General features: G+C 33.6%; 1 non-coding gene across 1 annotated transcript; it reads right to left on the bottom strand.

Annotated features, from left to right (window-relative positions):
• Positions 1-39,922: 39,922 nt before the first annotated feature.
• LOC133091580 (U6 spliceosomal RNA) lies at positions 39,923-40,029 on the bottom strand. The gene has a single exon (XR_009700921.1). It is a non-coding gene; the product is annotated as a U6 spliceosomal RNA (small nuclear RNA).
• Positions 40,030-72,089: the final 32,060 nt, after the last annotated feature.

Genomic DNA, 72,089 nt, shown 5'->3' with positions numbered 1-72,089 from the left:
ATAGGAACACCCAAATATATGAAACAAATACTAACAGACATAAAGGGAGAAATTGATGGGAATACAATAATAATAGGAGACTTTAACACCCCACTCACATCAATGGACAGATCTTCTAGACAGAAAATCAATAAGGCAACATAGATCCTAAATGACACAGTAGAACAGTTAGACTTAATTGATATTTTCAGGACATTACATCCAAAGAAAACAGAATTACACATTCTTTTCAAGTGCACATGGAACATTCTCTAGGATTGACCACATACTAGGGCACAAAACAAACCACAACAAATTTAAGAGTATAGAAATTATTTCAAGCATCTTCTCTGACCATAATGTCATGAAACTAGAAATCAACCACATGAAAAGAAATGAGAAAAAAACGATTGCATGGAGACTAAACAACATGCTACTAAAAAACCAATGGGTCAACAAGGAAATCAAAAAGGAAATTAAAAAATTTGAGACAAATGACAATAAAACCACAACCATACAAAATCTATGGGATGCAGCAAAAGCAGTTCTTACAGGGAAGTTCATAGCAATACAGGCCTTCCTCAAAAGACATGAAAAAGATCAAATAAACAACCTAACCTACCACTTATAAGACTTAGAAAAAGAAGAACGAAAAAAATCTAAAGTCAGCATACAGAAGGAAATAATCAAGAAGAGAGAGGAAATAAATAAAACAGACATTAAGAAAACAATAGAAAAATCAATAAAACCAAGTTTGACAAACCTCTGGCCAGGCTCACCAAGAAGAATCTTTGACAAAGGAGGCAAGAATATACAATGGGAATAACACAGTCTCTTCAGCAAGTGGTGCTGGGAAAGTTGGCCAGTTGCATGTAAATCAATGAAGTTAGAACACACCCTCACAACATACACAAAAATAAACTTGAAATGGCTTAAAGACTTAAACTAAGACAAGACACCATAAAACTCATAGAAGAGAACATAGTCAAAACATTCTCTGACATAAGTAGTATCAATGTTTTCTTAGGTTAGTCTTTCAAGGCAATAGAAATAAAAACAAAAATAAACAAATGGGACCTAATCAAACTTACAAGCTTTTACACAGCAAAGGAAACCATAAACAAAATAAAAAGACAACCTACAGACTGGAAGAAAATATTTGCAAATGATGGGACCAACAAGGGCTTAATTTCCAAAACATACAAACAGCTTATACAACTCAACAACAAAAAAACCAAACAAACCTAACCATAAACGGGAAGAAGATCTAAACAGACATTTCTCCAAAGAAGAAATACAGATGGCCAATAGGCACATGAAAAGAGTCTCAACATCGCTAATTATTAGAGAAATGCAAATCAAAACTACAATGAGGTACTACCTCACACCAGTCAGAATGGCCATCATTAAAGTCTACAAATAACAAATGCTGTAAAGGCTGTGGAGAAAAGGGAACCCTCCTACACTGTTTGTGGGAATGTAAGTTGGTACAGCCACTGTGGAAAACAGTATGGAGTTTCCTCAGAAAACTAAAAATACAATTACTATATGATCCAGCAATCCCATTCCTGGGCATATATCCAAACAAAACTATAATTAAAAAAGATACATGTACTCCTATATTCATAGTAGTACTATTCACAGTAGCCAAGACATGGGAACAACCTAAATGTCCATCAACAGATGAATGGATAAAGATGTGGTACATATATACAATGGAGTACTACTCAGCCATAAAAAGAGAACGAAAATAATGTCATTTACAGCAACATGGATGGAGCTAGAGATTATCATACTAAGTGAATTAAGTCAGAAAGAGAAAGACAAATACCATATGATATCACTTATATGATAAAATATGACACAAATGAACCTATCAATGAAAGAGAAACAGAAACTGGACATAGAGAACAGACTGGTGGTTGCCAAGGGAGAAGGGTTTGGGGGAGCGATGGAGTGGGAGGTTGGGATTAGCAGATGTAAGCTATTATATACAGAATGGATAAAAAACAAGGTCCTATTGTATAGCACAGTGAACTATATTAATATCCTGTGATAAACCATACTGGAAAAGAATATTAAAAAAGTATGTGTGTGTATACATATATAGACCTGGACCCCACAAACCTGTACTCTTTGCAAGCATGTAAGAGTGTTTATATGATTATCATATCATTAATATTTATCATAAATTTGAAAGCAGATCTCAGAATTGTAAAATGTAAATCAAAACCAAGTCAATCAAACCACCAAGAATGAAACATCTCTGTTATAAAGAAATAGTTAACAAGCTTCCAATTAAATACTCAAAGATTTCCTTCTAGAAAGGAGAAGGATAAGGGAGTTAAATTTATCAAACTGAACTTATTTTTCTTGTGCATGATTTAGGGTTTTTAAAAATAAAAGACTTAAATATATGTAATAGTATGGTACAAAATGTTATCAAATTATTGATATATATGACAAATTAAAATTGGAAGTTACTTTTCAGATAAAAAAGTAAAATCAGGTCATCTTGAATATATTTATACATTTATTGTATGGATTTTGTTTTTCTTTAGTTTTAAAATTGGCAGATATATTATCACCATATTTAACAGTTTAGGAAATAAAATTTGTAATTATGATTTTGTTCCTTTCAATGATCTCACTATGTTAAGCAGGAATTGTTACCTTGATTTATGTTCAAGTTATATTTTGAAATATTTAAAATCTTTTCAGATATAAGGTAATGGAATATTAATGGAAGACAACTTTTTTCTATCCATCCTTTACAAACAAATCCAAATTTGAGTCTTAATTCTCCCATCAATAGTGACATTGGACAGTCTATTTAACTTCTTTGACTTTCAGTTTCCATCTCTTTCAAAAGAGGATAGTAATAGGAAACACCTTAAAAGGTTTTTACAAGGATTCAGTAAGTGCACATGATTGTTCATGAAAATACACTTATGCCATGTAATATGAGGCAAAATAACCCAGCTCTGAGAATCAGAAATGTCTGGACCATATCTCTGGAGGGTTCTATTGCAACAACTTACCTAACATTATATTAATCTATCAGAAATTATGAGTGCCCTTGAATTTCTAATACTTTTCTGTAGCTAATCAGAATCAGGAGGAAAACATGAAGCCTCATGGCTGTACTCAGAGAGTGACAAAAAATAACTGAGCTCAGGATAGATACCAGGCTATATGTGGGGGAAAAATGTGGAACAAGTATTCTTAAGCCTCTCAAAGCAGGATTCCAGTAAGCAAGTTTCCAGTGAGAGCAGATTAGCAGGTTTCCCATCCCCAGTCATCGATCTCTTCTCCTCCATCATCACCCCCTCCCTTAAATACAACAAATTTAATATAACTAATTTCTCAAGTTGGAGTTTTGTGCCATAATTTGCTTTCAGTATGCCATGATTTCTCACAAATGAAATTGCTGTGATCAGCCAGATACATAGTACTTGTGTTTTTTATGTCCACATGGAGATCTACATGGAGAAAACGTCATCCTATAATAATTTCAGTTTATATAAACCAGAATGTCAATGTGTCAGTCTGAAAAAAAGCTGAGAAGTGCATTATTCTTCTCTGATTCCAATGGGCAGATGTCCTGGAATGGGAGGAAATTAAAGTAATGCTGACATGCTCAGTCATCTTGACAATGCTCAATTCCTGCAACTCTAGTTTTTAGGAGAAACTTTGATAGAAATAGCTAAGGTAACCATGACAGCACCTCCGTGGTGCACGGGAAACACCTAACTCAGTAGAAGCATAGGAAAAATAGGAAGGATTTGTGAATAGGAAGAACTGTGTTAGAACAATTGTCTGAAACTTTGAAATAGGCAGACGATATTACTGAGTATTCTTTCAGTGTGGTTCTGAGCTTGAATCTTTGATTTATTTTATATTGACCAGACTATTTTACAACTGTGTAGGAGCAGAGTTTAATATATAGATTTTTTTGTCCAGAAGAGGTGCAACTTATTTCTTTGGGTGGAAAAGCTAACCCCAAGGGTAGGACATTAAGTAGTCTTGTATCTAACCCAACAATTATATACTAGCAGTCCTTTATTAAATTACCCATAAATACCCAGTTCCTCAAAGGTTCTTTGAATTTTTAAAAAAATGTGTATCTTGCCGGTTCTCTTATTAAAAGTAATGCAGAGAATGAAACTTAGACCTGTTCATTTTATATTTGCATGAATAAGACCTTTCTGAAAATTCTACTTTAACTATGTCTCTCTTGGCAAAGGACCAAAAAGACCTAGTGGACAAATGTGAGATAACTTACATTATTCATCACATGAGTATTCATGAAGAAAGAGTTCTTATTTGTTAATCAGCTCCTGGCCACTCCACTATTGTGGAGAGCCCAGGTTATTGTCAAACAAGAAAACTGGAAGAAGCAAGAGGGGCTAAATTAATGCACATTAAAAAAGAGCTGAGCCAGATAGCTGACAGGTGAAATGACGGAGAGCCTCATGAGCTGTATTCTGGTGGGAGAGTTTTTCTTTCTTTATTGGAATTGTTGAAGATGCTGTGGAGTAGTTGTGATGAGACAAAAATACAAAAATTGACGTTAAGAACCAAAAGAGACTGTTAGGGAATTGTGTTGTGCATAATGAAAATATATCTTTTAAATTTTTGTGAAAAACTAAACACATAAAGACATATCTTTTGCTTTCTATTGTTTCTTTGAATATGTTAAAGCAAGTGCTCAGACAGAATATTTGTGAGCATGTGTCCAAAGTTTTATTTTAAATTTACTGTTAGGGAAATATGCTTCTGAGAAAGCCATTTCAAATACTCATATTTAATAGAGCATTTTATAGGAAAAAAGTAACTAAATTGATAACATAGGTGCAGGAAGGAAAGAACTTGCTAAAGACTGTTAGGTTAGTGATTAGACTGGTTAAAGTACCTTGCCACTTTAAATATTTGGTTTGAGGTTATTAGGCTGGGCACAAAGTGACAGCTGACCAGGTTATAATCTAACCTTTCAGAAACATCTATCAATAAAGTTGACCTCAAGTTATCTTCCGGAAAATAACTCAAATATATTTTTCTCAAAGATGATTGATAACATGATATTGGCCTTTGCTCAGGTTTGGAAAAAAAATATTTTAATGTGATTACTTGATGGGCTTTATACGTGTAAAATGTAGGTAAAGTGCTTAGTATACTTCCTGACAGTAAAGACTTAAAAAAGAAAAAAAAAACTTAGTTCTTCCCTAAGAACCAAACATGAGTACTAAGAATGACACAAAATGAATACAAACAACAAATTTTTGAAATTACATGAAAAAAACTGCACACCATTGCACACATACACATGTATTGTACAATCTACACATTCATCATTAATTCTAAAGTGAAATGAACAGCTATTGGGTGAGAAATAATTCTTTTAATTCCTCTTTTACTCATTTCAGGGGCACCCTGGGCAGTAGGCAGTATTTATTTCTTGGAGCAATAGTTCCCCTGAGACTTTCCTAAACTGATTCCTTCCCTGTTCCATATGGAATGCCCTCCATTCCTTCTTCAGTTCACTGTTTCTCATTTCCCAAATTCTATACAGTTTTCAACACCGATTTCAAATGCTGGAGCCTTAGTTAAGTGCTCTCTGATCCTCCAGCCTGAAGCATTTCTCCCTCCTCTGATGTTCGTAGGTATGTTTTATATTTTTCTTAAGGCAAGTGTCACTTGCAACCATCTATTAAGTATATTTACATCTTTCTTCCCTATTGAACCTTAACCTCCTTTTATACAGCCGCATTTCATCCTCTAAACAATTGCATTTTAATTTTGCTTGGTTGCCTGAATCAATACTTTACATCCACGTGGTGTAATTAAGATTTTACACAACATGAAAAGCAATCAGACTTCCACTGTGCACAGCTAAGGATGATGGGTGATGTTGGTCATCCGTCTCCACCACAAAAGTGGCAATCACAGCTATGTCTGTTCTTCTTTCTCAATTACAGGATACAGCCCCAGAAAGCTAAAGGTGACTGTAGAAGGATGGTAACAGTTGGGTGTTACCTGCAGTCCGAAAAATTCTTGATAGGAATTCCTTTAACACAGGTCAAAGGACTGAAAGCTCATTCCCTTTTACAATCACATGCCCCTGAAGCAACTACAGCTTTTCAAGCAAGCACTTTTTTTTTTTCTTGCTGACAGATACCCTCTGCATAGAGTTTCAGACACTCAGGACAGAAGCACTATCTATGCCTCATTACCATTTAAATAGGCTGATCAATGAAAATTAGCATGTAATTTGAATTACAACACCCACCTCCTGCTTCTTAGAGCCTGGGTCCTCCAGCCTCCTTAAATAACTGCTACATTTTCCAGTGAGGATTCCTCCCTCTTTTCAAATCTGAAAACAGGTGTATGCCTGTTCTTTAGTGCAAGAACTTTAATGGAGCGATTGATCCCAGTTCTGCCTACTCTTCACCTGCATTCAGTAAAACCTGTTATCCTGTTAGAACACCAAATAGTAGCCACCTTAGCCAATTCGTACAATGAATATTTTGATTCCACGTCACCCTTAGTTTTAAGTCTATAATTTCACACTAATTTAACCAGTAAACAATGTTATCAATATGGGTCAGTGGACACACTACGCTGAACATGGATTCAGGGATTATGATGGCTACTCACTAGCTGTAAGAAACTTGTACAAAAATATAGAAAAAATTAAAAAAGAACTGAAAGCCACTAATCCACCAAGTAAAGACCCTTCATTTGCCTGTCTTGCCTACATCTTAAGGCCTTATGAAAATTAATTATGTGATAGTATAAGTGAAAGAACTTTATACATGTTACAATGCCATACAAATGTACAACTGTATTGCTATTACTCCATTCACACAGATATATTGATATGACCTAATTAACTCTCGTGGCAGGATTATTTTACAAGTTGACACACTTAATCATCATTTATAGAGGCAACCACTTCATATTTTCCTGCTTATATAGTTAAGATAGTGAAGAAACACTTTCTTGGATCGAGTTGTGATTGCCAGTCACTTGTACGTACTCTGGAACTATAAACAGTTTCCAGCTGAGAGCACACAGATTATTATTTAACGTTAAGGTGATATAAAATTCTCTCCTGTATACTTACCAGTAATTCTGTTAGACCTCAAGTTACTTTCCAACTCTAGGGATTCGTAATTTTGATTTAACAGGTAAAAGAATGATAGTATTATGCAGTAGTACACAGTTCTCTATGGTTTGGGACTCAAAGTATTTCTATATCAACATACCAATGCTGCATTTTGGGTTCCATCACACTATTTTCATTTAAAAGTGAAATTTATTGTTGAATTTTCTCTCTTCCCCAAATATTCCAAGTTTCCTTGATACTTTCTCATTTGTTACTGTATCTTCAGTACTATCCTAGTCCCTGGATCACAGCAGTAAGTATATATGTGTTGGATGAATGAACAATGGTTGACCCAACTGTTAACGTGAATAGGTTTTAATTCCCTGTTGAACTCCATCAGCTACCAAAGCTACTTAAAATAAACACACTATAGACATAAAACTTGAGGTTGTTTTGAAAATACAGCCTCAGGGAAAGTTCTATAGCCTACTTTCCCACCCAGGTTACTATCTGTAGACACCTCTCATATAGAAACAAGTGAATAAATAAATAAATACATGAAAATAGCATGGGCAGGAGACAAATTACAGAGGATTCTAATGATGTCCCCAAATGGCATAATGCTCTTTAAAGCTACTTTTAATGATGACGGGACCTTGGAATCCATAGATCTCTTATTTAGAAATGTGTGGGTCCTTAAGTATATATCTATAGGGAATTCTTTTAAACTTTTATTTTTAAATAATTATAGAGTCATAGGAAGTATATATAAGGGTATTATATAAAGTTAGTTTTGCCATAAAATACTTTATTTTTATGTTTCTACTCTCATTAAGAAAACAGTGCACTATTTATCTTCTCTAGTAATCTTGTGTTTCCAAGGACTTGAGGTAATGATCTTATGTGATCATTCAAGGAGGTAAGAAAACAGCAAAAACAAAAATAAGAAGGAATTAGGAAAATCCCTCTATATTTTTCCACTAAGACTTGTTCTGTTTTGCTGATATACCCAGTATATTTAGCTAAGTAAGAGTATGAACCACTTTTCTAACTTTATTATTTTCTATATGCTCCAGATTGAATTGTTTACTATTTCTTGTACATGCCCTGAGGTCTCTGCCATGGTTCCATGCTTAGGCTGAAATCACTGTCTAGAATTTTCTTCTTGTTCTTCAGAATTTCCTGTAAATCCTATCTAACTGGTTAAAAGATAAACTGAGGCATGTTAAAAATTTTGAGTTTATTTGAGCAAAATCAATTTGGAAGGGTACTCTGACAACAGGAGCTAGGGGAAAGACTTTTAAAGAGAAAAAAGTAAGGACATTTTTGATTGACTATAACTTAGAGCTTAGTTGGCTGTTTGTGATTGGCTGTCCTTAAGTTTTGATTTCATAACCTTGAGGCATTTACAGACTTAGATTTTAGTTTGCTTACATAGGCCACCATAGCATTAGAACCACCTTAATCTAATGGCCTCCTTGTTTAATTAATTTAACAAACCTTAGAAAACAAATTTAAGCATCATAGGCTCATTGTGGCCTTCTCTAATCCCATCAGCTAGATGAACTTTCTTGTCTTCTGAATTCCCCCTTTTGTAAAATTATACTCTTCTTGGGGCTCAGGTCACTTTCTATCTCATGTAAGACCTATTTATAAGTGTCATTATCTTCCCTTTTGGCCATCATCTCCCTGAGGGCAGGGTACATCACTTAGTCACCTTTATATTTCCCAGCTTCTAGTTGACAATTATTTTTGAAAGAATTAAGGAGAATTTAAATTTATGTCCCAAAATAGCTAACTTTATTTCCCAACCTTTATGCTAAACACTCAAAACTTGAGAGAGGGATAGAGACAAAGAAAGAGAGACTGAAAGAGAAAGAGAATCTTATACTATGCCTTTGACTTTGCTCAATTTAAGTGTTTTATGTTGTGTTGTGCTAGAAATAAAGTTCATGCCAGTAGGTTCGATGCTCTAAATTCTCAGAAATAATTGTTATCCTAAGAAACTAACATATATAAGGTCAGAATGGTAAAGTTATTCTTGTTAGAAATCACATTTAAATTAAAGTTGTTTATTATGAATGTAGCCTGTATTCTGGAAATGCTGAATATAGTACTTAGCTGGAGTTCTAACTCAATTTATTACTTTACCAGCACTCACTCTGGAAGTAGCGTAATATTTGGTTCTGTCAGAACCAAAAATAAAATTTGTTTCTTTTTTTTTAACACAATCCTAAACACAGTCACTATTTTCATAGTTTTTATTATCCCTATATATTTCTATAGAGCACAGGAAATTTTACAGTAAATTATTAACTAATGATATCAAATAAATTATTAATTAAAAAATTTGTGAAAAATTACTCCTAATGGTGAATGGAAGAAAATTCAGGGAGCACAAACTGATGTACCCAAAGTTTTGTTTTTTTGTTCTTTTGTCTTCTAAAATGTAAACCATTTTCTTGCTATTTATAGCTAAAGTTTTTTAAAAGAATAATTTTATAAATTATTAATATGATTCAAGCTCCTTATTTTTTTAGTAAAATACACTTTTTGTAATTTTGGGAGGGGGTTAATACCAATAAAGATCTGCTGTTCTATTGTGAGGGTATAATGTTGCATTTCCAAAATTATTCCATTGATTTATCAGTGAGAATTTATGTAAATTTATATGGACTATAGTATATTTAAGAGAAAGTGTGATTTATTAATTTAAAGCTAATTTTGAATTAAATTTTAATTTTGAAATCACTGGAAGGCATAGGATAATATCAGGATGAGTTAAAAACAAAGACAATTACATTAATAAAAATAATTCTCTTATTTACAAATTTCACCAAATCAAATGAAAATATGCCTCCACTAACCTATGGATTCTTTTTCTCTATCAGTATCTTGGAGGCTTTAACTATCACTGAATCAGTGATTTAACAACACACCATGATGTATTCAGCATTCCATGGTTGATAGTACAATGTCTTACCTTAGTTTTTTTAATCTATATTTAAAAAAAATTAACTATCTGTGTTTTTCTCAAGTATTCAAATTCTCTTTTAAAATAAAAAATGCAGCTATTTCTAAATATAACATAGTAACTTAATAATAAATATGTTTCATCTTTATTTTTAATACAACACACAATAATGTTTTGCCATTGAATACCAACATTTCAGTTGAGGCTTCAGTCAAACAATGTCCCTCAGATCAAAAGAAAGCAGCTCTAATATGTTTGATTCTGAAGAAAAGCCTTATATAATAATGAGTAAAGTGGTAATTATTTTAAGGCTTTCTTTTTAGAGCAATTTAAGAATAACAGCAAAATTGAGGGGGGGTGGTACAGAGATTTCCTATATACCCCCTCCAACCACATGTGCGTAGCCTACTACATTATCAACTTCCCCCACCAGAGTGGTACATTTGTTACAATTAACAAGCCTACATTGACACATCATAATCACCCAAAGTCCATAGCTTACATTAAGGTTCACTCTTGGTGTTGCACATTCTATGGGTTTGGACAAATGTATAGTGACATAAATTCATCATTATAGTTATCATCCAGAGTATTTTCACTGCACTAAAAATCCTCTGTGTTCTACGTATTAATCCCTTTCACCCCAATTCTCGATGATCTTTTTATTGTCTCCATAGTTTTGCCTTAACCATGTCATATAGTTGGAATCATATAGTATGTAGACTTTTCAGATTGGCTTCTTTCACTTCGTAATATGCATTTAAGATTCCTTCATGTCTTTTCATGGCCTGATAGGTCACTTCTTCTTAGTGCTGAATGATATCCCATTGCCTAGATGTACCACGGTTTATTTATCCATTCACCTATCAAAGGTCATCTTGTTTGCTTCCAAAATTTGGCAATTATTTATAAAGCTGCTATAAACATCTGTATTCAGGTTATGGTATGGACATGTTTTCAACTCTTTTGGGAGAATACCAAGGAGTATGGTAAGAGTATGCTCAGTTTTGTAAAAAAACCTCCAAACTTTCCTCCAAAATGGTGCACCATTTCACATTCCCACCAGCATTTGTTGTCAGTATTCTGGATTTTGGCCATTCTAATAGTGCACAGTAGTGATATTGTTGTTTAAATCTGCATTTCCCTGTAGAGCATCTTCTCATATTCTTATTTTCCATCTGTATATCTTCTTTAGGTGAGGCATCTATTAAGGCCTTTGGCCCATTTTTAATTGTATTGTTTGCTTTCTTATGGTTGAGTTTTAAGAGTTCTTTGTACATTTTGCATACCAGTTCTATATCATATGTATCTTTTGCAAATATCTTCTCCCACTTTGTGGGTTATCTTGTCATTCTCTTGACAATATCTTTTACATAGCAAAGTTCAACTTAGTATATTTTAAGTTGAAGTTCAACTTAGTATATCTTTCATGGACTGTGCTTTTGGTGGTGTATCTGAAGAGTCATCATCAGACCCAAGGTTTTCTCTTATGTTATCCTCCAGGAGTTTTATAGTTTTGTGTTTTACTTGTATGTCTGTGATCCATTTTGAGTGAATTTTTGTGAAGGGTGTAAGATCTCTGTCTAGATTCTTTTCCTTTTTTTTGGTGTGGGGGAATGGATATGTTCCAACTCTACTTATTGAAAAGATCATCTTTTCTCTATTCGAAATGGAAATATTCAGCAAAGCAGTATCATGAAGAATAATTTCACCACTCTAAAAATCCCCTGTGTTTTACCTATTCAATTGCCTACCCCTCCTCTTGATCCTTTGGCAACCACTGGTTGTTTTACCATCCTCTTAGTTTTGACTTTCCTAGAATGTCATATAAGTGGAATGATACAGTATGCAGCCTTTTCTGAGTCTTTCACTTAGTAATATGCATTTAAGTTCCCTCCATGTCTTTCATGGCTTAATTACTCATTTTTAAAAATTGCTGAATGATACTTCATTGCATTGATATATCACAGTTTGTCCATTTACCTATTGATGAATATCCTGGTTGCTTCCGGTTCTTAGTGATTATTTATAAAGTTGATATAAACACTTGATATAAACATTATTTATAAAGTTGAAATAAACAGGTTTTTTTCTGGATGTAATAGCCATACAACTTTTTGAAAACAGAATATGGGTGATTGAATTGTATTCCTAATTATTAAATGTGCTTTAGAGAGGGCATATAAATGTAATATTTAAATATTATGCTATTCTTTGACACAAATATATAATTCTATACTGCATCTTTCAAAATGATTATATTTATAGAAAATAATAAATTTTATAGATGAGAAATTATTACTATTTCATAATCATTTCAATATAAACTTTACCAACTGTATTTGTTTTAGAAATTTTAAAAATGTCATTTTAATAATACCTGTTCTTTTAAAGATATCTCTTGGGAGTCAGAATTATATATGATTGAATTTATTATGATGGACTCAAGGAAAATGATTAGGTCAGGCTTGCCTTAGGGCTGCCAGCATCAAATACATGATGTTATTATAAGCAAGGTCTACAAAAAGTCATAAAGTAGCTGACTTGAGAAAAATAAAGGAGCCTGTGAAAGATACTGTACTATTTGTTCACTGGGAAGAGGTTGGGGAATGATCACTGACCTCTAAGTAACAGAGAATGGAACTCATCTTTCACTTCTGAATGAGCTCCTTGCTGTAATTGATGGCATTTCCCGAAATGGCTGTGATCATTAGGGCTCCAGTGACTGAATTAAATGAAAATGAAGGATGCAGATGGCTGTACTAAAGCACGGAAAATGCATTTCTTCCTGGTGACAGGTACAACTGATCATTTTACAAGGAAGTACCTCACTGAAAGTGTTTCAGCTGTGTAATTCTCAGGGAAAATGAAGAGTAATGTAAAAATTGGACAAGATGAAACTAGCTGTTTCATTCCAGATATTGACTACACAAGTCACTTTCAATAAATCAGCTGCTTATTGTATATAAGACAGCAGTTTGTTAATATTATGAAGGTGCTACAAAATGTTCTCTTTGGTTAGGCAATCTTTGAGCATCAAATGATAAAACAAGTTTTACATAAAATTTTTTTCTATTTGTTTTCCAGTTATCAATGCTTGAACTACTAGGCATGTTTATTTAGAAATAGGCTTGATGATCTAAAACAGTCAAGGGTCAGCAAACTTTTTCTGTAAAGGGCCAGATATTACATATTTTAGACCTTTCTGGCCCATATTGTCACTGTATAGCTACTTAACTCTACCATTGTCGGGGGAAGCATCCATAGACAATGGTAAAAGAATAGGTATAACTATGATCCAATAAAACTTCATTTACAAAAAAAAAGCACAGCTGGATTTGGCCCCCAGGCTATAATTTGTGGATCTCTAATCTAGGATATTGGATGATATTGTGAATAAGAACAATGAGGAAGCTTAATAGCTTGCTACAATAAGAGAAATGAAATGCTAAAGTTAAATACTTTAGTCTTCTATGGGAAATGAGAGTATGAACATTTATCCCATTTAAATAAATACAGAATACTGTTTTAAAAGAAACACACATCAATGACATCCTGCATTTTTCAGCCATTAAGAGAAAAAAAAAAATCACTTTATAATAACTATCATGCACATGGAGAGGCTTAGTGGACATTTTTCCTGGATATTTTGAGTGCTGTTGCAATCTTTGGTTTTGACTTCTAGCCTTCTACATAATATTGTTAAAGCACTTAATTATTTATTTAAAATCATTTGCAAATACTCACAAATAATTTTTAAGTCTCAAGGGTTCTCCATAAAATCAAGTAGGGGGTTTCCAAATCATTGTATCAAAGTGCTTTTAATAATAAATTGTTTTAAATATTTAAGAGATTTTGTAAAAAATTGAAATTACTAAGTCTCATGGAGTCATCACTTCAGTTTATATTTTAAGTGCTGTGGCTATGTTTCAAACTTCAAAAGAAAAAAAGAACTCCTTAAAGGGACTCAGCAGGACAAGGGCTTTGGGAACATTTAAAATTTTCAGTATATAGAAACACTTGTTTTGTGTCAATTATTTCTAATTATTTCAAATACAACTAAACAGTTAATTGGTTTTGGCCAGAAAGTAAGTTTATTATCCTGTAGCCTAACATTTTATCCAGCATTCCTGGAGCCAGTTAGGGCCTTGAAAGTCCATTCAGTCAAAATATTCCCAGTAATTAGTAATTACTTCACTGAAGACATCTACCTTAGACTTACGTTTTTGGAACTACAGAAATAAGGCACTGTATTACCATGATTTCCAATCCAATCTCTGTTTCATTCTTTTCTTCTATGACAAATCTATAAATCACAAGGTACTGCATAGGACCTTTAATCATTTTTTTAACTTAGAAAAGATTTTATGTATGCATACCCTGAAGAGAAGATTTCTCAAAGTCAGAATTGATCATTTTATTCTTCCTAGATGCTGCTTGTCACTTCCACACTTTCCCCTTTCCCCTTTCAATGTGACTTAGAAGAGCTCCTCTGGATTTATCAAGTTCAAGGATGCTCATGAACTGTCTCCTTAGAACTCAGACTCTTGAAAGTTCTTCAATTCTTCCCCAAGGCTGAAGTGTTAACAGCTGACTTTTGCTTTGATTATATCTTTCCTTATCTTTTAGGAATCCCTTTGTTCCCATTCAGTTGAAATCCAAAAAAAAAGTGCTGAGTTCTCCCCTGGCAAGCGACAGAAGGACAGTATAGCACTTTCAAGCTAGAAAACTTTTCTTGGGCCAAAGGGTTAAAACATTTTCTCAAGAAGATTGCTGGGAATGTATTAAATGCTATTTAAAAGTATTTATGAAGTACTCACTTGTCAAAAAAGTAATCAGAAATACTGATTTGGGAAACATAAAGAATAAAGGTCTGGTTTTAATCTGTTTTTAATATTAGAAGCTCCCAATAACCACTGGTGTTTACTTTCCAAGAAGGGTATTTAACTACTCATATGGGTTCAAAGTGAATAGATCATAATTTAATCTTTTGAAATCATTATTTAATCTTAACATAAAAATACCCTTTATGTAAATCAGGCAGGAATTTCTGAATGAATGAATCATCTTGTAAAATATTTTTAAGACCACAAAAATGATGTAAGCCTTATGGATTAGCTCAACTATGAAGGGCTTCTTTAGCATATATTCTCTCTACTAATCTCAAATGCACAATGCACAGAGCCTAGTCATATACATTCTGTCTTTATAGACCACAGAACACTTCTATTAAAGGTCCAAGGACTAGTAGTAAAAAAATATGTGGACAAAACACAATTTTTCTCATTACAAAAACTTTATGTGTTAATTATAGAAAAGACACAAAGTACATCATAAATTTTAGATGCCATTATTGTTATACAGTATAACACATTAATTGTAAAAGATGATAGAACTAAGTCCTGTACGAATCAAAAAAATCATTTAGGGATGTATTTTATCTATACATCTATATCTAGATCAATGAAATTCTATGGGATCATGACTGGAAATAAGTAGGAGAGTTTATGAGTTCAAAGGGTGGTTAATAGAAGAAAATAAAATTCTTCTAAAAGTGTACATATATATGTGTTTGTGTGAGTGTGTGTGTGCGTGTGTACAAACATGCACACTCTTTAGGAGAGTGAGAAAAAAATAAGGGCTTAGAAAAAAATGGAACCAAGAGCGACCTCCATAAGAATTCTAGAAAAGCATTCAAGAAACTATCGTTCACAAGCTAAATTCAGCCTGATACATGTTTTTGTATACCTAATGTGCTACAAATGGTTTCTACATTTTTAAATGGTCAAAAAAAAAAAGCAAAAAATATTTTGCAGCACATGAAAATTATATGAATTCAAATTTCTGTGTTCACAAATAAAATTTTGAATTTCATTAATAAAAAGTATAAAAACTTGTCTTTTTTTTAATATATAAGCCCCTACTTAATATCCTTGATTTTGCCTCTTGACTGTCCAAGCCTAAAATATTTACCATGTGCCCATTACAAAAAAGAGTTTACTCTCTCCTGCTTTTGAGCACATCTGCTAGGATATTCTTTATAAGTTTGTTTTCTGACTTCACAGAAAATGGAAGCTATTTATTCTTTCACACCTGTATTGTCTAGGGAAACAATTATAATAAAAGTCAGATAAACTTTTCTTTCAAAATTCTGGGCTTTTAAAACTATTAATACATATAGAATATTTTCTTTGAGAGTAAATCTCAAGTTAGAGCTATTCAAAAATATGTTAAAAATAGAAACATAAGCCAAAAAATTTGATCCATTATGAAAATGTTGCAGTAGAAAAATTGGGTAAATTTCTTTACTTCTACATAAGATTGTTCTCAGTACCTGGATAATCCCATATCTTGCAACTTCCTGGGAGTCATCTAGACATAAAATTGAAAGAAAAATGGAACTGAACACCTATGGCAGCAGAATTTTAAGATGTCCCCTAAATCCCCCTTCTCCATGTACATGCCCTGTATAATCCCATCTTCTTTAGTGTGGGACAGACCAGTAAATATAATAGGATTTCACACTAGTGAGTATGTTATGTTTATAGCACAGTGGATTTTAAAAAAGGGAGATTATCTGGGTGACTTAACCACATGAGCATTTGAAATCTGGGTGTCAAGTCAGATGGAGAGGAAGTCAGAGATTCAAAGCAACAAAATGTAGGCTATGGGAGTTGAGAATGGTCCCCAGTCAACAGCCAATAAGAAAAGCATCACATCAGTCCTATAACCTCAAGGAACTGAATTCTGCCAATAACCTGAATGAGCTATGAAGAGGACCCCAAGCCTTAAATGACAATGCAGCCCTGGTTAACACATTGATTTTAGCCTTGTGAGACCATAAGCAAAGCAACTGTGTTGTGACATACTGATGACACACAGAAACAGTGGAAGAATACATTTGTAAAAAAAATTTATAAACAGAAAGCTCAACTAAATGGAGCTGGGAAACCCAAAAGCCCCATGAAAGCAGGGTTCTCATGCCCTGGGAGGATAGCAGAGCCCTCCCTATAGGAAGAGGAAACACTCCTCTTCTTTCCTGGCAGGACTGAGCCAATGAAAAACCATGATTCTTTGTTTATTTAGTTTACTCTTTGTAGTCCTCCAAACTTACATTTCCTCCCTATAAAAGGATTCTCCTTCACTTGCCATGAAGGGACTGGCACGTGGCTCACCATGGTTGCAGACCAAGAACTGCAATTCTCTACTAATCCTGAGCGAACCCACTTTTGCTAAAGAAATATCTGACAGTCTATTTGTTTCAGGTCAACACATTTGTATTGTTTCAAGCTGCTTAATTTGGTAAGGTGTTATACAGCAATAGAAAACTAACACACATTCATTTCAAAGGGAAATAGCATCCTTTGTCCTCTTTCTTGAGATTCTTAGGAAACTTAGGCTTTATCATCTCTGGCTCCGTTGTCCTCTTGAAACTGAATGTTAATTTCCCAGTATGTTTATTATCCTTTACTTCTGTTCCTTTCTTACTCTTAGTTAGTTACCGTAGCTATGACATTTTTCATTTATGGAAACATTTGAAGTAATTGGAGGGGCAAGGGAAAGCAAGTATGTCACCAAAACAAGGTAAAATGAGTAGTAAATATCCCTCCAATAATTATCTTTTGATCCTATGATTATGAGGGAATTTGGCATGTTTTCTACTTGTATTCCATTCTCTTATCACTAGACTCTCTCCTTGATTAATTTGCACCATATCCCCCAATTCCTGATCATATATTATGAAGAACAGTTAGTTTAATCTTTGTTCCTTCAAGTTTTTTCCAAAAAACTTCCTTTTCATAATCAAATATGCACATATCTGTTCGCCTCAAAAGAAGAATGTTCTTCCTTAAAAGGAACCACTTTGTTGACTGATATATTCACTATTTGGTGGTTGTGGGAGGAGGCACCATATTTTAAGATTGCAATATGTAAATGCAATATGAATGCAAGGTAGTTAAATGCACAATAGGTTTGTGGGAAAGTAGGATAGTAGGATAAATTAAGAATTACATATGAGCTTTGCAAAGAAACTTTAAAAATTGCTATAATCTTCTCTAGTAGTCTTTTCACTATTAAAAGAAAAATATATTCAAAATTTAAACATGGAGTTGGCCTGATTTTCTACCAATTTGGTGTAAATTATCAAGTGGCTAGATATATATTATACCCCAAGAGATTTGTTGTATCAGTGAGTGATGTTCCAAATGTTGGCCTATAAAATTTTAGGGGATAACTTCATAGAAGCTTATGATATTTTAATTTCACCTCAATTAGAGGCTGCCTTTCTGCATTTCACCTCTGTTTATTCATCTCTTTCTTCTTTTCTATACTTTGTATTCTCTATTTCAGCAAAAAATAGCATATTTCTTCTTCACTTTCTGGGAAATTCCATCCAACTCAACCAACTTACATTTTTTTCCAAGTAAGAAGGGCTCTTTATTGCTCTTTATCAGTGCCAAACGATGCGGCTCCTCTTTTATATTTCTACAAAATTGTTTAAAAGATTACAACAAATGGGTATTTTCTTTAAATTTCTTCAGTGCTAGTCATTTCAATAAATTATAAGCTGTTAGTATACAGATGAAACTAGTTTTGTGTGCAACAATTGGACAGCCATTGCCTTCTCTACTGCTTTTTTCTCTTTGAAGAACCATGTCTTCCGGGTTGAAATATGTTGCCTGTATGTCAAATTTTTTAGAGTAAAAAAAAACTCAGAGATGACCTCATTCAATTTATTCACTAGGTAGATATAGACACTAAGGTTTTAACTGAGTTTAACTCACCTGCCAAATAATCTGTATTTTACATTTTCCTTCTGGTGCAAAGTAGCAGACTCAGAAAGAGCTTCAGTTCTAGGTTTTAATTTTTTTGTTCTACTTTAAAAATTTTTATAAACATGTTTTTTTGTCCTGTCCTCTTCAGCTTGATAATTACTGCTAGATTCACTTTATAATATCACTCTGCATACCTTCCAGAGTGACAAGTATGTATCTTCATAGTAACGGCTCAGTTGATCAACTGATCAATTGATAGACCTAAAATGATCTAATAAAAGGTACTTTATGTATCCTCTATTAGTGATAATATACTAAGGTAGATATCACTAACATTTCTGTAAAGCCTTTTTCATTCCCCTCAGACTCATTTAACTACTCCATTTTTTATATTTCTATTGTATCTTACCTTGCTCTATTTTATATTTATCTTGAGTTGAAAATTATCATTTACTTAAATAAAATACTATATGATTCTAAGTCAATGTCATTGCCTAGTATTACCACAACATGTGTGCTTAATTCAAGATATGCTATTTTTTTGGGTGGACAAATAAGAGGCATCTTCCTGAAAGATTGTGTGTACTTGGCAGAGCTCCTGTTTTCTAGTTATGTATGCTACCAGGGTTTATGCCCTCTCTTTCACATTACATAGAGAACATACTCATAAATTCCATAGAACTATGAAGCAGTCATTTTTATGACTACCATTAACACTATATTTTTTCTGTTAGTTCTCCATTATAGTCATTTGATCAAATTAATGTTGAGTAGCTGATATGCAACTTACGAGTTTATAAACCTCCCTACACAGAGGTTTCACTACAGTAGACAAAGTAACATTTATGAAATCACCATGCACATGAATATACTCTTTCTAAAGATTTTGTATGCTTTATACCTAATAATCTATTAGTTTAAGAAATTATATTTATACACATTCTTTTCTGTATAATTGTTCACTAAGGATATCCTCACAATAATTCCAAATTTTCTCTTTTATATATAACGCAGAATAATCCAAAGGGCTGAAATACTCAATTTAACATCATACTTTAATTACTTAGAAACGCAGCCTTAACTCTTGACAAATTTTCATGTGGACATACTGTGGCTGAGCTAGCATCTTTTCTGGATGTTAAATTATACATTTTGCTTTGTGTCACCAAGTTGATGTAATAGCTGCACTTGAAAAACAAAGTAACTGGGCATAAAATAATGAAATTGTGTACCCTGAGCTATTTTTTTTTCTTTAATCAGTCATCAATTTTATACACATCAGTGTATACATGTCAATCCCAATCGCCCAATTCAGCACCCCACCATCCCCACCCCACCACGGTTTTCCCCCCTTGGTGTCCATACGTTTGTTCTCTACATCTGTGTCTCAACTTCTGCCCTGCAAACCGGTTCATCTGTACCATTTTTCTAGGTTCCACATACATGCGTTAATGTACGATATTTGTTTTTCTCTTTCTGACTTACTTCACTCTGTATGACAGTCTCTAGGTCCATCCACATCTCAACAAATGACTCAATTTCGTTCCTTTTTACGGCTGAGTAATATTCCATTGTATATATGTACCACAACCTCTTTATCCATTCATCTGTCGATGGGCATTTAGGTTGCTTCCATGACCTGGCTATTGTAAATAGTGCTGCAATGAACATTCGGGTGCACGTGTCTTTTTGAATTATGGTTTTCTCTGGGTATATGCCCAGTAGTGGGATTGCTGGATCACATGGTAATTCTATTTTTAGTTTTTTAAGGAACCTCCATATTGTTCTCCATAGTGGCTGTATCAATTTACATTCCCACCAACAGTGCAAGAGGGTTCCCTTTTCTCCACACCCTCTCCAGCATTTGTTGTTTGTAGATTTTCTGATGATGCCCATTCTAACTGGTGTGAGGTGATACCTCATTGTAGTTTTGATTTGCATTTCTCTAATAATTAGTGATGTTGAGCACCTTTTCATGTGCTTCTTGGCCATCTGTATGTCTTCTTTGGAGAAATGTCTATTTAGGTCTTCTGCCCATTTTTGGATTGGGTTGTTTGTTTCTTTAATATTGAGCTGAATGAGATGTTTATATATTTTGGAGATTAATCCTCTGTCCGTTGATTCGTTTGCAAATATTTTCTCCCATTCTGAGGGTTGTCTTTTCGTCTTGTTTATGGTTTCCTTTGCTGTGCAAAAGCTTTGAAGTTTCATTAGGTCCCATTTGTTTATTTTTGTTTTTATTTCCATTACTCTAGGAGGTGGATCAAAAAAAGATCTTGCTGTGATTTATGTCAGAGAGTGTTCTTCCTATGTTTTCCTCTAAGAGTTTTATAATGTCCGGTCTTACATTTAGGTCTCGAATCCATTTTGAGTTTATTTTTGTGTATGGTGTTAGGGAGTATTTTTAAAAGAAAATGTCCAAATTTTAAACTTGTGTTTTTTGGTAAACACAGTGCTTTTTTTTTTTTTTTTTTTTTACTTGGGTGGCAAATTTTTTTAATCCATTAAACTTTTATATAGACAATGTGATGCCTATCTCCCTAGGAAAAATGGATTAGCTAAATATTCTTTCTAAATGTTTTGTCAGTTCCCCAATGTGTCTAAAATTTCTATCATATGCCATTCAGAAAGATGTAGCAGCACTGACAGAGAGGATAAATGATACAAATAAGAGTGATGGAAATATCATTTTGAAATCTTCTACTCTTTATTCTGTTTGTACTTGAACATTTGTTAGATGTTAAGTATCATGCAGCTTCCACTCCAGTGGATGATTTCAAAACAATATTTCCTTTTCAATACAGAATTTCCTTATTTTCCCAAGTATGAAGTAAAAAGTTTGAACAGAGCTCTGAAAAGGGGAGTAAATGAGAAAAGTCTGTCAAAATGACAACCCGAAAGAGGGAGGAGAAACAAACTTTCAAGGAAGGAACAGATACTAAAGGAATAAAGATATTCTTTGGAGTTCCTCAGTATTTTATTAAAAATAGCTGTAATGATTTTCTCTTTTTGGCCTACATTTATTTTAAATGAGAAAAGAGGGGCAGCATTGTTTGTATATAAACTATTGATGAGAAATCATAAATATTGATTGTGAGAGTGCTTGTGGATTTTATTGAAGTGCCTCTGCAAATTACATTGAAAACCACTGTTTTCCTCATTACCTCAACTAGACATTTAAAGTGAAGGGGGGCCTCCAGGGACATTGAAAAACAACTATGAAAATTTGCATTTTGGCATGGTAATTATTTAACTGTACTCAAACAATGAAAGTATTTTAATCTTGTTAAGATGAACTGCTGTTTCCATACTATATATTTTTTAAAAAAATTCTTCTTTAAAAAGTTTATTTTAAAAAGTCAATATTCTAATATGTTACATGAAAGAAGAATCAATTATTGTACAATTCCTATCTCACTCTTCAGAAATTTTTGTTTTAAGTATTGTACCCTCTTTATTCTTTTTTTATTAATTTTTATTGGAGAATGGTTGCTTAAATTTGTAGTTACACTCACTTGCCATATTAGTCTAGAAAATAACAGTGATGACATTTTTAATGAGGTATGTGCAATTTGCATAAAGTGAAAGGCACATATGTTAAGTGTAAAGTTCCACAAGTATTCACAGTTTCATACACTGGAACAATATAACACAAACATCTGTCTAAGTATAAAACATTTTCTTCAGCAAGATACCTTATGCCACTTCCCAGTCGATTTATACTCCTGTCCCCAGAGAACCATGGTTCTGGCTTCCTTTACCATTCAACAGCTTTGCTTGTTCTAGAACATCATAAACTGAATAATATATTATGTATTCTTTTCAGTCAGGCTTCTTTCAGTTAGCACTATGTTTTTTCAGATCCATTCGTGTTGTGTGTATCAGTAGTTTATTCCTTTTTATTGGTGAGAATTATTTCATTGAATTTTTTACCCATTTTGGTATAGATAAGCATTTGGCTTGTTCCCAGTTTTTAACTATTATGAATAAAGCTGCTATGAATCCTCATGTTCAAGTTTTATGTGTGTATATTTTCCGTTCTCTTCTTTCTCATCCTTTCCAATAGCGTGAGCATGGTCTGATAGATGCACTGAATCAATGTGCTGCCCTATGGTATGTCTAGATGGTCCAATCTTTTTGAACTATACTATAACAAAGGGTATGAGAATTAACATAGCTCTGGGCAAAACTACAAATGTACATATTTTGTGATTCCATTTGAATGTGTACTATTTTGATTTATTTTCTCATTGGCTTAGAAAATAATATATTCACCAGAGCAATGAATCTATACCTTGTACCTAAGTGGACATTAGTTTTCTCTAACCAAGATGCTAAATCAGGCACAGCAGCCTTAATTAGGTCTGCATTTTGGGTGAGTTTGAGGTTGTCTCTGGTCATCACTGACTTGTTCCAAATCTTGATAAGAAAGTTTTCAGTCTCCTACCATTCAGTAGTGTTTTATACAGCCCTTACCATATTGAGAAAGTTTTGATTCCAGCTAATGATTTTTTTTAATCAATGGGTGCTGAATGCTGTATATCTTTATTTTCCCTGCATTGTTTAAGATATGATTCATGCTGCTTTATCTTATTAATATAGAGAATTAAATTGATAAGATTTGTATGTTAAACCGAACTTTCATTTTGGGGATAAATTCCTCTTAGACATGATTGTCTGTCCTTTTTCTATATTGTTGGATTTAATTTGCTCTTTTGTTGAGGAATATTATTTCTATGTTCTATTTTCTTTCTATTACAGTTATTATACTTTGTGTCCTGTTTAATCTTTGTCTATCTGTGAATATTTTATCCTATGCTTTCTTCAAGAAATTTTACACTTTAACTTTTATAGTAGTATATATGATCCATTTCAGTTTTAAGTACAGTGTGCAGTCAGAGTAAAGTTCTTTTCCTTTTTTTAGTACAGGCATCCAGTTGTTACTGTATCATTTAAGACTATCTAATACCCATGAATTATTTTGACATGCATGTTGAAAATCAATTTATTATGTGTGTTCGTGTGTGTTTTTTGACTATGTCTTCTATTTATCTATATTATATCACATTGTTATGACTTTATAACTTTAAATTAAGCACTTGAAATCAGGTAATATAAGACTTCCAAATTTATCTCTTTCAAATTTGTTTAAGCTGTTACATGTTCTTTGACTTTTTCCATATAAATTTAAGCTACAGCATGTCAATCTCTCAAACATGCTTCCTAGAATTTTGATTTACTGAATTAAATCTATAGATAAGTTTCAGGAGAACTGATATCTCTGTAATACAATTTGCAAAAACTGAATTTCTGGTGTGTGTGTGTGTGTGTGTATGTGTTTTGGTAGATTCATTAAATGTCCTATATATATGATCATGCTGTCTACAAATAAATATTTTACCACTCACTTTTCGTAGGGCTTATGTTTCTTGTATTTTCATGTTGCAGTATAATATTGAATAGAAGTCTGAGAGCCCATGAAAGAGACCTTAAGGTTACAAGAATATAGAGTGATGGACTACATCAGTTCCTCCACGCTGTTCTGTTTCACTCACTACCTTATTGCAACCAAATGAGACAGAAATGTCCAGCTGAGATCTTTCTGACTTTTTGATTCAGATAAATTGTAAAAAATAAAAAATGTTGTTTACAGCATTTGAGTTTTGAGATGATTTGTTACACACTAATAGTTAGAGTAGAACAAAAACATTATTCCTAGAAGTGGAATGCTGTCTTAACAAATATCTAAACTTTTTGGTATAGGTTCTGGAGTCAAGAAGCAGGCAAGACTAAGAATGATCTTGAGATACTCAAAATTAACTAATAAAGGGTCTCAAAGAGAGACTGCAAATGACCCTGAAGAAGATTGTCAGTGAGGGCTTAAAGGAACGCAAGGAAAATATTGAAGTTTGTAAACACTGTCAACTGCAATAAATGCAGAAATTTGAAAATGCAATGAAACTTGATGATTTGGCTGAGAATATTTCTAGGCAGGAAATCAAAGGTTCCAAGGTAGCCTCTTCTTACTCCATAGATAAAATTTGAGAGGAAAAAAATGAGCTAAAGAATAAACTTTTAAGTTAAAAAATTCATTATTTCCTGTATTTGAAAATAAGACTGTTTTCAATCTCTATATCTACATCTAGAAAAACAAACAAACAACAAGAACAACAACAACAAAAAACACAAAGCATTCTCACATTAATAAATGCTTTAGGGGAAATCTTTAAATCCAGTTTGTGCCTGTAAGTACTCATAGAGAATCAGTGTCTTATAAACCCTTTTCAAATTGACAAAAATTTTCTAAGCATCTAAGAAATGCCTTATAGACCCCATATGTTAAACAACAGGTACTTTTAAGAATCTAATCGTGGGTTGTCCTACAGCAGACTCTTAGAGAGCCCAAAGTAGAGAGGAGCTTATCTGAAGATACTTGTTAGGTGTGCCTTTTTAATAGAGTGGATTATATATCAACACTTAAGAAATCCACATAATTTTTAAAAGGATTATACCAACTTAGATTGAAAGTGACGAAGTGAAAAATGAAAAGAGGTCTTTGGATCCTCAAATTACTATAAGAAGGAAGCAAGTTGGGAAAACTACATGAGTGCAAACACTATATTTGTTATGCAGATGTAGATAACAAGTACTCTTAATCAGTTAAATTTTTAGTTCAAATATTTTGTTTTTATTTTTATAAGCGTTAGTTGATCCTTTTTATAAAGTCCATTTCTCTAATCATTATGCTCATGTTTTTCTTTATATCCCTGAGTATGTTTATAATAGCTATTTTAATGTCTTGTGTCCTATTTCCATCATTTCTGTATCAGTTTCTATGGACTGATTTTTCTTCTGGTTATGAGTTACATTTTTATACCTCTTTGTATATTTAATAATTTTTATTGGGTATTTGACAAGGCAAGTTTTATTTTTGAGGGTTGCTTTTTGCCTTTTGAAGACTTGAAGTTTGTTTTGACCAGCAGTTAATTTATTTGTAGATTAATTTGTGAACCTTCAGAGGTCTCTCTTGAATAACCAGGTGTTTTGTAACTTCTATGCACTCTGGAAAATCAGAATTTAAACACTTCTTACCCATACATGTAATAATATAGGAATTATTCAGTGCCACTCTTCCCACCCCAAAAGTGGTTTACTTCCCAGCCCCTAGTAGTTTCACTCTATCCAGCTCATGCATTATATTTAACAAAAGATCAAAGGAAGCTTTAGGAATATTTATGGAACTCTTATGCCCAGCTATCTTCTATCTTGTACCTTGCCACTCAAATTCTAGTCCCCTTTATGTGTGTGAACATAAAAGGCTGCTATAGTCTATTTCTGTTATCCCTTCCTTCATCACAATTTGGAAGTTGCCTCCAGAAGAAAGGTGGACTTATTTTAGGACTCAGGTTATCTTTTTTTCTCTTAGGAGTCACAGTCCTGTGATGTCTATTTTCCAATGTGTGAAAATATATGTTTCATATATTTTGTACCATTTTCTCATTCTTTATTGCAGGAGGTCCAGTTACTCCATCATAGTTGGAAGTGACAGTCTAAAGTCTTTGTTATCCTAATTTTAAATGTATGTCTATAATATTCCATTTTTTTTTCCTCCATAACATGTTCTAATTTATTTTTTGTAAGATATTTTCCAATGTGGTAAATCAGTCTGGTCTTCCTTCTAGTCTATCTAGTGTTTTCTTTAAAGGCCACATTTTTCTAGTTTAGTGTTTCTATTTTATTCTTGGCTTTCCAAGAATTGTAAAGTCCCCTTGTTATTTTATAGATTCTATTTATTTTTCTTTATAAGTTTTAATCATAATGTTCTCATCATCTTCACATTTTCAGCTATTATTGTTTTGTTGTCTGCTATTAGTGGATTCTCATGTGTTTTGTAATTTTTGCCTATGGCTATCAAATCAGTAGTTTTCTTCCATGAAAATCTCAGTTATAACTGTGTCCTAGTTTAAGCAGTTGTCCTTATAGAAGATTTTGAGTTTGTTTTAGTCAGGGTCATGTGGACTGGTTAAAGACCAGTTTTATCTTAGTTTCTCAGTTTGGGTTTAATTTTCTATATATTTAATTTGATTTTGGGCCCAATACTTCTATATGCATAATGCCTAGTTTTCTAACATCTTTCAAAGTTATTTTTTTTCAGTCAAGCCTTGGGACTGATAACTTGCTTTTGGCTGTGCCTATTCTGTGTCTATGCCAGCAGGGGCATAGTTTTTATTCCTTTATTTGATGTGACAGCTTTTACCAGGGTCTCTCTTTTGTTCAGGCTCTCAGATTTATGCAAATAAAGAGACAAGTCTGACTGCCTTTTCATTTTCAACATGGGTGCTTAAACACCAAATTGTATGTCCATGTCTAATATATTTAATGAAGTGTTTGTGTGTTAGAATCAAGAAAAAGGTCTTGTCATGTAAGTTTAATCTGACATCTTGAGTAAAAGATATGAATTTGATATCTCTACTCTTCTTTGTCAAATCAACTTACATTTGTGAATTCTGCTGGATAATCAACCAAATATGATTTTCTTTGCTTATGTAGGTAATCTGATATTTTATATTAGTAATGTATTAAAATATACTCTTGTTTATGATTTTGGAATTGCTCTATTTAAAAACATTTCAATCTTTTATTGTATACTAGAAATTATCCTAGGTCTTGATATATATTAACTTACTTAAATGCCCTCTTATATTTCTGGAAAATTCTATGAATTCTGTTAAGATTTTCAAAAGCCTTAAAAGAGATGACACAAATTATATTATGGACTATAATATTTATGGATGATATAATATAATTTATGAGTTTTGTTTCAAAATAATATAGTAGACGTTGGTGAAGTATAGCTTTAAGAAGATTGCCATGACCTGGTCATTCTTGAGACTGGATAATGGCTACATAGGGGTTTATTTTACTATTATCTGTATTTTTTAAAGGATAACAATGTTCCTTTAAAAGAATGTTTGAAAAATAAATATTATACACTATGATCAAGTGGGATTTATCCAAGGGATGCAAGGATGGTTCAATATCCACAAATCAATCAATGAGATACACCACATTAACCAACTGAAGAATAAAAGCTGTATGATCATCTCAATCAAAGCAGAAAAAGCTTTTGACAAAATTCAACATGCATTTATAATAAAAAATCTCCACAAAGTGGGGATAGAGGGAAATACCTCAACATAAAAGCGTATATGAGAAGCTCACACCTAACATCATACTCAACTGTGAAAAGGTGAAAGCATTTCCTCTAAGATCAGGAGCAAGACAAGGATTCCCACTCTTACTATTTTAATTCAACATAGTATTGGGAATCCTAGCCACAGAAATCAGACAAGAAAAGGAAATAAAAGGAATCCAAATTGGAAAGGAAGAAATAAAATTGCCCCTGTTTACAGATGACATGATACTATACATAGAAAATCCTAAAGATGCCACCAAAAAACTACCAGAGATCATCAACAAATTCAGCAAAGTTGCAGGATACAAAATTAATATATAGAAATCTTTTGCATTTGTATACACTAAAAACAGTCAGAAAGAGACATTAAGAAAACAATTCCATTTATAATCACATCAAGAAGAATAAAATATGTAGGAATACATCTAACTAAGTAGGTAAAAGACCTGTACTTGGAAAACTGATGAAAGAAATTGAAGACAACACAAAGAGATGAAAAGATATACCATGTTTATGGATTGGAAGAATTAATATTGTTTTAAAATGACCACATTACCGAAGACAATCTATAGACTCAATGCAATCCCTATCAAAATAACAATGGAATTTTCCACAGAACTAGAACACATAATTTTCAAATTTGTGTGGAAACACAAAAGACCCCAAATAGCAAAAAAAAAAACCTGAGAAAGATGAACAAATCTGGATGTATCATACTCCCTGATTTCAAATATACTACAGAACTACAGTCATCAAAACAGTATGGTACTGACATAAAAACAGAACATAGATCAGTGGAACAGAATAGAAACCCCAGAAATGAACCCACACTTACATGGGCAATTATTCTGTGACAAAGGAGGCAAGATTATTCAATGTGGAAAAGACAGCCTCTTCAATAAATGGTGTTGGGAAAACTGGAGAGCCACATGCAAAATAATCAAACTGGACTACTGTCTCACACCATGCACAAAATAAACTCAAAATGGATTAAAGACTTAAACCTAAGACCCAAAACCATAAAACTCTTAGAAGTAAACATAGGCAGTATGCTCTTTGACATCAGTCTTAGTAATAATTTTTTGGATATGTCTCCTTAGGCAACAGAAACAAAAGCAAAAATAAACTACTGGGACTACATCTAACTAAAAATCTTTTGCACAGCAAAGGAAGCTAGAAACAAAATGAAAAGGTCACCTACTGAATGGGAGAACATATTTGTAAATGATATATCTGATAAGCGGTTAATATACAAAATATACAAAGAACTCATACAACTCAACATAAAAAAAAAAAAATTTAAAAATGGCAGAGGATCTGAATAGACATTTTTTCCAAAGAAGATATGCAGATGGCCAATAGGCACATGAAAAGATGCTCAACATCACTAATTATCAGGGAAATGCAAATCAAAACCAAAATGAAATATCATCTTACACCTGTCAGAATGGCTATTATCAAAAAGACAACAAATAGCCAGTGTTGACGAGGATGTGAAGAAAAAGAAACTCTCATGCACTGTTGGTAGGAATCTAAATTGGTGCAGCCACTATGGAAAACAGTATGGAGATGCCTCAAAAAATTAAGAATAGAACTACCATATGATCCAGCAATTTCACTCCTGGGTATATATCTAAGAAAACAAAAACCCCAATTTGAAAAGATATATAAACTGTGTTTATTGCAACATTATTTACAATAGCTAAGATACAAAAGCAACCCAAGTATCCATCAAAAGATGAATTGATAAAGCTGTGTTATATATACATACAATGGAATATTACTCAGCCATAAAAAGAATGAAATCTTGAGATTAACGACAACATTGGTGGACCTAGAGGGTATTATGCTACGTGAAATAAGTGAGACAGAGAAAGACAAATACTGTATGATTTCACTTATATGTGAAATCTAAGAAAGAAAACAAGTGAACAAACAAGAGTTACAGGTACAGAGAACAAACAGGTGGCTGCCAGAGGGGCAGGGGCTGGGGGAAAGAAAGAAATAGATGAAAGGGATTGAGAGGTACAAACTTCCAGTTTCAAAATAAATGAGTCACGGTTATGAAATGTACAGTGTGGAGAATACAGTCAACACATCTAATATCACATGTAATATCTTTGTATGGTGACACATAGTAACTAGGTTTTTAGTTGTGATCATTTTGAAATGCATAAAAAATACTAAACCTATGTCGTATAACCGGAATTAGCATAGTGTTGTAGGTCAGTTATGCTTCAAAGACAAACATACAAACAAACTCATAGAAAAAGAGATCAGATTTGTGGTTACCAGAGGCGTGTGGGTGAGGGGAGGGGAAATTGGGTAAAAGCAGTCAAAAGGTACAAAACTCCAGTTAAAACATAAGTAAGTGCTGGGGTGTAATATACAGCATGATAAATGTAATTAACACTGCTGTATGCTATATATGAAAGTTGTCAAGAGAATAAATCCTAAGAGTTCTTATCACAAGAAAAAAATTTTTTTCTATTTTTAATTTTTGTATCTATATGAGATGATGGATGCTCATTAAACATAATGTGATAATCACTTCATGATGTATGTAAGTCAAATCATTATGCTGTGCACTTTAAACTTATACAGTGATATATGTCAATTATATCTCAACACCACTGGAAGAAAATACATAATAAATAAATATATCTTCAAATAATTTTTCAAATATTTAAGGAATCATGATATGGTATTCTAATAAACTATGGTATTCTAATAAATTCCTTTATGACAGGTAAAGATATGTACTTTGTATTTCAAAACATAAACTCACTGTTTATTGTTATATTTGTGCTACTTAAAGCAGAAAATTTCAAAATTGCATCTAAATACAAAGAAAAGCTATTGAAAAGCTAATAAACCCTAAGAGGGAGCTGCATTAGCATTACACAATGGGGCCTTGTTATCAATTCCATTTATTGTTAATAACACACTCACAAGTGGAGCAATGTTCTAACTGAAGCTTAATTTGAAGACAAAACAGCAAATTTCTAAGGCCTCTTTATTTTTTTTTTGTTTGCAGTTAGTTTCCCAATGTGAAATTTGAAAGAGTGCACAGAATATTTTATTGTTGGAAACTAATTTCCTTAGGAATACATCCTTTTTGAAAGAACAATCTAGGAAGATAATTGGGGCAAAGAAAAATGTGTGTGGGATACACGTGAACACTTTCTCAAATACTAACCTTCTATAACCTCATTTTGAACTAGGAAGAAAGCATATTTTATTCTTGTTCTCCTAAGATTCACTAACTTGACTTGAGAGTAAGCTAAACTAGAGTTGAAAGAATCCTGCCTTCTCTAAAGCAGGCTGTTGCACCCAGGGGAGTTTTTATGCCCCTTGTGGTTGAAGACACTTTTAATCCACTGTGGAACCAGCTTGAGTTATTGAAGACGACTGTGGACCTTAGCTATTGTTAAGGTCTGTTCAGGTCTGTTCCTCAAAATGTCTAGTGCAATCTAAAGAACATGAAGCCTGGCTTCTTTTCTTTGATAGAGTATATTTCTACTACATAAAATACATTTCTGTGTACTGAGAGGAGGAGTTCCCCTATATGTACGTCTCATTAGTCTCTATACCTTGTCCCCAAAAGTCTTCTTTCTACATAGAAGAGGAGGAAGCAATTACCTTTCTTTTAATAATAACCTTTATCAATTTGCATTTTGGAAACTAATAAACAACAGTACACCTTTGGATATTAAAATACCTCTTATCTCTGACTGGAGATAAGATATGGCCTACTATATTCCTGGAGTGGAGCCACTTAGCTTGAAGGTAATATATAATATTCTTCATTTCTTTCTGATAAGAAGCAATCAATTCTCTTTGATTTATAGTTCTCATAAATAAGGTAATATATTTCATGATTAATTTTAGTTCTAAACCATTTGCATATTGAATAAGAGATTCAGAAATGACTCTGAGAAAATAACTATGTACCTTTATTTACCTTTGATAATCAATATGATTTATGCATTCAACACATTTTTTATCATGGCTCTCATTTTAAATGAGTCTCATGAAATATATTGACCATTTTATGCTACCTTTTTATATTTTAAATTTAAAGGCAATATAGAGCTTTGTTTCTGCCTATGCCCTACTTCAAGACCCTTCTTCTTACTTCAGCCACTGTAGGTCAACCAGATGAACAAAGACTTTAATTTTGCTTAAATGCAACCTTTGCAATTCATGATGCCTATAGGAAATTACTGGGACTCATTCACAAACAACCCAAACTTCAGGACATTAATGCCCTTGGAACTATCCTTGGCCAACGAGGAGAGGGAGACTGTGAACAAAATGCTTCCCTCTTTGTCCCAGGGGATGGCAGATCTGAAGGTACTGCCATATCAATGCCAGCCGCCTATTCGGGCAGCTAACACAATAATGCATTATATTGGCTCTTCCTCCTTTCATAGTGCCCTTGTGCCCCAACCCCAAAACATTTCAAAATTTTGCTCCCTGAGATAACATTCCCAAATAAACCTTTGTCTCAGGCATGTGTCCTTTTGAGTCTTTTCCTAAGTTCACTTAGGATATTGCTTTTGAAATTCATTTATGTCACTGTGTGAATTTTATGTTGAATGTTGTATAGACATACAGTGTTTATCATTAAGCAGTTGAAGGACATTTAGGTTGTTTTCAGGTTTTGGTGGATATAAATAAAATGACTATAAACATTTGTATGCAGGCATTTGTGTAAACATGTCTTAATTTCTTTTGCATCTAGTATACACTTTAATAGAATTCTAGCTGCTTTGCCTACTTGCCAGCACTTGTTCTAGTCAGGTCTTTCTTCATTTGTTTCCTTTTTTGGCCATTTGATTAGATGTGTTTTAGTATTTCACTGTGGTTTTAAGTTTCATTTGCCTAATGACTAATGATAGTGAGCATCTTTACATGTTCTTATTTTAAATCCATATCTCTTCTGTAGCAAATCACCTTTTCATATATTTTACCCATATTTACTGGGTTATTTCTTTCCCATTTAGTAATTTTTTAGATTTCTTTGTATATTCTGTTTATTGGTACTTTATTAAATGTGTTTTGCAAATGTTTTCTCTGAGACTATGGTTTGCCTTTTTTTTTTTTAATGCTGTTGTGCAAAAAGCAGAAGGTTATATGTGCCCTATCTAAAAAATAATTGACTATCTCAATATCATACAGATTTTCTCCTATGCTTTCTTCTAGAAAGAAGTTTTAAATTTTACTTTTATATTTACATTATTGTCCTTGCATGTGGATGTGTAATTGTTTCAACACCACTAAATCAATGAAGAAAATATTTCTTTACTGAATTACATTTCCAACTTTTTCAAAACAATTTGCTCATATTCATGTGGGTTTACTTCTGTCATTTTCTTCTGTTCCATTATTATGTAACTATTATTTTACCAATACCCTACTATATGATTACTGTAGCTTTACAGAAAATGTTGAAATCTGGAAATGTGAGTCCCCTAATTTTGTTTTCATTTTTCAAAATTGTTTTGGTAATTTTTTCATCATCTGCTTTTCCATATAAGTTTAGAATCAGCGTATAGGTTTCCTCAAAGATATAATCAGCTTACAGGATTTTCTTTGGGGTTGTGTTCAATCTATAGATCAATCTGAGAAGAACTTACATCGTGACAATTTTGAGTCTTCCAATCAATGAATGTGATATATCTTTCCATTTACTTAGGTCTTCTTTGATACTTAACAACAATATAGTATATTTTTTATTAAACAAATTGTGCCCATGTTCTTTTTTTTTAAATATTTATCCCTATTTCATATTTTAGTGGTATTATAAATGGTATTCTTTTTTAAATTTCAACATCTATTGCTTATTGCTACTATAAGACAACTGATTTTAGTGTACTGACTTTATTTTCTGTAACCAATTAAACTCACTTATTTTAATAGGTTCTTTGGGATTCTCTATGTAGACAATCATGGCCTCTATGAATAAAGACTTTTCTTCCTTTCCAATCTATATGCCTTGTATCTCTTTTCTTCTTCTTATTGCACTGGTATGTATATTATAGGACAGGAGTAGTATGAGTAGAAATTCTTGTTTTGGACCTAACCATAGAGGGAAACCATTTAGTCCTTAACAACAAGGTATGATGTTATCTCTAGTTATTAATAGATACTCTTTATTCATGAGGTAAGGTTAGTCATAGTTTGTGAAGCAATTTTGTCATAAATTGATGTTGACTTTTATAATGTTTTTCAGGTATTTATTGAATGGATAATTTTTTCTCTTTTAAAATTTTGGTTTGAATGAATTACTGTATCAGTCAAGGTTCTTCAGAGAAATAGAACCAGTAGAAGATGTAGATATAGATAGAGATACAGGTAAAGATACAGATATAGATAGAGAGAAAGATTGATTTATAAATTTATTACTAAGAAATTGGTTCATTGACTCACATATATGGAGCTGAAAAAGTCCCACAGTCTTCAGTCTGCAAACTGGAGACCCAGGAAAGCCAGCCATGTAGTTCACTCTGAGTCTGAAAGCCTGAGGACCAGGGGAGCTAATGTTGCAATCCCCAGACACAAGGCAGAAGCAGACTGATATTCTAGCTCAGCAGTTCAAGTTAGAGAATACATTCTCCCTTCCTCTACCATTTTGTTCTATGCAGTCCCTCAATGGATTAGATGATGCCCAACAACAATGGGGAGGGCAATCTGCTTTATTCAGCCTACTGATTCAAATGATAATCTCATCTGGAAACACTATCATTCCCAGAAGAAATCTCACTTGCTCATGATATATTATCCTGCTTATATATTCTAAATTTGGTTTACTAACATTTCTAAGGATTGCTATACCCATGTTGGGATATTGATCTGTAATTTTCTTTTCTTATAATATCATCTGTTTTTGGTATCACTGTAATACTTGCCTAAGCACAAGAATTGGGAGGTACAGCCTCTTCCATTTTCTGGAAGTTTTTTTTTCTTTTTTTTTAAGAATTGATATTTCTTCCACAATATTTTGTATAATTCATTAATAAAGACATATGAATCATTAGTTTTCCCTCTGGGAAAGTTTTAACTATGAATACAATTTCTTTGTAGACATAGGACTATTTGAGCTCTTCATTTCTTCTTGAGTAAGCTTTGGTCATTTGTGTCTATTAACATTTTTTTCGGTCTGTCATCAAACTTATTGGCATAAGCCACTAAGTTTTAGGATGGTTTGTTACACAAGAACAGCTAATTGATACAGTCATTCATTTATTCATTAATTAATAAATGTATCTTTCAATATAGACTTAAAATGCCAATAATATTTTTTAGATTCAGTCACATACTTTGAATATGATGATATAACTGAACTGTAGGGAATCAGAAGCTAGTATAGAAGAAAACTATGCTATAATATTTAGAGCTTAGTATGATAAGCATTATCTTATTCAGATTTATTAGGCATTTACTATGAAAGTAGAAAGAACTTTCTACTTTTATACTAAGTACTACTTACTATGTCGTGCTATGTAGCACTTCCTATATGCTACTATGTAAGTAAGTAGCACTCTTCAAATCATAAGACATATTTAAATTTTTTTATACTATAAATATATGAAATTCATAGACTTCATCAACAAATCTAATTACTTTCTCTGCTTTATTCAACTCTAGCTACACTAATCTCTTTACCAGTTATATTTCATGCCTTCCATATTCCCACCTTTGGAGTCTTTGTAACCACAGATTCCTCTACTTAAAAAATCTCATTTAGACTAATCCTTAAATGTTACCTCCACAGAAAGGCCTTCCTTAGCCACCTGTTAAAATTATAATTCTCTCTCCTGTTCTGTGCGCTTACCCTGTGTAATTTTCTCACAGCATTATATGACAATATGCCATATACAGTTGACCCTTGAACAATATGGGTTTGAACTACATGGGTCTACTTACATAAAGATTTTTTAAAAATAAATATGTACTATAGTACTACACAATCTGTGGCTGGTTGAATCCAGGGATGTTCAACTGCACATACTGAGGGCCAAATATAATGTTATACCCGATTTTCAACTCAGTGGGGGTTGGTTTCCCTAAAACCTGCATTGTTCAAGGGTCAATTCTATTTGTTTATTTTCTGTATTGTAACCTCCTTTTAGTATAAAAGCTCAATGAAAGCAGGGACTTTATTTTATTCTCTGCTTTGTTTTGCTTACTGCTTTATCTACAGTGGCTAGATAAGAACTTAGCACATCATAGGCATGCAATAAATATTATGGAACAAAGAAATGAAGGAATGCCCATTATTTTAGGAGCTATAATTTTTTATAACATGTAGAATACTCATTTATAGTTGAAAAATCTGGCTTTGATTCTGTGAACTCCTACTACTAAATTTGAGCACATTACATAATTTTTCTGTTTTTATTTTATTAACCTCTTAATTTAAATGTTCAACTCTGCCATCATGTACATTAATTTCTTTTGCCTGAAATGTTTAAGTGTTCCAGTCCTCACTAATCACTCTCTTTCATTACTAATAAAATTCTTGTTCATTATGTTACATACTTCTTTATTTACTATACTAAACAGTCATTTGAAATTTATTTAATTTTTTTTATATTTGTCTTTTCTCCAGAGTAGAGTGACCAAATTGAGGGGAATCAGCCCTATTTTTTAATTAGCTAGATTAAGTCAGTGGCTCAAATTCTTTATCCTCAGACCATCATTGATGAAGATATGTCAGACATCTTATTGGGATCTGACATTTTGTGGATGTGGATTGAAGGTTCTCCCTTTTATTTACCGGGTAAGAGCACATAGATGCTTGAAAAACTTTCAATTGGCTCTTTACCACAGTTCCATGTAATTTATCTAACATACAAAGGCAAAAAGTCAAGTATTCTGTCTGTAGTCTACCTAAAATTGCCACACTGACTAGATCTTCCAGGCATTCCCCTTGGATTTTCCTTCAACTGTCAAAATTTGACCGACCCAGACCAGCTATCTTCACATATAACCCATTCTTTACCACTTTCCAAGTGTCATGGTCCCTTACATCTCCTTGCGAATCATAAGATTTCCTCATCTTCCTCTTTTGTCTCAGAAATTTTCAAACCTCTAACACTAACAATTATGTTGCTTTCTTTTCTCTAGGGTATAGAGAGGGATAGGAGAACTTCAGGCCTCAAAGATGGATCAGGAAAGGAGATCCACCACAGTGATGTGGATGTAGGAACATCCTTGTCTTCTTTCTTGACACTGGGTAAAACAAACAAATAAAACTTAAAAACTAATATTTTTGTCATTAAGTTACAAATGTCAACATTCACAAAATATTTATAGTCTCATTTGGTGGAAGAGTATTATTTCCCTGTCCTTAAATTTCATTTAAAAGTCTTTTTATTTGCCCCTTTCCAATGTTGACAGGGAAAGTAGATGAAACTTGAAGACAAGAACTATATACTTTATTTGATAACTATAACTTTGTCAGATAATATGTCCTATGTAGAATAAATTCTTGATATTGTTGAAGAAAATAATTAAAAGAATAAAGTTTATTTCTAAAGCTACCTATTTGTTTTTTATTTAGATAGTTTTAATATTGCTCCTTTTTATAATTCTAGTTTCAGTTTGTTTCCCCTATTTTATTCAAACTTCATAAAATCCATTCATAGCCTCCCTCCATCTTACTCCCATCTCCGCAGTGAAAAAATAGAACTTTTAAACTTTATATTTCAATATACATTTAGTCTTGTTTGACAGTGTCTTTTAAAAGGCTGTCATTTCTCTTATTTCTGATAGACTTTTCTTGTGAATTCACCTGTGTAATGTGTCACACTTTAGAAACCACTTTACACATTCTAATTAGATCTAACACAGCAGCCTTGAGGAAGACAGAATAGTACTATCCTCCTCATCTTACCATTGCCGAATAAGGGATGTTAAAAAAAAAAAGAAAAAAAAATATATATCTTAGTTCACAGACTGGGGTGGGAGAGAGAAGTAAGATCTTCTGCCCTATTTTTCAGTGCTATCTCTATTATATCAAGAAGCCACTCAGGAATAATACAGCAAGCTTTTCCAGTATTGCATGGTCAGCAATTACGTAAAAGAAGCCACTCACTTAAGACTACACACTCTAGGGTTTTGTATGAAATTTATATGAAATTCTAGAAAAGGCAAAACCATAGTTTGCTTTCTGGCTGATCAATGATTGTTTAGAAGCAAGGGTCGGGGCAGGGATTGACTGCTAAGGAACACAAGGGGGCTTTTGTGGTGATGGGAGTGTTCTAAACCTTGACTGTGGTGGTAGTTAAATGACCGTTGTCCCTGGTCTATCGAACTGCACACTTAAAATGAAGGACACTGTTACTTCTGTATTAGTAACATAAATATATAATTTGTTTTTTAAAATGTATTGCCCACCATGCTTAATCAATTGACGTCTTTTATGTTTTGCCTTTAAATGCCTTGGTAACTGGTTAAGGTTGAGCACGTTGTTAAAAGTGCAAAGCCATATGTTTTTCTCCCATCTGACCTGATACGCTAATCACTAGGGCACTGTTATGTTATTTAGAACAAGGAATGAGGTCAGATTTCTCCCTGGTGAAGAATAAATAGCAAATGTACTTTAAAAAGTACTTGGTATTTAATGCCTAATCCTTAAGATTACTTAAAGTTTTAAAAAAATGGCCAAGACATGGTACTTTATTACAAAACAATTTGACCAACATTTTTTAGTTAACAATTTTTCTGTATAACGAGCCACATGCATTTTAAAATACAAAAGCATGAGCTCATTGGACAGTGGGTTGAAGCAATATAAGTAAAAAAGATTTTAAAAGAAGATAAATGAAGTATACATAAACTTAGGTTCTTTCTCATTGTTACTTCTCATAGTCTTGTAAATAGCTTGAAACAATGATTTTTCCCTCACCCATTAATATTTTGTCTATGATACTAGTGCTGGTACTTCATAAAAATATTATGTAAAAATATAAATATATAAAAGAAAAAAGTAACATAATGAAACTACATGGATCCAATATCCAGTATTAACTCAATCCATTTTTCTCTAAATCTATACCTGATCTCCATCCCACACACCACCCTGGATATTTTTTCAGTCAAATCCTAGATATCACTTATTGCATCCATAGATCCTTTAGTATGTATGTATTTAAGATACTTTAAAACTCATTATTCCTATGTTTTTATTATTCCTAAGGTAATTAATTATAATTCTTTTAATGTTATGAAATACACAGTATTCACATTTCCTCCAATACCTTATAGTATTTTTAATTTACAATCACTTTGTTTGTATCAGGAAACAAAGTGCATACTGCATTTTACTGGTATAGTTTAAATTGCTTTTAATTTATAAGCTTCCCATCTTTTTTTCTTATAATTTATTCAATAAAGAAAGAAAGGGCATTGATTATATAATAATTTTGCACCTTCCAGATTTTGCTTATTGTATTTTTTGTATCACTTAAGATGGTCTGCGTACTACTTTATTTCCTGTAAAATAAACTTACATTTTAGAAAGCTGATCAAATTTTGTTCTATTTTTTGATAATACTACTTCATAGGAGGAGTTGTGAGCTTCCTACTGTAACACATCAAGAGGTACATTATGTCTAGTTTTCATTCTTATTGTTTTTATTAAGACTGATCTAACCAGCTAGATTTTCCTTTTTTCTTTACTATCAATATGAACTCAGAATGATACTAATACTAATATTTTTACTAAAATTAAAATCACTGAGAAAAATTTAAATGTCCTTGTCTTTTTAGTCACCATATTATTTTAATTTTTTCATTTCTATTTTCATGTCTATTTATTTATTTATTTCTATTGTGGTAGAATATACATAACATTTTAATAATTTTTAAGTGTATAGAAAAATATAGAATATTTCATTAATTTTTCCTATCATCCTTGCACAGGATCCAAGTTAACCTTCTCTATATCATTCCAATTTTAGTATGTGTGCTGCTGAAGTGACACTTTGCATTTCTTCTTATCTTTAGAGTAAAAGATATTAAGGATATATCTGAATATCTGGCTTGGTTTATATCACAAATATATTGCATCTTAAAATTCTATTAATGAATAGATCTGACATCATTTAAACCTTTTTCATTGAAAATAGGTTTCACTGTTTTGTCATTTGTCTACCTGTTGATTATAATGTTTATCAGTCATGTATATTTTTTGGACAAGTTACACAACTAATATTAATTTTATCCTTTATTGATTCTATTTCATTAGTCACATTTAGGACTTTTCCCTTCTTTCAAGTTTGTAGGTGCATTCACACATATTTTTTTCTAATACTTGCAGTGTGAAGTTATCTTCTTGTCTTTTCTTCATATAGCTATGACATTATTCCAACACTACTAATTATACATAATATTTTTTGCTCACTGATTTCTGATGCTATGTTTATAATATATGAAGTTTTTCTTTGTAAATATATCTATTTTCAGATTTTCTATTCTGGTCTACTCATATTCCGATATCTTACTCTCTTAATTATAGAGGACTCAAATACACTTCATATGGGGTGGGGGGTTAGAACACCCTTTTCATGGTTTACTGGTTTCTCTATTCTTTCTTGTCTGTCCTTTCACATAAATGTTATAATTAACTTTTGTAGCTCAAGAAAATAAAAAGATGGTGTTTTTATTGCAATCGTATTCACTTTACAAATCAAAGATTTTTACTGATATTCACATGCACGATTGGTTTTGTAGGTTCCTTTAGAGCGTTTTTATCAGATTTTGCAAATATTACACTTACCTTATAACAAGAATTTGGAAGTTGTCTCTCCCTTTGTTTATGCTTTAAAATAGTTTAAGTAGTATTGGGATTATCTTTAAGTTGTTTAAAGCAATTCATTTGTGAAAGTATTTTGAGCTTAGGTCAATTTTGTCTTGATTTTGGCTGCTTGTGAAAACTTTCTCTGAGACATGATATTCCCTTTCAAAATTAAGATATAATTCTTAACTTTTTTCAGAAAAGTTTTAGTAACTTACAGTTTTTAATATTTATTTTTTGTCCTTGCTTTTGTTTTCATATGTATATATGTATATACAGATAGATACATAGGTAGGTAGGTAGGTAGATAGATAGATATACATATACATATGAACTACTTTCTCTACTTTTTCTATCACTTCCTTCCTCACCCAGAACTACTGGAGGTGAAAGGCCTAAAAATTATGACATTGTTGAAAAAAATTAAAGAAGACACAAAGAAGTGAAAAGATAGTCTATGCTCATCAATTGGAAGAATTAACACTGTTAAAATGCCCATATTACTTAAAGCAATCTACAGATTCAATGCAATCCTTGTAAAAATCACAATGATATTTTTCACAGAAATAGAACAAAAAAAAAATTCTAAAATTTGTATGGAACCACAAAAGACCCCAAATACCCAAGGCAATTCTGATAAAAAAATAACAAAGCTGGAGGTATCACACTCCCTGATTCAAATTACACTACAAAGCTATAGTAATCAAAACAGCATGGCATCAGCAGCAAAAGACTGACAGACCAATGGAACAGAGTTTAGAGCCCATAAATAAACCCACACATATATAAACAACTAATTTAACACAGAGAAGCCAAGAACATACAATGGAGAAAGGAAAGTCTCTTCAATAAATGGTATTGGGAAAACTCAACAGCCACATGGGAAAGAATGAAACTAGACCACTATCTTACACCATACACAAAAATTAACTCAAAATGGATTAAAGACTTGAATGTAAGACATAAAACTTCTAGAAGAAAACATAAGCAGTACATTGTTTGGCATCAGTCTTAGCAATATCTTTTTGGTTCTGTTTCCTCAGGCAAGGGAAATAAAAGGGAAAATAAACAAATGGGACTATATCAAACTAAAAAGTTTCTGCACATCAAAGGAAATTATAAACAAATGAAAAGGCAGAACCAGGAGGGAAGGAGGGTGGTAGTAGGAGGAATAGGTAAAGGGGGTTAACTGTATATTGAGGGATAGAAACTCGATTTTTGGTGATGAGTATGCTGTAGAGTGTATATACAAAAGTTGAATTATAATGTTGTATATATGAACCTTATATAATGTTATAAACCAATGTACCTCAATAAAACAATTAATTAATTAAAAAAATAAAGAAGCATCAAATGGATCTCATGAATGTGATTAAAAGCAGATCAAACATAGGATAGGCTATATATTGAATTCAGAAATACACCATTAGAAAAGATATGCAAATTAAAACAAAGAGAGAACAAAGAAGACAAACACAGCAAAACAAAACAAAACATAAAGGATACATGGAAATTGGTCAAAAAAGAGTCCCAGAAGGAGAAGACGGAGAGTTAAGATAGAAACAAAACTTGAACAAATAATGGCTGATAATTTCCCATATTAGTTGGAAGATATTGCCAGCTAATTCAAGTGGGATAAATACAAGGAAAAACATACCTAGATGTAATATAATCAAATTGTTGAAAATCAAAGATGAAGTGATCATATTAAAAGCAGCTGGAAAAAAAGCTATCTGACATTTACTAGGAAAAATATATATAATTGGTAGTTAAGCTGTTAGTAGAAAATGGAAGTTAGGCAAAGATAGAAAGATATCTAAACTAAATCCAGTTAGTATGGGAGCCTGGCAAATATAGTTTGCTGGATAGCTTTCCTCTTGTCCTCTCCCCCATATGGAGTAACTCAAGGAAAGTTCAGGAACCACACGGGAGAACAAAAAGATAAATTATTTGTACTGTGGGAAATAAGAATATTGACAGGTGAAATAGTTGCCTTAGGGACATATTCAATGTTAGATTTTGGTGATACATCTCAGTGGAGATTTGAAGTAAGAAGGTGGATATGTGAGTTTAGATTACAGAGGAAATTCTTAGAATTCACACACAATATAATATCTTCTAAGAATAGGATGTAACAAAATATCTCAGATTGAGATAATCGCAAGATTGAAATTAACAATAGTTTTAAAACATAAAAATATTTTTTGTCTGATGTTCATACACTAAATTTTATATTCTAATTTGTGATAGATATTCTAGAATCCAGGAACATGGATTCCATGATTAAATTATAGCATCAAAAAACTGCATACACTGACACTGTCATATTTCCCAAGATTATTCCTATCCTGTCCATGATTAATTTTACTGAACTGTATAAATTTGAGAAAGCAAATCTAACCTAATTAAGTTGTTATAAAAAAATCATGTATATCATGTATAGTTTTATTGATAATATTATTTTCTAGATCACCCACTATTCTATTTCACCAGCCTTCTTAGGATAAATTTCCCTTGTGATCAATGTGCAAATTTCTGTGTTCTCCTTTAGTAATTTGTTGCCTTAAATTTTACAAACTCTGAATCAAGTGACAATGTTTTCTCATTACGTTTAGAAGTAAATATGTTGCCTATCTCTTGCAGGCAGACTGGACTTCTCAACAGGTATTCTGTGCATTAAATTCATACTCAATTTGCATTTCTCTTTTTGCTGCCTCTATTGGGTTGATTTGTGTCCCCCCCAAAAGATATATAAAATTAGCCTTAAACTTCAGGACCTCAGAATGTGACCTTATTTGGAAATAGGGTCTTTGAAGATGTAATTAGTTAAGAAAAAGTAGAGTGTGCCCTTAATCCAATACGATTGGTGTCCTTATAAAAAGAGGGAAAACATGGTGTAGACACAGAAACGTAGGGAGTATGCCATTTATGGTAGAGGCAGAGATTAGAGTGATGCAGCTCCAAGCCGAGGAATGACAAGCATTGGCGTCATCACCAGAAACTAGGAAGGGGCAAGGAAGGATTTTACTTCAAGGGAGCATGGGTCTGCTGACACCTTGATTTCAGACCTGGTCTCCAGAACTGTGAGATCATAGATTTCTGTTGTTTTAAGTCATCCAGCTTGTAGTACTTTTTTATTGTAGCCCTAGGAAAATAATACGCTGCCTTTATACTCAATTCCTTCACTTATTTTTATTTTGTGTTCATTCATTGTACAATATATATTTTAATCGAATTCCCCTTTTAATGAAATGAGGCACAACTCTTTTGTCTTTCCATTCACCATCCATCCTATACTATAAAAACTTAAGATGTGAGTCATACCTCCAAGTAGCTTCCTATCTTATGGATGTTTTAAGACTTAATGCCCATGAACATTAATGAAAAACATAAAATAATAGAAACCTAAATTATAAATTACTTGGAGCAAACAACACCACTAAAAGAATTTAGAGCTAGGATTAATATGTGTAGGCCAAAGTAAACAATAAATATTAAAAGTGTCAATAAGTCAGGATTTAAGCTGAAGCTTAAGGAGTGGTTAGGAAGGATTTCAGCTGGTGAAGAAGAGAGGATGTTATTTCAGGAAGGAAGCAACTTGAGCAAGGTTAGGGTGATAGGCAAGTGCATGGTGTAAATAAATGATGATGCCGACTCTAGAGAAAGCTCCACAGTTGGGAGAATAGAAAACAATCTTGTCTAAGTGGGAGATAGAAAACTTGCAGGGACTATGAAGAAGGAAAAACACAAAGAGAGAAGTTTAAATCTATTTAGGAAGGCAACTAGGAGCTCTTGTAGATTTTTTGAACACTAGTAGAATAAAAGGACCTAAGGGATATTAATCCAGAGATAGTGTGCAAGATAAATTCCAGTCATGGAAAGAAAAAAGAGCCACGTAAGAGTCAAGAGAAAAGAGCCTGAGAGTTATTTTAGAAAACTGGTTAAAGAATACAGACCTCTGGTATTCAGTGCCTAAATAAATGCTACTGACTTGGGAAGATCAGTTAAATTTTCTGAGTTTTTCTTGAAATTCTAATTTCTCTATTACTACTTAATTTCTCTCTTTCATTGTGATTGGATTTGAGCCATTGGCATCTATTTCAGGGATCTTTTCATTGATAATAAAAGATTTTTGCCTAACCTTGGAAGACCTTGTATAAACTTTTATTTTTAAAAGCACTTAACATCCATGGTGTATATTTATAATGCTCACTACTAAGGCTCAGTTTTGAAAGAATGCCAAGTTTGAAAGTTTCAGCTCTGTTATCTTAATTTCCAAGCTGTGTTAATTTTGCTGACTGTAGAATATTCCTTTCCACCTCATTATTGTCTCTTTTCTTGAGACTACTCTAGCTAGCATGTGTGTCTGAGATAGGTGAACTCTACTTTCTTGATGCTTTTTCCTTTGCATTTTACCTTCCTCATCCAATCTTTCTCTTTTAGAAAATGTAGCCTCTTTTATACACAGATTTCAAGGGGACTTCTCATGTCATAATTGATTTTGAGGACTCTTTGGCCTGATAATTCTGTTTGGATTGAAATTTATGCAAGTAATTCGAGACATCACTCAAATTGCAATATCATCAGTATTATATGGCTTTTTTTTTTTTTTGAGCAGCAACACTGAAAATCCATTAGGTTCATTTTAAGAAAAAAAATGGGTTTTTGTAGACATTTTCATTTTTTGAATATAAAACATTTCTTTTTCAAAAAATATATGTTTCTAATGAACAGTCCTTTGAGCTATTTATGCAAGTTTAGTTCAGGGAAAAGAAGCAGGCAGAGTCGAAATTGAAAGACGCTGAATATCCTATGTTCATTTGAGGGTCACTCAAGTATGCAGAAGGAAAAAGATTGATCAGGATTGAGAAAAATGGGATGATTGAAGATTGAAAAAAACATATTCTACAACTAAAAACATTTCGGAGATGGTTTGTTTTAAGATATAAATTTCTGATAAGTCTTTGAATCAGAGCCAACTGGGCATCTGTTCCTTTTGAAAATCTCCATTTGCTGCTGAAAAACCAGCCTAAATAGTTACATGACAATCTGTATTACATTTTGAAACTTAAATTCTTGGGTTAGTAATTTTGCACTAGGCATGTATTATCCTTGTTAGAAAGAGTATAAATACTTTGATGGTACCATTTTTTTAAAAAAGTACATCCTGTAACTAACTTTTAGCTGTATCAGTTGTATAAATATGAACTGTAATTAATATAACCATATAAACAAATATAAATTGTGTATTTTTAAAATTATATATTTTTTACTTACCACCTCTAAGAAACAAAATTTATTTCATTCTCTAGCAGGAGTCTTGCTTTATTATTTTGTCATGAAAAGTGTATGTAAAAAACCCACTCATACGATAAATATCTATTGTTTTTATATTTGCTAACATCATCTATTTTACATTATAAATTGTATGATATAATTTGAAAATATGGCTATTTCCTTTAGAGGATATAAACTCTTGAAGGCAGAAGTTATAAGACCTTTAATAGGCAGTAGGATCTAACACAATTTTACTTAGTGATCTGCACATGGTAAGCACTTAAAACATTTATTGATAAGTGAATGCATGAATTATTAATGTTGCTTACCAATCTTTTTTTATTCTTGTGTTTGTTTCAACAGAGGGACATTCATCTTTAGGTGTTTAATTTCAATGAGTATGTCTTTATCCCTGGACTTTAAAAAGTTAAACCCAATTTAAAATTCTTCTACATTAGAATAAATGGATTATTTCATATAAATATTCTTAAATACGTTTTCCTAGGTTTTCCATTCCAGAGTGCATTCCAAAATTCTTGTGAAGAGCTGTGATTGATTTATAATCACTTTACTCATTCAGTTTTTGATCAGCAATTTTTGCATTTTTCTTTTAAAGAAAATAAACAATTTCAATAGGCTTGTGATTCCAAATCATTGTGAAAGAGATTTTTGAGGGCTGATGTATTCTTATGATAACCTGATGGTATTTGTTTTTTTTTTGTTTTTTTTTTTTGAGGGGGGGTCATACTGCGTGGCTTGTGGGATCTTAGTTCCCCAACCAGGGATTGAACCTGGACCCTTGGCAGTGAAAGCACGGACTCTTAGCCACTGGACTGCTAGGGTATTCCCACCTGATGGTATTTTGGATGACTCTATCTTGATTTACAACGTATGAACATTAAGGGCATGTATAAGGTGGAAAAGGACTTTCACTTGATATCTTGTCATAGTGATCACTGAGTACTATTTAGCAAATTCATATACCAGTATTCATGCAAAATACCAATTTAAAATAGTAGTTCTTAATGGGGCGTGGAGGGCACACATCACCATAGCCTGAGGAACTTTTTGAAAATATAATGAACTCCACTAGAAGACATTCTTAAAAAGACCAGGAATGACACTCAACTTGTATGTAACTGGAAATTTTACCCACGGGATTACTATGCAAAGCCCTGTTATAACTACTGGATTGTAGGCATATGATGCTCATACTAGAAAGACAAATTTTTATTCCAGCTAAGTTGGACACTTACGTAGCTTCATATAATATCATTCGCTTGTCTGTGGTTTGATACTATAGAAGTCAGGCCAATAAGCTAAATAATCAGTATATCTTGATGATGCTGATAGTATTATTTTTCCAGGCTGGGTGTGGTTTTATTAATGACAAGCAAGAAAAAGCCAAAATTCGTAAATATTAGGAAGATTTTATAAATATTCATATGTAAAAATATACATATGTATTTTATAAATATACATATGTATTTGTATATACATACAAATTCAGTTTACGTATCTTTAAACTGAATTCTAGACAATTAACTAATACTCTGAAAGGCTGCCAAAGCTATAACCACTTCCAAGTAGGTAAGTCCTTACAAAAACAGTAATCATGCTTAGTCAAGACTGTACTAGGCTTTGCACAGCAAATTGCAACTAGCTTTGCACAGAGCAACCACTAGGATTTTAGACTTGATTCCAAGGCTGCCATCCTTAGGCTAGACACACAAAATCCAGTATCCCATATAGGGGTTAATGTGAAGTCTCAACAGTAACATATACTACTAGACAGTGACTAGCCAATGTAGATGTCACCAATGACATCTCCCGTTTTATAGCTCAAACCTGAGACAGACAGAGAGGGCAAGAGGCAGGAAGAATGGTACAGATATCAAGAGATATAAAAAAACAGGAACTAAAAATAATGAAGGGACAGATTCCAGTATTTGCAATTCCAGTGTGCAAAATGCACAAGCCACTCCTACATTGCTATATACTATCTCCTAATTTAGAACCTCTCTACCTTTTCCACCATGAGACTCCATGCATATACTCATATCACAGGGAAAAAGAAATATAATTCTTTGGCATGTGTTAGATTATAAAACATGATAGTACATACAATAAGTTGTATGACTCCAGTTAGGAAAATGATAATTTTTGCCCTGAACCAATGTAAGAATAAATCATCAAAAAACTAACACATATAGATAAATACCCATGAGAAAGATTATGCCTCCTGCTGGATAGGACCTTAATATTCCCCTCAGCTTCACTAAATTTTATACAGGTTTCTTCATGACTTTAGGCTCCTGACCTCCCTTTTCCTAGAATATTTACTTTAGAAATCTTGTAATTGTAAATTCTTTCTTTAACTCTTTGAGATGTAAATCTTTTGAAAGTTCCTTGCCAGGTTTACAACCCAGGAAAGTCTTTTTCAAGTATCAGGAAGTATCCTTTCGAAATGTAATCATCAAGGAAGATAGGGCCCCTCCTTCCAAGTTTCTGTGGGAGAGTAAAAGCCTAACCTTGGGTTGACCTTGCTGCAAGTTCTGAAACTACCTCCTGTCATGAAGATAGGAGGAAATTTACTTTTCCTCTGAGTAAGACCAATTAGCAAACACAGGTGACCTATGATTCCTCCCATCCCAGCTCTTAAAAATTCACCAGTCCTCTTGTTTTTTGTTTTGTTTTTTTTTCCACCAAAGTTGAGTTCAGACTATGTTCTAGACTCTTTCCCTTCTTGAAATAGTCTTGAATAAAGTCTTCATTGCCTGTTTAACTTTATCAGGTACAATTTTTGCTTTTTATAATGCTGTTTACAGTAGAAACCATAAAATGAAAGATGTCAAAACTATGCTAAAGTCATAGATTATTAGCAGAAAATAGGGAGAAGTAAGATGATATGACCAGGAAAGTTCAAATCATAAGGAAAGTTGATTGGGGAGGGAGAAAGTGGTCTTGAGGCAGGAGATAGATGCACCCCAGGAGGAACAGTTTCTCCCCTGTGGACAGAAACTCTATAATAGCAGAAACTCCATAAAAGCAGGATGATGGAGGAGGCTGGGCCCTGCCCAGACAAGAGATAAAAGACCACATATTCCTCATTCTCGAAGTCAAGGAGACCTCCGCAACTACACATGTGCAGAAAGGTTCCTTGGAGGTCAAAAAGGAAGGGGTCACCACCTCATAGTAAGTGATGTCACCTACCCATAGGCCTCTTCACTAGAATCCATCTTGGCTAAGAGATGCACAGGCACACAGGGGAGGACCCTGAGATACACCAAATACGGACTCAGAACCAGGCAAAGCAAGATGATTGGTCAAAGGAAACCCAGAAGAAATGTCCCATAAAAGTGATTCAAACTGCCATGAGGGCACGACTCTCTCTCTGAGCCCACCCGTGTGTCTATCCACACATACTCTACCCTTTTTTTTTTTCTCCTAATAAACCTTTTACTTGTTTCACTACTTTCCGTCTTTGTGGGAATTCTTTTCTGCAAAGCTGAAGGGCCAGGGTCTTGTCACTGACCACTGCTCTCACTGCTGCTGCCCGACCCCAATCTCTGGCTGGAAACCGAACCCTGCTTCAAGCCGCTGCAGGCCGAGGCCACCAGAGATCAGTCTCTGCTTCTGAGGTGGCAAGTTATCATTTTTCTAGGGCTGCACTAAATAACAATCAAGTTATTCCTGAGCTCCTTAAGGCAATTTTCTATGATTTGTTGTGCTAGAGTTCAAAGATTATTTACCTCTACTATCTTTATTCCTCCCTAAGAATGATTAGCATCAAGTCCCAGAATTCTCCTTCCACAATGTGAATGAAAGTTCTCAAGTTTAGGCAAACTGTTCAGCATTTTCAAGGGATGGAGATTATTTAAAAAGACAGTAATTGCCAGACACATAGACACTGTAATGAAATTTAGAGGCTACAGCCACAGCGGTCTCTCTATTCCTCCTTCTCTCTTTCCCAATTTCTATTATTGGGGAAACACACTTTCTCAGACTTCCTGTTTATTTACCTTATCCTGTTTACTCTGTGATGGGGAAGTCTTTTGTTCTTATAGTGTTTATAACTTCTGAGCTAGAATGAAAAGAAACTCCTTAGACCCCCTAGACTAGAAAGAAAAAGCGTATCTTCATATTGTCCTGACCAAAGAGGACAAATGAAGTTTGGGGACATATTCCCATAAGATAATAATAATGAATATTTTGATCACTTTTGACTTTCTAAAGCTTTTATTTCCTCACCAATACTAATTTTTCATATCTTCTTACCAAAAAGCAAATATCTCCAACTGCAAAACAAAACACATACACACACACCATGACAACAATTAATAAGTAAAATAAAAATTGTTTTGAGGCACAGATGCTGAAACATTCAATACTGAATGTAGTTACATGGAACCAGGAATCAAAAGAACTGGATGACTATCTTTAGTGTTATGCTTAAATTCTATACCGGCCAATATCACTAATGAACACAGATGCAAAAATCCTCAACAAACTATAAGCAAACCAAATTCAACAATACATTAGAGGATATATCCCATGATCAATTGGGACTTATCCCAGTGATGCAAAGATGGTTCAATATCCACAAATCAATCAATGTGGGGTACCACATTTATAAATTAAAGAATAAAAATCATACAATCATCTCAATAGATGCAGAAAAAGCTTTTGTCAAAATTCAACATCCATTTATAATTAAAACTCTCAACAAAGTAGGTATAGAAGGAACATACTTCAACATAATAAAGGCCATATATGATAAGCCCGTGGTTAACATCACACTTGATGGTGAAAAGCTGAAAGCATTTCCTTTAAAATCAGGAACAAGACAAGAATGCCCACTCACCACTTTTATTCAACATAGTATTGGAAGTCCTAGTGACAGCAATAAGAAATAAAAAGAATACAAATTGGAAAGGAAAAAAGTAAGACTGTCGCTCTTTGCAGATGAAACAATACTATATATAGAAAATCCTAAAGATGTCAACAAAAAACTATTAGAACTCATCAATGAATTCATTAAAGTTAGAGGATAGAAAATCAATATATAGAAAATGAGTCACAGGTATGAAATATGTAGTGTGGGGAATATAGTCAATAATTATGTAATATCTTTAGTGACATAGTAACTAGACATTGTGGTGATTATTATAAACTGTAAAGAAATACTGAATCACTCTGTTGTGTTACAGGAACTAACATAGTGTTATAGGTCAATTACACTTTAAAAACAAATAAACTAACAAACTCATTAAAAAAGAGATTTGTTTTGTGGTTACCAGAGACAGGAGGTAAGGAGGGGGGAATTGAATGAAGACAGTCAAAAGGTACAAATTTCCAGTTAAAATATAAATAAGTACTAGGGGTGTAATGTACAACTTGACAAATGTAAATAACACTGCTATATGTTATATATGAAAGTTGTTATGAGAGTATATCATGAGTTCTCATCACAAGGAAAAATATTTTTTTCTATTTCCTTTATTTCATACCTATATGAGATGATGGATGTTCACTAAAATTACTGTGATAATCATTTCATGATCTATGTAAGTCAAGTCATTATGCTGTACATCTTAAATTTATACCGTGCGGTATGTCAATTATATCTCAATAAAACTGGAAGAAAAAAATAAAAACACAAAAGACAAAATAATGAAAAATATATCAAAAACAAGCAACTAAAAATGATCTAAAGACACTTTTATGTAGAATACTTAATAGGGCCTTATATTTCCATATGTCAGCTATGCAGTTAAATCTTAAAGCATTTCCTATCACCCTGTGATTTTAAGGCAAGATCAACAAAATAGAATGCAGAGACATGAGATAAATGAAATTCCAAAATGGATTTAGTAGTTAAATATCAAATCACTTCAAATTGGGGGGGAACCCACTTCCAGAGGGTTGTTTTAATACATGAGGTTCAGCCTTATGACTCATGATAGACATAGAAACAAAAAAGATAGATAGATGTCTACTTCACTCCTTATACAGTATGAAATGCTAGGTGGATAATAATTCAAAAATTAAAAAGGAAACCATAAAAGTACTAGAAGAAAATATTGAAGAATCTAATTTTATATATATTAGGAATAAGGAAACACTTTCTAAACAAGCCCAAACCTTGAACTGATAAAAGAAAAAATAATAGAGCAATTAAAAATATAATAAGTGGGAATTTTCTAGATAGAAACAAATCTCATAAAAATATGCAAGAAAGTGACAAACTGGGAAAATATTTCAATCATCTATTTCAAATAAAGACATACTTTCTCAGAAATCAATAAATAAAGTACCAAACATTCAATGGTGAAATGGACAAGAACATGCAGTTCATAGAAAAAAGGTTATGCATTAAAAACATACAAACTCTTCAAACACAAACGTAATTAAAACATAACACCACAAGATAGAGTTTCACCAATCAAGGCAACACTCATAAATTTAGTAATATGCAATGCCACTAATTTTATGGAGAAAAAGTCATTCAGAAAGTGTTGATAAAATAAGTATCCACATTTAAAATGCACATACTTTCTTGATTTATTCTACAGATACACTAATGTATCAGTACAGAAATATAAGAATAGAGGTGATAATTACGGTACTTATAGCAAAAGAGGAAACCAAAAAATATCTATCAATAGGTACTACTTAAATAATCCATGATACCCTAACAGAACTAGGCAAAATATTAGATAGACACTTTGACTACTTTTGAAGAGTAAGGTGAAACAACATTAAGAATATGAATAATCTGTAAGACATGAATATTCAAAAAGAAATAGTGGAAGAGAGTACCTTTTACTTCTACATGTCCTCTTTGTGTAAAAAATATAAGTAAATCCATGTTAGTTTTCATATATAAAGAATGTTTGTGAAAAAAAGGATATTTATGGAAGTATATTTAACTATTATCAGCATTTATTTTTGGGAAAATGTTATTAAGAATGTAAATGTTAGAGCTAGAATCCCCAAAACCCTTGCTTTTAATATTCATTTAACCTCTATTCTAGATCCAATTTTAATATTTTTTCTAATGAATTTTTTTTTTATTCATTTATTTATTCATTCATTCATTTATGGCTGTGTTGGGTCTTCGTTTCTGTGCGAGGGCTTGCTCCAGTTGCGGCAAGTGGGGGCCACTCTTCATCGCGGTGTGCGGGCCTCTCACTGTAGCGGCCTCTCTTGTTGCGGAGCACAGGCCCCAGACGCGCAGGCTCAGCAATTGTGGCTCACGGGCCTAGTCGGTCCGCGGCATGTGGGATCCTCCCAGACCAGGGCTCGAACCCGTGTGCCCCGCATTGGCAGGCAGACTCTCAACCACTGCGCCACCAGGGAAGCCCTCTAATGAATTTTTATTTGTTTAATTTGTCTAGGAAACAGGGCTACATTATTTATATTGGGGTTAGTATATTATTATAATACAGTTTGAAATCTTGTATTATAGAAGTATTTTAAAGCAATTGAGTTTCTTGCAGAATTCATATTTTAATGTTTTTTTTCCTATTAACTGTTAGCAATAGGTGATTGCATACAGTAAAATTTATCACAGTGATTTTCTACATGGACTGGAAATACAACTTAATACAATCAAAAGAGTGTTGAAGAGATATAAATTACGGGGGATGAGGTGGGATCAGAGGATGAGAAGGTCCAGTTATAGACCTTCACCTATGCAAGGCCCTGCTCTAGCACTGAGTACGCAGTAAAGCCCAGATAGCTAAGGTCTTGGCCTTGACTCTAAAATCTAGAATGAGAGAGTAAAATACACCAGAAAGTAAATAAAGCAAAAAATATAATTTCATATTTTATAATAGTGCTTAGAAATAAGCTTGGGGAAGAGCTGTTTCAGATAGGATACAAAGAAAATAATTCTTTGAGGAGACGACATTTCAACAAAATCTTTAATAAAGTGCTAGTGAGCTAAACAAATTATGAGTAAACATATTCCAGATGGAATTTGAAATGGCATATTTAAGGTGCAGCCATAAAACCATGTGTCCCTTGGGGAGTGAGCTACGTCAAGAGTTGAAAAAGGTTAAGCCAGAAAACCAAGCAGAGAGCAGATCTTGTAAAGCCTTGCCAATCACTGGATGGTATTGAGAACAGGAAGGACAAAATATGGTTCATGTCTTGCAAAGATTACTTCCCCTGCTCTACTGTATGGGTTTGGAGGGTGTTGGCAAGAGTACGGGGGCATGGGAACCAGACTATTGTTGCAGTCTCAGCTAAAGAAGATGGTAGCTAGTTTGGGCTAAGGAAGTAGTAGTGGATTTATTGATAAGTTGTTTAGATTCTGATTTTGGAACTTAGGCCAAAAGGGATTGAAGGTGGATTAGATATGAAGTATAGGCAGAGAGAGGGATCCACCATGATACCCATATTTTACTGCTGAAAACTGTGTAAGTTGTGGTATCCTTTATTAAGATGGAGAATTCTCTGTGAGAATTTGGTTTTGCAAGAGTGCTCACAAAATAAGATTCTGTTTTCAAACATATGAAATTTGACATAGCTGCTAGTCAAGGTGTTAAAGAGTCAGTTCAATATGAGTTTGGAGCTTATGGGAAGCATAAGGCTGCGTATATGAATTTTGGAGTAATCAGTGTACAGTTACTATTTAAGGTCAGAGGATGAGTTCACCTGCAGAGTGACCATAGATGAAGAGGAAAAGAAGGCCGAGTTTTGATCCTTGAATGTATATTTTATATAAACGATTGTAACTCTTTATTTTTTGCTGGGTAGTCGAATGAAGAATGTTGACAATGCAATGTATAGACAAGGAGAGTAGCAATGTTAAGTTCAGTGACTGTCTTTGGCATAACATGAGACAGGTATTGGCTAGGAAGAATCTAGGCAATAGAAAGGAATGGGTTTATTCATTTTTTGATTATGAGAAGCTATATACAGTTGGAATTCTAGAAATAAAAATAAAATTCTGGGAAAACAGGCACAACCCCCTAATTCATTCAGAGATTAAGATGACTTTCCCAAGTTGACTCCTGAGCTAAAACTTAAAATATGAAAAGGAGTCCTATTGGTACTAAACAAGGAAACAATTCTAGGCCCAAGAAACCACATGAGTAAAGACACAGGTGAAGGCATCATTAAAAGTACAGGCACTTCAAGTAGTTTTCTATTTTTAAAAGATAAATGGGAAATTGGTCCAGTGTGAAGGAAGGCTGAAGTGTTAAGAAACTGGCAGTTTATGAGAGAAATCTACTCAGAAGAGGTGGGGATATAAACGTGTTGTAGAAAAATTTTTGTCTTGTTCTGTTTTGGTTTAAAAAATAAGGTTTGTGATCTCACTGAGGCTTCTTTGTAAAAAGTAGATTTGAAAGGCTGCAATCTAAAGTTACAGAGAACAGTTCAAATTGTTGTAATAAGGCAAAAAATTATAATGGACACATGTAGTGGTTTGCATAGGTCTTAATTGGAGGATTCAGTGAGTCTTGCCCAATATATACACCTATGTTAACTCAGATTCTAATCAAGTCGAAGATCATTTGTCACCCAGAGATGTATCTGGTAACTAATGCCAATTTAGCACTTTCCCTAACATCCTGATGTAACCTCCGTTCAATTTTTATCATCATGAATTCATTTGGCCTGTTCTTGAACTTCATATAAATGGAGTCAGTCTGTTCTCTTCTGGAACAGGCTTCTTTATTTAACATAATGTCTTTGCAATCCATCCATGTTGCATGTATCAGTTTGTTCCTTTCTATTGCTGAGTAGCAGTTTATATAGTATATAATAATATGCTCTATATAATAATATAATGTATATATGTATAATCATAATTTGTTTATTCATTTCCCTGTTGATGGAAAGTGGGGTATTTCTAATTAGGGGCTATTAATATTTAAGATGCTGTGGATTTTCTTGCATAATAATTTTGTGGATTTTAAAATTTCTTTGGGTTAAATACCTAGGAATATAATTGCTATGTCAGAGGGTAAGTGTATAATTATAAGAAACAGCAAAACAAATTTACAAAATAGTGGTACAATTCCACATTCTCACAAGTAAACTATGAAAAATGTAATTGCTTTGTAACCTTGCAACATGTTTGTTTTGTGAGTCTTCTTAATTTTAGCCATTCTATGAAGTCTGAAATGGTAGTGTGTTGTAATTTGCATTTCTTCCATAACTAATGATGTGGAATGCATGTTATGTGCTTGTGACCATTCTAATGTCCAATTGTTTGACTGGTTGCTTAAGTCTTTTACCCGCCTTTAATTTGTTGCTGCTGGTGGTTTTTTAATTTGTTTTAGTTTTTGTTCCTTTAATTATTGAGTTATCATTCTTTATATATTGCCACATGTATATATTTCAAATATTTTCTCCTGTTTTATGTCTTTTGTATTCATTTTCTGAACTGGGTCTTCAGAAAATAATTTAATCTTAAATCTATTTTACTTTTCTTGTTCCGCTTTTATGGTTAGTGCTTTCTGGGTCCTATCTAAAAAATCTTTGCTTGGTAAAGGTCATGACGATATTCTCCTAAGTTTTCTTCAAGAAGACGTATAGTTTCTGTTTTTGCATTTATATCTAATCCATCCCAAATTAGTTTCTGTGTATAGTGTGAAGTAGGATTAAAAATATTTGTATATGTATATAGCCATTTTATATTTTCTTGACTAAACTAATAAAAATATACAGTCATCATGAATCTTATACATATGAAGGTATAGCTTTAAAATTTTTCAACATACAAAAAACTGTACCTAATTAATACATACAAGTTGATGAGTTTAGAAATAATTATACACTGGCAAAACCATTACCAAAATCTACACCATAAACATATTCATCACCTCCCAAAGTTTCCTCCTGCCCTCTTATTTTTTAACATTACTATTATCATTATTATTATTTTGTGATAAGAACACTTAACATAAGAGCTGTCCTTTTAGCAAATTTTTAAGTACACAATATATTATTAAATGTAGGCACTATGCTATACAGATCTCGAGGATTTATTCATTTTGTATAACTGAATTTGTACTCTTCAGCTAATACCGCCCTGTTTTCCCCTCCCCCAGTCACTGACAACCACTATTCCACTCTCTGCTTCTATGAGTTTGACTATTTTAGTTTCCACATATCAGTGGTATTATGTAGTATTTGTCAATTTGTGTCTGGCTTATTTCACTTAGCCTAATGTCCTCCAGGTTCATCCAGGTTGCTGAAAAATGTATTTTTTAATAAAGGATATCCTATTGCTCCAGAAACGTTTAATGAAAAATCTTTAGCTTTTCCATTGAAAAAACAAAAATCCATTGACTGCTTTCATGATCCATCCCTCCTCCAAAAAAAGAAAAAAATCGACTGTAAAATTGATTGACTGTAAAAAAAATCCTACTGTAATTCCAGTCTCTTTATTCAGCTCCATTCATATACAGGTGAGTCTTGTTATGTGTGGTAGTCAAGTTCTACAGTCACTATGACCACTGAATTGGCGAAAACTGAACAATTACTCTTAGGGGAAATAGGGGTTAGGTTCTTATAAGCCTCTGGTCACAACATTTCATCAATAGATCAATACCTAACTTTATTATACATGCGTTTCTGTTTAGAACACCTTATTTAATATATACTGTTGTTTCATTAACATTGAACTCACGGTCAATAGCACTATAACTCATAACTAAATGAAGCTTAACTAACACACTTATTTTTTTCATAAGGCACATGACAGCCTTCTTGGGGTTAGAAACCTAGACACTTACTTCAGCACTATGCTTAGGGATCATTATAAGCAGCAAAATCAACAACTAAAAGTAAAAAAATGTGAAAAGTGTGACATTAAATGGACTGCAAGGAGGATGCCTATTTACAGACTAAGTTTAAATGAGGCAGAGTGTCGTCTTATCGGATCTCAGCTGAGAAAGTCTACATCAGGTGACAAATTTTTCACTGCTCTGTGCATGTCCGAGAACGTAAAGCAAGTATTGATTTGGGGGTTATAAATATATATTAGTGAGTGGTTGAATTCACAAACAGAGAATCCTCTCCTAAGCCCAGGGTCTTTCCCAGACCCACTCCTGCGGAAAGGAGAGGCAACGCCCAGCCCTGGCCAAAGTCTTAGCACCCCACTGGACCAGGATGCTTCACAACCCAAATTACTCTGGGCAACAGTAATATGTTCAATAGAGCTGCAACCAACCAGAAACAGTACCTGCAGGCAACCCAGAGGCACCTCAGGCAGGCAAGCACTTGCCCTTTCCTTTGAATATAATGTATTAAATCACACGTTTATATAAATTAAATTTTAGCAGTAGGTATATTTAAAATTGGTGAACACAATTCCTGAAAATTAAGTAATCAGCTTTTAATTAAACACATTAATGTGTGATTCTTTATCTCTAATTTTTTTTCTAAATTCAATCTTGTAGGAATTAAGATCATGACCTCTTGCTTTTTTTTGCTTTTATCTACCTCATAAAACTTAGTCTATTATTTTATTTGTGTTTTTTCTAAATTAAGTGCTTATAAGTGTGACATGCACAAAGCGCAGAGTAGGATTCTGTATTATGAAAAATAATGTAGCTCATTAGGTAAGACATTGGACTCTGATTACAAATATACTATATCACTTTTTAAAAAAAATACGTTTTGTTGTAAAGATCAATCTTAAAACGAGATCAAATTCAATTTTATACTATTTTATTTCCATAATCTCTAAGATTAGACGGTTATTTTGTTAAAAAGCTTTGTATATCTAAAACATATTAGAAATCTTAAAATTCAGTATAATGTATTAAAATGGTATCAATTAGGTAGACCCAAAAAGTGATATATTAAGTTCATGTACATACAAATATTCACGTTTAATGAAAAACAGTAAAACTGAACACTGACAAAAATTGAATTCATGCATTCCAGTATTAAAAATAAAAGTAAAAGACTCTGGACTTTGTAGAAATAATGCCGGTTTATATGCTGCTTATTTGCTACCAGTTTGCCTCTTTTTTGCCACTCATTTGCTGTGTGACTTTGTGCAATTTGCTTAAGCTCACTGTGCCTCAGAGTCTTCAACTATAAAAGTAGGAATAAAATATCACGTCATAAAAGTTTTTTTCTTTGATTGCTTGTTTTTTGTTTGTTTACTTGTTTTCATTTTTTAAAATGAGGTTCAAATGAAGTAAAGCACTTAAAACAGTATGTGTCACATTTTTAGTACTATGGAAGTTTTAAGTTTTATTATCTAATATGAATTTTTTCTTTCAGTAGCTTTATAGTCTATATTCATTATTGATAGGGCAGCTACCTGTGTTCTTTGTCCTATCATATTTTGTTGTGCTTTATATTTTCATGGCACCAAAAATTTTTACTGGTGTGTTTTCCTATGAGTGCATGCATATATACATATTCTTTTGATAATCTGATTGTTCATATTTATTGCCTGTATTTATCTCTACAACCATAGTTTTGTACATCTGACTCCTATATATTGCTTTTTCAGTACCTATTAAATCTTTTCTAATAGCAAAAATGAAAATTAACATCTCTCACCTTTTCTCTCCTTCTGCCCCGATGCTATTTAGATGATTATATTATTTTAAAACATATTTTTATTATCAAATATATTTAAAGCTCCATTATTTGATTATTTATCTTTAACACATTATTTATCTCTAAACTTCATCTGTATTAGAAAAGATAATCAGTATACTAATTCATAACTTCTCTTCCCCTTCCTCTTCCAATTTAGTTAAATATGCAAATTTTACATTGCTATAAGAAATTATACTAACTACTCACATTTTTCAGCCTTAGTTTTTAGATAGCATACAATCCATGTTTACCTCAAATTATTTAAAGGTTTTACATTTTTCATTATTTAAGTTTTTAAAGAAGGTCTCATGGTAGCAGTTATTGTTAATTTCTAATAAGTTCAAAAATATTTTTTGGCATTACATTAGAACTAAAGATAGTTTGGGCATAAAATACTTGGGGGTATGCTTTCTCTTTTGAATATATTTAAGGAATTGCTCTACTATATTCAATCATTGAATGTAGATATAAAGTAATATAAGCCAGCCTGTTCTTTTCCCTTTTACGTAACCTGGCTTTCCTGCTTGTTTAACCAAATAAGCGACTTCTTTGAAATTAAGTAATTTTAGGGTGTGTATGCTAGTATTGACTATCTGAGCCAAATTTACTTGGGCCATAGTATGTCCTTTTAATCTGCAAATCCAAATCATCTTTTCTTTCTGAGAATATTTTCTTGAATTATATTTATTAACTTCTGCTTAATTATTTTAATTTCTTCTTTGGGAAAATCAACAATAAGCATCTTGGATCAATCAATGTATTCAACAGCTGCCATTCTCTCTTTGATATTTTTGAACTCTTTATGCATTACCATTTAATTTTGCTCTCTTTCTTCATTTTTGTCACCTATCATCTAAATCCTTACTGCATTTTCAGTAGTTTTATTTTTTTCTGGGTCTTTCAAATATACCTTTATATAATTCTAAAAAGAGTTTTATTTTTTGCTTTTCCTTTTTTCCTAATCTTTCTGAGTCCTTATGTCTGTTTGATAGTCTTTTTTATAAATTATATTGCTTCAAATTTTATTTTATATTCATATTAATGTGAGTGATGAGAATTCATCTTTCATGTATTTCTTTTCTGTTTCCTTTCCTGTATTTTTAGGAAATATCCTGTGCTGTTTACCTTTTGGTTACTCATCTGAATAAGTGCCCTTTCTCCAATGAGATCCATTTGTATCTGATACATAAAGGCAAGAACATACTTTTATTCCTAAGCAGCAAATGTGTTTTTTGTTTGTTTGTTTTTGTGTTTAATACTTACTTCTCCCCATCAATAGATATAGGCAGATACAAAGCAGTATTGATCACATGTCTTACATCCTCACTCACACTACTCTTACAGCCACAAGGTTATTTTGATTAATGTATATGTGGCCTGAGTGACTTCCCCATTTAACTTCTCCATGCATATTTTTTCAATATTTTTCAAGTTCAAGTTCCAGGGAATATTGTCAATGTTACAAATCAATGTTTTGGTTTTCCCTCATCTTGGTGAAATTTTACTTTGTCAGTTTCCAGATTTGTCTGAGAACTGCAACCAAAAGGAAACTCCATTCTTTCCTACTGAAACTACCGCTTTTGGGAAAGTTCCATCTATTTGGTTATTTGTTTACTTGTTATTTCTTTGAAAATGGAGGTCGTTTTTGGATCTTATTCTCTTTGTCATTTTGGGTTGTTCCCAAGACAAATAGGAGAAAGTGCTAACTGTAAGCTTCCAAATTTATATCAGTTGTTAAGCCACTGTTTCTAAACCCCCAATTCATTCATTTACACTCTGTTTTGTGATGTTGTTGTGTTATTGCTGGAACTCTATAACCTAATTTTCTTTGCGCTAGCTGGCCTGCTAGTAGATTCTTCCAATAGGGACTTCTAGAGGTTGACTCAGAGTCAGAAGTGGAAAGAAGTGACTTACTTCTTACTGTTTCCTTGTATCCAATTGGCTTCACCCTCATCAATAGAACTTCATCCTCAGAAAAAGCAATTGGTTCTAATCTTCTGCTATCTGGGTCAGCTTAGTTGCACCCTCTCCCCAGAGGTCTAAGTCTCTAGGTTTTGTAGTTAGTATTCTTTTCTAAGTTCCAGGGGTGCTGGAAGCAACTGGTCACTGGCCTCCTCTTGGAGACCTGAGTAAGCTCCAATGTGCTCTTCCTCCATGTTTCTAAGCTCTGATAATTCCCACATGTTATTTTCGTAACCCCATGGGTTTTAGCTGCCTCCAGAATTTTCTATTGTTATGTTTCAACAATGTTCCTGTTTGCTTTTTCTGGTCTTATAGCCAATACTTCTTCAACTAATTCTCTAAATTATGTTCCCTGTTAAGATACCTCACATAGTTTCTAATTTGCTGAGAAGAATTTGATTGAAACAATCTTTAAAACATGTCTCTCCTTGGTTTACAAAAATAGAATTGACAGTTATGTTTCCCATTAGCTGTCCATAATGGATAACCATGGAGGTAAATACAAAAAATTCTTGCTTCTAGATTACTTAAAGGCCTTTACGGAACAGAGATCAAACTGGTTCTATAAAGGTTCCTATCCCTTGTACAGACTAAAAGACTCCATCTGAATTAAATAGTAGGCCACAAGAGTCTGCCCTGGGAGTGTCACCTATAGTGCTATCTCATGTATCACCCATGTGATACCTCTCTTTGGTCAACACTGGATTAAAAGGACAATACATCCAGTGAAGCTTTCCTTTACTACAATATCAGATCATTTCTTTAAAAAAGAGCAGTTTTAACTTTGAATTTCTAAGACTAAAATGATGTTGTCCTCCCCATTTCCCACAATCTGAATTTTGCCAACACTATATCCTTGTTCTCAGCTCCTTTCTTAGGCTTATACTTTGTTCTTGGACTATCTTCAATTCTACCTTAAAATTTCAGATGAGACTCATAATAACTTCTCACCATAATTAAAAAAAATCTTATTCTGCATTTTATAAGTTTCTATCAGCATGTATAAACAGATTATCAACCAGCATTTATCTAATAAGCCTTAACTTTAAAGACTTTGTTTACTGAGCACCTATGTACCAGGTGCTATTCCCTGTAGTAGAAATAAAACAGTGAACAAAACAAAATAAAATCCACAATCTCATGAGTTACATAGCAGTAATGGAGTGAAGTGCTTCAAAATTAAGTCAACTACCATGCATGTGATGTTCCACTAAAGTTGAGAATCGCTGAGCTAACTAATCTGAGATTACTTAATTTTTGATGTCTTCATTCAGTGAAGTAGATTCACAATCTATCTGGATAGTTTAGTATAACATATGTCCAAAACTGAATTTATATTGACAAATCCTACTTTTATTGCCTCAAATATAAACTCTTAAAATTGTTGATCAGTATACTTAATAAGAGTAAAATATTTATACAAGTTTTTTTTTTTCAAAACTAAAAGTAAATTACACTGTGATTTCCACATAGGCAGAGCCACTTCTGATGGATCAATCCTGACATCAGATGTGACAAGAAGATACATGTTTAAAGTCTCACTGCAAAATCATGATTTTGGGGGGTAGTAAATAGAAAAAAAGTTTCCTAACATCACAGAATGTTTTAAATAAACTGTTAAGGAATGGTAAAAAACCAATAAATTTAGTGGAAAAAAACCTATAAACCAGAGTTTTTAAATCTCCATGGCAAAATGAAACTGAAATGATTTTTTTTAGAATTTTCAATAAGGTATTTTAAAATTATGGTTTTTATATAAGGTTGTTTATTTTAAAGCATCTGTAAATGTTATGGTTTCTAATTAATTAAGACTTTGAATAATATTTAGAGTATACCACCTTCTCATCTCAGCTGCTTGCCATGCATCCTGTCTGAACACACACTGACTTGACAGTTACACACTGACTGCAAGTTCAGATTTATGAGGAGGCAACAATCCAGCTCTGTTTGTTTGCCTTTGGTTCAGCAGTCTGTTCCTGTGGTGATTTCCACATGGCATACATGTAAGAAGGTCACAGTCATCTTGGTCCAGGGATTTGGAATCTAAATTACTTATTAGAAAAAGCAAATCCATGGTCTTTAGAGGAATATGAGACATAGCATTGTTGGAAGGTGTTGTCCTAAAATAATCAAACTCTTACTCTGAGTCAAACAAAAGGCTTTAATCATTGTGGTGAATATATACAAAAAACAGAAGCTTGCCTATAGGTGTCACTGATATGGGTATACATTAAAACTTAGCCGCTCAGAAAGACACTATACTTCAAAAAATATTTTAAAACATGTAAATGACTAAGATTACAGGCAAATGAAATTAATTACATTATTAGAAAAGAAAAAAGCATGTGTATTCGAATATATATATAAAAATCATGTATTTATTTTATACTAAAATGTGAACGTATTCAATATAAAGAATGGGGCAGTTATAGATGACTTGAGATGGGAAGCTCATCCACAGCATCTGAACCATCTGCCAGCCATTCAGTACCTCAGGTTGCCAGTCGTATTTGAGACTTGCCAAGGAGCCAGATGCTCTCATGGCTTTCCATTGTATAGTAATGGCTCTCCAAAGAACAAAATTAGTAAAAATGCAAGAATAATGTTATTTTTGCTATCTATGTATCTTAAATATTTTTGGTTTCTGTGGTTTTTTATCCTGATATAAATGAAAAAATACTTGAATACAAAATACTTTTTAGAAATTAAACATATGCCTTCCAAAATTGAATCTGTTATACGTCCTTCAACCACTAGGAGTAAATAGGTGAAGGAAAATGACCTAGTATCCCAATACATTTCGTGTGTCTACATTCTTGAAGGATTCTAAGGCTGGCTGAGAGGAGGCCAGATGTTATCAGAGGTGAAGGGTAACAGCACCATGTATTCAGTACCAATTTCATAAATATTTATTTTTGAATGAGTCAATAAATGGTATTAAGAGAGATGATATACACAACTAGGAGTTGAACTATTCTCTACCACAGAAAGGGACATCAGAATAGAAACTGGGGTCCTGATGTTTTCTAGGATATAAAGATGTTGAAGTTAGCTGTTGGTGTAGGAGCACGTGTAAGGAGACACTTAAGGCCTGGTAGAACATCCTGGCAGGACCTATGCGTTGTGTTAGAGAGGCATTTTATAACCACTGACCAGCCAACTAGTTCCATTTCCTGAAGCATTTCATACAAAATCTGGATGAATGCTATATATTTTGGTTCCTTACTAACTTTAATGTCTGCTTTCTACTATCCTCCAAGCCAGCTTAACCTAGGGAGGTGGAGACATCCCTTCTTTGTCCTACAAACAGTAGTCTCTCTCTGTCTCTGGCTTTGTCCCTGTCTTATACACACACATACACACCCCTCTGTTATCCTAGTCGACTTACTCTTACTTCAGTTTTAGCCCTGTATTAATCAAGTTTCAGGAAGAAGTTAGTGAGAATAGATTTACACATTTACAAAGAGTCACGTATTTTAAGAAGTATCATGAATTTGGGAATTCAACTGATAATACCCTTCAACCAAATCACCACCATCATTGTCATCACCAAGAACAACAACTCATATGAAAGTTTTGGTAAAAAATTAGTTGGACTTTTTAACTTAAAAGACTACAGAGATGTCCCTTATATTTGGGGAAATATAAGAATCATAAGTTTCAGCACAAGAGAAGAAAGGAGGAAGGTGTCCCCAAAGCATAATTTGAATTTCTTGTGAATGTGTCAGATGGGTGATCTGAGTATAAGTCCAGTATGTATGCATCTCTGTTAATAAATAATAGCCACTTTTCTTGCTTTTTACTAACACATATATGCTTGTATTTTCATGTTGTTGCAGTCTTTTATTCAAATTGTAATTGAAGTACAAAGAAAAACATTGTTGCTTATATTTGAGCATTTCAGTCCTCTCTCCTACTTATTTATTACTGGACTTCATACCATGGTATATTCTAAGAGTGATACACGGGGAAAAAAGAGTTTTCACTGAACGCTATGAACACTCAGTGTGAAATGTCTGGATGTAGTAAGTGCCCATAAATATTAGAAGCTGTTATTGATTCGTATATAAGCGAGATGTATTATGGCACTTTAGAGGGCATATAATCAATCCATAGTCTAATAATTCTGGTTACCAATTCTGGGCATGGAAGTTTCATTAAAAATCTCTGGGCCTCATTTTCTCCCATAAATAAAACAAAGATAACAATAACTCTTATGTAAGATTAATCAAAGATTGAACTTTAAGAATATATTTTAAAAAATTTTAGAAACAATATGCAGCTTATAAATACAACTTATAACTAAAAGGACACAGCTTCTCCTTGACTCACTTTGCTCATCTGTGAAGCAGATTTGAAAAACCCCTAACTCTGGTTGGCGGCGTGAACACAGCCCAAAGGGGTTAGTGCACTACAGCTAGCCAGGAGGGAGTCCAGGAAAAGGTCTGGAGCTGCCGAACAGGCAAGAGACTTTTTCTTGCCTCTCTGTTTCCTGGTGCGCGAGGAGAGGAGTTTAAGAGCGCCGCCTAAACGAACTCCAGAGACGGGTGCGAGCCGCGGTTATCAGCGCGGACCCCAGAGACGGGCATGAGATGCTAAGGCTGCTGCTGCTGCCACCAAGAAGCCTGTGTGCGAGCACAGGTCACTCTCCACACCGCCCCTCCCGGGAGCCTGTGCAGCCCGCCACGGCCAGGGTCCCGTGATCCGGGGACAACTTCCCCAGGAGAACGCACGGCGCGCCTCGGGCTGGTGCAATGTCACGCCGGCTTCTGCCGCCGCAGGCTCGCCCCGCATCCGTATCCCTCCCTCCCCCCGGCCTGAGTGAGCCAGAGCCCCCAGTCAGCTGCTCCTTTAACCCCGTCCTGTCTGAGCGAAGGACAGACGCCCTCAGGCGACCTACACGCAGAGGCGGGTCCAAATCCAAAGCTGAAACCCCGGAGCTGTGCAAACAAAGAAGAGAAAGGGAAATTTCTCCCAGCAGCCTCAGGAGCAGCGGATTAAAGCTCCAGAAACAACTTGATGTACCTGCATCTGTGGAATACCTGAATAGACAACAAATCATCCCAAATTGAGGAGGTGGACTTTGGGAGCAAGATATATTATTTTTTCCCCTTTTCCTCTTTTTGTGAGTGTGTATGTGTATGCTTCTGTGTGAGATTTTGTCTGTATAGCTTTGCTTTCACCATTTGTCCTAGGGTTCTGTCCATCCGTTTTTTTTTTTTGTTTTTTTTTTTTTTACTTTAAAAAAATTTTTTTTCTTTTTCTTAATAATTATTTTTTTATTTTAATAACTTTATCTCACTTTATTTTATTTTATCCTCTTTCTTTTCTTTCTTTCTATTTTTTCTCCCTTTTATTCTGAGCTGTGTGGATGAAAGGCTCTTGTTGCTCCAGCCAGGCGTCAGGGCTGTGCCTCTGAGGTGGGAGAGCCAATTTCAGGACACTGGTCTACAAGAGACCTCCCAGCTCCACGTAATACCAAACGACGAAAATCTCCCAGAGATCTCCATCTCAACACCAAGACCCAGCTTCACTCAACGACCAGCAAGCTATAGTGCTGGACACCCTATGCCAAACAACTAGCAAGACAGGAACACAGCCCCATCCATTAGCAGGGAGGCTGCCTAAAATCATAATAAGGCCACAGACACCCCAAAACACACCACCAGACGTGGACGTGCCCACCAGAAAGACAAGATCCAGCCTCATCCACCAGAACACAGGCACTAGTCCCCTCCACCAGGAAGCCTACACAACCCACTGAACCAACCTTAGCCACTGGGGACGGATACCAAAAACAACAAGAACTACGAACCTGCAGCCTGTGAAAAGAAGACCCCAAACACAGTAAGATAAGCAAAATGAGAAGACAGAAAAACACACAGCAGATGAAGGAGCAAGGTAAAAACACACCAGACCTAACAAATGAAGGGGAAATAGGCAGTCTACCAGAAAAAGAATTCAGAATAATGATAGTAAAGTTGATCCAAAATCTTGGAAATAGAATAGACAAAATGCAAGAAACATTTAACAAGGACCTAGAAGAACTAAAGAGGAACCAAGCAACGATGAAAAACACAATAAATGAAATTAAAAATACTCTAGAAGGGATCAATAGCAGAATAACTGAGGCAGAAGAAAGGATAAGTGACCTGGAAGATAAAATAGTGGAAATAACTATTGCAGAGCAGAATAAAGAAAAAAGAATGAAAAGAACTGAGGACAGTCTCAGAGACCTCTGGGACAACATTAAACGCACCAACATTCGAATTATAGGGGTCCCAGAAGAAGAAGAGAAAAAGGGACTGAGAAAATATTTGAAGAGATTATAGTTGAAAACTTCCCTAATATGGGAAAGGAAAGAGTTAATCAAGTCCTGGAAGCACAGAGAGTCCCATACAGGATAAATCCAAGGAGAAACACACCAAGACACATATTAATCAAATTATCAAAAATTAAACATAAAGAAAACATATTAAAAGCAGCAAGGGAAAAACAACAAATAACACACAAGGGAATCCCCATAAGGTTAACAGCTGATCTTTCAGCAGAAACTCTGCAAGCCAGAAGGGAGTGGCAGAACATACTTAAAGTGATGAAGGAGAAAAACCTACAACCAAGATTACTCTACCCAGCAAGGATCTCATTCAGATTAGATGGAGAAATTAAAACCTTTACAGACAAGCAAAAGCTGCGAGAGTTCAGCACCACCAAACCAGCTTTATAACAAATGCTAAAGGAACTTCTCTAGGCAAGAAACACAAGAGAAGGAAAACACCTACAATAACAAACCCAAAACATTTAAGAAAATGGGAATAGGAACATACATATCGATAATTACCTTAAATGTAAATGGATTAAATGCTCCCACCAAAAGACACAGACTGGCTGAATGGATACGAAAACAAGACCCACATATATGCTGTCTACAAGAGACCCACTTCAGACCTAGGGACACATACAGACTGAAAGTGAGGGGATGGAAAAAGATATTCCATGCAAATGGAAATCAAAAGAAAGCTGGAGTAGCAATTCTCATATCAGACAAAATAGACTTTAAAATAAAGACTATTACAAGAGACAAAGAAGGACACTATATAATGATCAAGGGATCAATTCAAGAAGAAGATATAACAATTGTAAATATTTATGCACCCAACATAGGAGCACCTCAATACATAAGGCAAATACTAACAACCATAAAAGGGGAAATCGACAGTAACACAATCACAGTAGGGGACTTTAACACCCCACTTTCACCAATGGACAGATCATCCAAAATGAAAATAAATAAGGAAACCCAAGCTTTAAATGATACATTAAACAAGATGGACTTAATTGATATTTCTAGGACATTCCACCCAAAAACAACAGAATACACATTTTTCTCAAGTGCTCACGGAACATTCTCCAGGAGAAATCATATCTTGGGTCACAAATCAAGCCTTGGTAAATTTAAGAAAACTGAAATCGTATCAAGTATCTTTTCCAACCACAATGCTATGAGACTAGATATCAATTACAGGAAAAGTTCTGTAAAAAATACAAACACGGGCTTCCCTGGTGGCGCAGTGGTTGAGAGTCTGCCTGCCAATGCAGGGGAAACGGGTTCAAGCCCTGGTCTGGGAGGATCCCACATGCCGCAGAGCAACTGGGCCCATGAGCCACAATTGCTGAGCCTGCGCGTCTGGAGCCTGTGCTCCGCAACAGGAGAGGCTGCGATGGTGAGGGGCCCGTGCACCGCGATGAAGAGTGGCCCCTGCTTGCCACAACTAGAGAGAGCCCTCGCACAGAAATGAAGACCCAACACAGCCATAAATAAATAAGTAAAATTAAAAAAAAAAAAAACAAACACATGGAGACTACACAATACACTACTTAATAACGAAGTGATCACTGAAGAAATCAAAGGGGAAATCAAAAAATACCTAGAAACAAATGACAATGGGGACACGACGACCCAAAACCTATGGGATGCAGCAAAAGCAGTTCTAAGAGGGAAGTTTATAGCAATACAAGCCTACCTCAAGAAACAGGAAACATCTCGAATAAACAACCTAACCTTGCACCTAAAGCAATTAGAGAAAGAAGAACAAAAAAACCCCAAAGTTAGCAGAAGGAAAGAAATCATAAAGACCAGATCAGAAATAAATGAAAAAGAAATGAAGGAAACAATAGCAAAAACCAATAAAACTAAAAGCTGGTTCTTTGAGAAGATAAACAAAATTGATAAACCATTAGCCAGACTCATCAAGAAAAAAAGGGAGAAGACTCAAATCAATAAAATTAGAAATGAAAAAGGAGAAGTAACAACTGACACTGCAGAAATACAATCATGAGAGATTACTACAAGCAACTCTATGCCTTTAAAATGGACAACCTGGAAGAAATGGACAGATTCTTAGAAATGCACAACCTGCCGAGACTGAACCAGGAAGAAATAGAAAATATGAACAGACCAATCACAAGCACTGAAATTGAAACTGTGATTAAAAATCTTCCAACACACAAAAGCCCAGGACCAGATGGCTTCACAGGCGAATTCTATCAAACATTTAGAGAAGAGCTAACACCTATCCTTTTCAAACTCTTCCAAAATATTGCAGAGGGAGGAACACTCCCCAACTCATTCTACGAGGCCACCATCACCCTGATACTTAAACCAGACAAAGATGTCACAAAGAAAGAAAACTACAGGCCAATATCACTGATGAACATAGATGCAAAAGTCCTCAACAAAATACTAGCAAACAGAATCCAGCAGCACATTAAAAGGATCATACACCATGATCAAGTGAGGTTTATTCCAGGAATGCAAGGATTCTTCAATATAGGCAAATCAATCAACGTGTACACCAACGTGTACACCATATTAACAAATTGAAGGAGAAAAACCATATGATCATCTCAATAGATGCAGAGAAAGCTTTCGACAAAATTCAACACCCATTTATGATAAAAGCCCTGCAGAAAGTAGGCATAGAGGGAACTTTCCTCAACATAATAAAGGCCATATATGACAAAGCCACAGCCAACATCATCCTCAATGGTGAAAAACTGAAACCATTTCCACTAAGATCAGGAACAAGACAAGGTTGCCCACTCTCACCACTATTATTCAACATAGTTTTGGAAGTTTTATCCACAGCAATCAGAGAAGAAAAAGAAATAAAAGGAATCCAAATCGGAAAAGAAGAAGTAAAGCTGTCACTGTTTGCAGATGACATGATACTATACATAGAGAATCCTAAAGATGCTACCAGAAAACTACTAGAGCTAATCAATGAATTTGGTAAAGTAGCAGGATACAAAATTAATGCACAGAAATCTCTTGCATTCCTATACACTAATGATGAAAAATCTGAAAGTGAAAAAAAGAAAACACTCCCATTTACCGTTGCAACAAAAAGAATAAAATATCTAGGAATAAACCTACCTAAGGAGACAAAAGACCTGTATGCAGAAAAGTATAAGACACTGATGAAAGAAATTAAAGATGATACAAATAGATGGAGAGATATACCATGTTCTTGGATTGGAAGAATCAACATTGTGAAAATGACTCTACTACCCAAAGCAATCTACAGATTCAATGCAATCCCTATCAAACTACCACTGGCATTTTTCACAGAACTAGAACAAAAAATTTCACAATTTGTATGGAAACACAAAAGACCCCTAATAGCCAAAGCAATCTTGAGAACGAAAAATGGAGCTGGAGGAAGCAGGCTCCCTGACTTCAGACTATACTACAAAGCTACAGTAATCAAGATAGTATGGTACTGGCACAAAAACAGAAACATAGATCAATGGAACAGGATAGAAAGCCCACACACATATGGTCACCTTATCTTTGATAAAGGAGGCAAGCATATACAGTGGAGAAAAGACAGCCTCTTCAATAAGTGGTGCTGGGAAAACTGGACAGGTACATGTAAAAGTATGAAATTAGAACACTCCCTAACACCATACACAAAAATAAGCTCAAAATGGATTAAAGACCTAAATGTAAGGCCAGACACTATCAAACCCTTAGAGGAAAACATAGGCAGAACACTGTATGACATAAATCACAGCAAGATCCTTTTTGAACCAGATCCTAGAGAAGTGGAAATAAAAGCAAAAATAAACAAATGGGACCTAATGAAACTTAAAAGCTCTTGCACAGCAAAGGAAACCATAAACAAGACCAAAAGACAACCCTCAGAATGGGAGAAAATATTTGCAAATGAAGCAACTGACAAAGGATTAATCTCCAAGATTTAGAAGCAGCTCATGGAGCTCAATAACAAGAAAACAAATGACCCAATCCAAAAATGGGCAGAAGACCTAAATAGACATTTCTCCAAAGAAGATATACAGATTACCAACAAACACATGAAAGAATGCTCAACATCATTAATCATTAGAGAAATGCAAATCAA

The sequence above is a fragment of the Eubalaena glacialis genome, chromosome 4 (genome assembly GCF_028564815.1).
Source record: "Eubalaena glacialis isolate mEubGla1 chromosome 4, mEubGla1.1.hap2.+ XY, whole genome shotgun sequence".
Lineage (NCBI taxonomy): Eukaryota > Metazoa > Chordata > Mammalia > Artiodactyla > Balaenidae > Eubalaena > Eubalaena glacialis.
This window is presented reverse-complemented; position numbering and strand designations above follow the sequence as displayed.